Source organism: Notechis scutatus, chromosome Z, assembly GCF_049901735.1.
Source record: "Notechis scutatus isolate UNSWTSFEM ecotype Mainland chromosome Z, rNotScu1.2, whole genome shotgun sequence".
In the NCBI taxonomy this organism is placed as follows: domain Eukaryota; kingdom Metazoa; phylum Chordata; class Lepidosauria; order Squamata; family Elapidae; genus Notechis; species Notechis scutatus.
This window is the reverse complement of record NC_142025.1, coordinates 131390025-131462113: the sequence shown is the minus strand read 5'-3', so window position 1 is coordinate 131462113 and position 72089 is coordinate 131390025. Positions and strand designations below refer to the sequence as shown.

The 72089-nt window shown below is 42.2% G+C and overlaps 1 protein-coding gene and 1 pseudogene across 1 annotated transcript; both read left to right on the top strand.

Moving 5' to 3' along the window:
* The first annotated feature begins 13519 nt into the window (after positions 1-13519).
* Positions 13520-71367, top strand: LOC113427456 (NEDD8-conjugating enzyme Ubc12-like). The gene is made up of 6 exons (XM_087947831.1): positions 13520-14144; positions 15269-15363; positions 44355-44393; positions 48112-48215; positions 49732-49795; positions 70684-71367. The coding sequence occupies exons 1-6, from the start codon at positions 14036-14038 to the stop codon at positions 71062-71064; spliced, it is 792 nt and encodes a 263-aa protein (XP_087803957.1). The 5' UTR covers positions 13520-14035; the 3' UTR covers positions 71065-71367.
* Positions 65497-70677, top strand: LOC148129295 (uncharacterized; annotated as a pseudogene).
* Positions 71368-72089: the final 722 nt, after the last annotated feature.

Here is a 72089-nt window from a genome sequence, read left to right as displayed (position 1 = left end):
AGCAAACTGGGCAAGTGTAAGGGGACCCCAATAAGTTTTAACCTAGACCCCAACATAACCCCTGTCAGACTGAAGTCCTGGAGAGTCCCTTTTGCTCTGCGACCCAAGGTTGAAGAGAAGTTAAACAAGCATCCTTGAGCCGGTAGACCACACAAAGTGGGAGACCCCTATAGTGACCCCTGTAAAGCCCGATGGGTCAGTCAGAATCTGTGTAGACTACAAGAGTACCCTGAACCTCGCGCTACAACAGAGCGCATATCCGGTACCAGTAGTCCAACACCTACTACATTCGTTGGGCCAGGGAAAGATTTTTGCTAAGTCGGACCTAGCACAGGCATGTCAACAATTGCCTGTGGACACAGCCACTGCCGAAGTCCAAACGATTGTAACCCACAAGGGCGCATTCAAGTGCAACCGGCTGCATTTTGGGGTTAGCATAGCCCCTAGCCTTTTCCAAAGTATAATGGAAAGGCTGCTACAAGGTCTGCCAGGAGTAGTTCCTTACTTCGATGATGTAATAGTCTCAGCCAAAGACAAGCCCCAACTAATGGAAAGGGTCTGAACAGTATTAGAAAGATTCCAAGAAGTGGGGCTCAAGTTAAAAAGGGACAAATGCCACATTGCTGTGCCAAGTGTAGAATTCTTGGACTTCCAAATCGATGGGTCAGGTATCCGACCCATGAACAGCAAGCTGAAAGCACATAAGGAAGCCCCCACCCCACAGAATAAAAGTGAACTCCAAGCATTCTTGGGCTTATTAAACTTCTATAACATATTCTTACCACAGAAGGTGACCTTAGCAGAGCCACTCCATAGACTTTTGGATAAGAATAGATCCTGGATGTGGGGATTCCCCAAGGATTCCACGCTCTCCAAAATAAAAAACATTTTAACATCTGACACTGTATTAATGCAATATAGCGAGACCCTGCTGCTACGGTTAACCTGCGACGTGTCTCCATATGGCATCAGGGCAGTGCTCAGCCATAGACTACCAAATGGGAAGGAAGCCCCCATAGCATATTATTCTAAAATGTTGTTGAAAACTGAGAGAAACTACGGCCAAATAGACAAAGAAGCCCTAACCGCCGTAGCCGGAATAAAACGTTTTCACGAATACCTATATGGCAGACACTTCGAGTTGGTCACAGACCACAAATCGCTGCTCGGCATCCTCTCGGGAGACAAACCCACACCCAACATTTTATCGCTGAGAATGCAAAGATGGACAGTTGTCCTGGCAGCATATAACTATAGCCTCCTACACAGACCAGGAAAGGACATCCTACACGCCGATGCATTCAGCAGGTGCCCCCTGCCAGACCTAGTGGAAGACCTTGCCCCCACGACTGCCATATTCCTTGTAGAATGTTTTGAACCGGGCTTGTTGACGGAAGCGGACATCGTGAGAATCACCGCAAAGGACAAAACGTTGGCGCGGGTTTTGAACTGGGTATGGCAGGGTTGGCTGAACAAGACAGAAGGGAAGGAATTCAAACCTTTCAAAGACAGACAGCTAGAGCTGTCAGCATTAAGGGGGTGTTTGCTATGGGGTGACAGGGTGGTGGTACCGCAACCATTAAGGGAAAGAATTCTGGAATTACTGCATGAAGGGCACCCCGGGATAGTAAAAATGAAGGCACTAGCGAGGAGTTACATCTGGTGGCCAGGGATAGACAGAGACATTGAGACCTGGGTCGCCACATGCTCACCATGTCAGGAATCCCGACCAGCCCCTCCCTCAGCACCCCCCCTCAAGTGGGAAAAGCCTGCAGCACCATGCGGTCGCATACACATAGACTTTGCAGGACCCTGCCAGGGACAAATGTTCTTAATCATGGTTGACGCCTACTCTAAAGGGTTGGAAGTGGTGATCATGAAATCCACAACAACTGAGGCAACGATCAGAGTCCTGCGGAAAATATTCACCACCCACGGGCTACCCGATGTGCTGGTTTCGGACAATGGACCGCAATTCACAGCACAGCAATTTGAAAGTTTCCTCGCCCATCTGGGAATCTGACATGCCCTTTCGGCACTGGCTCATCCGGCGGCAAACGGGCAAGCAGAGAGAATGGTCCAAATGACCAAAGCACTTCTAAAAAAATTAGGCCCCGGCGATTGGCAAGAAAAAATCAACAAATGGTTGCTAACCCAACACATAACACCAAGCGCAGCAACAAACAGAAGCCCAGCAGAAATGCTCATGAACAGAAAATTGAGGTCCACCCTGGACAGAATCCATCCAAACTATGAAAACGACACCCCTCTTGACTCCACAGGAAAGTGCAGAACATTCACACTGGGAGACACAGTGTACGCACACAACTACACGGGAGGGGAAACTTGGGTCCCGGCAAAAATAATTGAAAGTACCGGACCCAGATCATACAGACTGGAGGTAGAAGGGGGAAGAACAAGGAACAGGCACATAGACCAACTGCGGGGCCACATAATTCAGCTCCCAGTCGAAGCCGAGCAACACAACACACCTCCTGCAACAACGACACCCCGGAAATTACAAACCCCACAAAGACACAGATTAGCAAGAAAAACCCCGAATGAAACAGCTTATCTGTTTCAGACTTAGCTGTGGGGGGAGGAGTCCAGCATAGTACTTCTGAGGCCTCGAGCTCAACAGAAACTGCCACACCCCTGGAAACTTTCGAAGCATTTCCAAGGGCAGAGTCTGGAGCAGCGGTGGACCTGTCCAGGCCGCCGCCTCAGGAACAACTGAACCGCGCAGGCCCAGTTGCACCCACAGAAGCCCTGCCTACCTGAAGGACTACGTCTGCTGCATATGCGGTGATTGATCGTCCTGAACTAAGAAGGGAGGGGTGTTAGATATGCATGACACCACATTTACATGAGCCCACGTTATATGCAAAGTGGAGTCTGATGTAAGACTCCACTTTTTGGTTCAGTCTCTGGTGGGAAGAATGAGTTCCTGTCAGTGGCTGAAGTGTTGGACAGTGGTCAGTGGCTGAAGCGTTTGCTTGCTTCTGAATCCGGTTTGGAAATAAAGAGTTTCTTGCATTCCTGAGTCCTGCTCCTTCCTCATCTGCACCCACTTAACAGAAAGCACACAGGTACCTGGAACTAAGCACAACTCTTGGAAGCAATGTGTAATTATGCGGCAGGCGCAGCCTCTCCCGTTGGGACCCTTCATTTCTCCACACACACAGCGGAGTGACAGTGGACTGAAGTCCCTGGCAAATCTTCGAGTTCTTTCCTTGGCTAGCAAAAGATGCAGCCCGTTTTTGGCCTCTCCTGTCCCTAGAAGCACTCTGCCAGCCAAAAACAGGGCATGCGGATGCTTCCCTGGGCTTCCACCCACCCCTTTTATGGCTCTCCCATCCCTAGAAGCACTCTGGTGGCCAAAAGCAGGGCATGCGGATGCCTCCCAGGGCCTCCACCCACCCCTTTTTTGGCCTCCCCCGTCCCCAGAAGCACTTTGCCAGTAAAAACGTTGGCCTTACCTTCCAGTTCTAGCCCATGGGACTCGCAAAGGGAAGTCCTGCACTTGGCTGAAGGGTGGGGGTTGGCAGGTGGGTGGGGCAATGTGGGGGGGGCAGCCTCATAGTCCCACGTGGGCCAGATTAATGGCTTCGGCTGGCTGGATATGACCCGTGGGCTGTAGTTTGAGAATGCCTGCTGTAGGTGTTCGTATAAGAGTGGGCTGGTGACCTGAGGGTCCAAACCAAGAGTGGTCAGGGACAGCAGGTCTCTTCCAGCAACCATCTTATCTGAGTCATGGCACTATCTGTTATAAAAGACCCCCAATGAAACAGGAGACAGTAAAATAATTCTTACTTTAGAATCAGAGGTTTATTTCATGAGCAATTTGGAACATGAATAGCCAACACATCAATACAGTCTCACAGCATTACTTACATTAATAACCCATTGCAATGTGGTCCAGAGATAGCAGCTAGGTCCAGCAAGGAATAACTACCATCAGTGGCCATGATTTGAGACCCATCTTCTTCTTTTATACCTTTCTTCTGACAGCCCCTCAGTAAGTGGAATTATACTGGAGTTACTTCCTTGTTCTCTCATACTGACTGTCAGTTAACACATACACGTACATGTGAAATCTATCATCTGCTGCTTTCAGTTCCCTATTTCCCAATGTCCAGGATATTCTTAGTCCAAAATAGCTCCGGAAACTAATTACTTTGCAGATACATGTTGCAAAATAGCACTAGCACAGCAGATTACAAATATTTCATTATGCTTAGGAAATCATTTTAGCCAGCAATTTAATATATCATTTTATTCTGGGACTATATCAATCTGAGGCCTACACAACTGCAGCAGTTTCAAGCCCAGTTTTCCTCTTCTCACAGTATAAATTCTTTATCCTTTAATATAGCTTGATTCAGCATCCATCTCAATGTTTTCCTTTGTCCTTTCCATTTTCTTTTGATTGGGTTATGGTCCGCCCATATAGTCATTTCAATTTCTATCTCTTGTACATTTGGTCTTAATTCCGGTGTCATCCATATCACATCTATTCTTGACCATGATTGATGTCTATCTGAGAATGTATATTGATTTTTCTCTAGATTCATTTTTGTCCATGTGTCTTGGAGTGATAATTCTTCTGTCATTTTAAAGAAAGTCCTTGGTAGCATTTTTCTTGCCTTTTTACCTTTTTTTCTACTTCTATAGTCCAGTGTTGTGTCCACAATTCCATTGAAATCTCCTAGCACACAAATATTTTCATAATCCATTTAAGTTATTTTCATGTGGAGTTTTTTGTAAAATTCTTGTTTGTGATTTGGTGCATGTATTGCTATCAACAGTATTTGTTTTTGGTTTATTATTACCTCTACCATCAAAATTATCCCTTCTTCATCTATGTAAATTTGCTTGGCATTTATTGTTTCCTTTATATATAACCCCCCCCCTTTCTTTTGTTATGCTAATGAGTAATATGCTTTCCCAATTTTAGGGTATTCTAAAAGTTTACTATGTTGTTTTTTTAATATGAACTTCTTGGAGAGAAATTAAATCTAATTTTAATTTTTGTAATTTTGTGAAAGTTTTTTTTCCTTTTCATCAGAGCGTTCAATCCATTTATGTTAATTGATAGCATCTTTAATTCTTCCATCTTTTCACTTATATATAGGTCGTATTGTCCTAGTGATCTCTCTGTTACTTTGTGTGGTAATATATTTTATTAATCATTTTATCATTTTCTGTAAGGCCTTTGTATAACTAGCAGTAAGTCTAGGGAGATGTGGGCATTCTTGGTGGGGGTAGGAGTATCTTTGCTCAGAGTGCCTCATTCTGTTTTGATTCTGCCAGTTTAGAAGGAACAGGAAAATGGGTGAAAGTTCAAGGTACACAGTTGTGCTTTCTCATGGGACTTTCCAAACTTTCCCATGAGACTTTCTGTGGCTGTATGATCTCATCCTAGCAAGGTAACATCTGGGACTTTCCAAGATTGTGTGTTCTCATGCTGGTGAAGTAATCTCCTGTTGAGGTCATTGTTTTCTGAATATGCATACTGTATATTTTGCTTGTGTTTTTTCTCAATAAATACTGCTACCTGAGTTCTCTAAGGGTTGGCATTTTTCTCAGAGACAGTTCCCTGTGTCTCATTTCAAATGTCAATCCACCATACTTTGCTCTAGCTCCTTCTCGTTCTGCTCGTTCTATTTTCTCAGCCTTTCTAGCCGCTGTTAAAACATTTACAATCAAATATTTCAGCTCTTTATTATATATTTCCAGTATAATTCCCAATAAAAATATATCTGGTTTAAAGTCTATATGTTGTTTTATCATTTTTTCCAACCATGTGTGGATTTTATTCCAATATTTTTTTGCATCCGAGCATGTCCACCACATATGGTAATATGAACCAGGTATCTGATGACATTTCCAACATTTATTTATTTATTTATTTATTTATTCTTAAACATTCTCGCAAGTCTCATCGGGGGTAGATGCCACCTGTAAAACATCTTATACAAATTTTCTTTATATGCAGTTGACATTGTCATTTTATAATTTTGAGACCACAATTTTTGCCATTTTTCTAAATCAATCCCATATCCAAAATTTTTCCTCCAAGCAATCATCGTTTCTTTAACTTGTTCCTCCTCCAATTTAAATTCTAATAAATGTCCATAAAGTTTTTAAATTACCTTTTCATCAGTACCCATCAAAATTTTGTCTAAATCAGTCAACTTATAAATACCTTCTGTTTTAAGATCTTTATCAAATTTAGATTGTATTTGCAAATATGAAAACCAATTCATTTTTATACCTTGTTCTCCCAACGCTTGCATAGATTTAAGTTCACCCTTTTCATTCAATATCTCACCATATCTAACTGTTTGTTCCTTTTTATATATTATTGGATAAAAAAAAGCTTCAATGGTAGACATCCATAATGGAATTTTTAAGTAGTATTGTCTTTTTATCTTCTCCCAATTTAAAAACAGTGCCTCTCGAATATAATGTCTTCTAAAATACCCCTATGTTTTAGTTCCCTTGTACCAGAGGAAAGCATGCCATCCCAACAGCAAGTCATGACCTTCTAAAGTCAATAGTCTACTGTTCCTTAATGTTATCCATTCCTTTACCCACATCAAACTTGTCGCCTGGTAATATAACTCCCAATTGGGCAAGGCAAACCCTCCTCTTATTCTTGCATCTTGTAACAGTTTTAGTTTTATTCTTGCTTTTTTACCCTGCCAAATATATTTCAGCACAATTCTATTTAAGTCTTCAAAAAACTCTTTCCCTAATCGGATTGGAATTGTCTGGAATAAATATAAAATTCTAGGCAACACATTCATCTTAATTGTACATATTCTCTCAATCAATGATAGTTGTAGTTTTTCCCATTTTATCAGATCTGTCACAATCTGCTCTTTGAGTTTAACATAGTTATCCTCCTTCAGTGTGCTACATCTTGGTGTAATATATATCCCTAAATACTTAACCTTATTTGTGACCTGTATTTTTAAAATTTCTTCCAACTCTTTCTTTCGTCTTGCTAACATATTCTTTGTTAATATCTTTGTTTTATCTTTATTTATTTTCAAACCTGCTACTTTTCCATATTCTTCTATTTTTTCTATTAATTTAGGTGCTGTTTCCAATGGATCTTCTAATATGAATACCAGGTCATCTGCAAAAGCTTGCAATTTATACTCTTCCTTTTTGATTTTCATTCCTTTTATTTCTTTTTCTTCTCTAATATTCCTATTCAATAATTCCAATGTTAACACAAACAGCAGAGGCGACAATGGACAACCTTGCCTTGTTCCTTTTCTTACATCTATAGATTCTGTTAATTCTCCATTTACCATAATATTTGCAGTTTGTTCATGGTATATTGTTTCAATGGCTTGAATAAATTTTTTACCAAAGCCCATTTGTATCAATTGAAGTGAAATGAATCACCAACTCACATTGTCAAAGGCTTTTTGTGCATCTAAAAACATCAAGGCCATTTGCTTTTCAGGATGCGCCTCATAATATTCCAAAGTGTCCAGAATAATTTTCACGTTGTCTTTGATTTGTCTCTTTGGCAGCAATCCATTTTGGTCAATATGAATAAAATTATTTAAGTATCTTTTCAGTCTTTCTGCCAAGATTGAAGCAAAGATTTTATAGTCTGAATTTAGTAGGGATATAGGTCTATAATTTTTAACTTGCTGTGTGTCTGTATCCTCCTTCGGTACAAGTGTAATATATACTTCTGACCATGTTTCGGGTATTCTTTTCTTGAGCATAACTTCATTCATAACTTCTAACAGGTGAAGATCCAATATTTCCTATTTCCAATTTTTTGTCTTGTAAAATTCCTCTGGCAAACCATCTGGACCTGGTGCTTTACCAACATTCTGTTTTTTTAAGGCTTCTGTTAATTCCATCATTGTTATGTTCCCTTCTAACATTGTTTCAATATCTTTAGGTATCTGAGGTAAATTCGCTTTCTGTAAATATTGCTTAACTTTTTCTTCTTGAATATTCTCTTGAAAATACAATTTTCTATAGTAATCTTGTATAATTGTTTTCTTCTCATTTCCATAACAAACATGTCCTTCTTCATTTATTAGTTGAGTAATCCTTCTTGATTCTCTTTCATTTCTCAGTTTATAGGCTAGCCATCTGCCTGGTTTGTTTGTGTCTTCAAAGTAATTCTGTTTAGCATTTTTAATTTTTTGTGCTAGTTCCTCTTTTTCCATTAGTCCCATTTTCTGTTTAATTATATCCATTTTATTTTTAATGTCTTTTTTTGCAGGGACTTCTGTAAACCTTTTTCCAATCTTTTATAATCATCCTCCAATGTTTTGAAAGTCTTTTTCTGTTTTATATTTCTTTTCCTTGTATAGTCTATTATCAAGCCTCTTGTGTAGGCCTTCATAATGTGCCCCAGAGATTTTGTAAAGAATCTTTTCTATTTTCTTTAAAAAAGAAAATGAGTTCTTTCTCTATTTTCTGTTTAAAGTCTTTTTCTTTTAATATCGTATTATTTAAAGTCCATCTAGATCTCCTCTTGCATCCTTTCCAAATAACTGTCACTGGATTATGGTCTGCCCAGGTGCTTGTTTCTATTTCAATCTCTTGTATGTTAGCCAGTAATTCTGCTGGCATCCATATCATGTCTATTCTAGACCATGATGCATGTCTGTTTGAGTAAAAAGTGTATTGTTTACTTTCTGCATTTCTCTCTCTCCGTGCATCTTTTAAGTTAAATTCTTCTGTTATTCGAAAGAAAGATTTTGGTAGTATCTTTCTAGCTTTCTTTGTTGATTTCTGTGTTTTATAGTCCAACCGATCATTAATTATTCCATTAAGATCTCCCATCATACAAATATTAACATAGTCCAATTCAATTATATTTCATATGTAATTTCCTGTAAAATTCTTCTTGGTTATCATAATTGCATAAATTGCAATTAAAAGTGTTTTAACATTATTTTCCATTATTTCCACCATCAAAATCCTTCCATCATCATCTGTGTAAATTAGTTCTGCCAAAATTGTATCTTTAATATATACCACACCCCTTTTTTTAGATTGTGCCAGTGACGTAAATAATTTCCCTAATTTTTTTTTGTTTCAATATATATTCATGTTGTTTTTCAATATGTACTTCTTGTAGGCAAATTATATCAAATTTTAATTTCTCTAATTTGTGAAATACTTTCCTTCTTTTAGTAGCCAAATTAAGTCCATTTATGTTAATCGTAATAAATTTTCTTTCATCCATGTTAAGCTTTATAAGGGGTTTTTCTTGCTCTAGTATGTCTTAATTCTTGTTGCAGATGAGATTCTGCTGAAACGTTGCTACAACTTTAAAAGAACAACTACAATGACGTGGGAAAATACCCGAACAAAGCCGAATGCCATATATATATATATATATATTCTGAGGTTCTCGCGGGTATTTGTATGTGGATCTTTGGTTATTCGGGTTTTCTCCTGCGTAGATTGGAAGTATCTAGGCAACGTTTCGATGAAGTCTCATTCATCATCTTCAGGCTTGTGTCTTCAGCTCTGTGCTTCTCAGAGTGATGTGAGCTTGCAGCTGCTTCTTCCTTTTAACTGCTAGTGGGGGTGTGACTTGATTGGGTGGGGGCTTGGCTGTGTTCTGATTGGGTGGGGGTATATATATACATACACATACATACATACATACATACATACATACATACATACATGATTGGGTGGGGGTGTATATATATACACATACATACATACATACATACATATATATGTTTTCTTAAGTTTTCGCAGGTACTTACATGTATGGTATTCAGCTTTGTTCGGGTATTTTCCCACGCCATAGTAGTTGTGCTTTTAAAGTTGTAGCAAGACGTTTCGGCAGAATCTCATCTGCCATCATCAGGCTTCTGTATTGTGTTCATCTGTGAGTCAGGCTTTTACAGTGGTTTCAGATTTGAATTTGGGGCAGCCTATTGCTGTGCCAGAATGGTTTTTTCTTCATCCTGATTGGTTGAGAGTCTTGGTCTGTGATTATTGGTCTTGGAGTTTGCTGTGTTCTGCTTGATTGGTGTTTCTAATATCTTCTGTCTGTTTTTTGGCTCTTTTTGTATCTTGATTGGCTGGCAACATTGTGTTACTTTATTGGAGGCCTTTAGTGCAGCTTGGCTCCGGGTAAATGGACGGCTATCATTAGTTAGGAAGCTAGGTTTCATCTGGGTGCCTGGTTGGGGTGTGTTTGAGCTGGAGGTATCAGGGGGGATCTGTTTGTGCCCAGGTGTTTGCCTGGCTTGTGGTGTGGAGATTTTTTTGTTTGTGAGTGCAGGCTTCCAAATGATTGACAGTCTGGTGGAATCATCTCTTCTGTTCATGCTTTCTGGTCTTTTTTCAATCTCTATGGCTTCTCTGATGATTCTGTGGCTGGGGTTTTCTATAGTGGCTAGGGTTTGGTGCCATTGAAGTTGATGCTATGACCTGTGGCTTCCATGTGTTGGACTAGTGAGGAAGTGTGTTCCAGCTTTTTGACTGCATTTTTGTGTTCATCCAGGCGGTACTTATTCTTCTATTGGTCTGTCCAATGTATGTGGCCGGGCATGATGCACAGGGGACTTCGTATATGCCTTGGTTTTCCAGGTCAATTTTATCTTTGGGGTTTCTGAGGATGGCTGCTATTTTTCTGTCTGTTTTGAAGGCAGTCTTGATGTGGTGTCTGTGTAGTATCTTACTAATTTTGTCTGTAGTGCCTCTTATGTAGGGCAGGACAGCTGTTCCATAGGTCTGTTCATCTTCTGGGTCTCTATTATGTCTCAGTGTGTTTTTGTGGATCAAGCCGGTGATTTTGCTTTTGTGGAAGCCGTTGGCTGTCAGTACTTTGGTCAGGGTGCATAGTTCAGTCTTAATGTGTGTCTTGTCTGCCAGGCGTTTGGTTCTAGTAATTAGTGTTTTAGCCACGGAGTTTATCTGTGCTGGGTGGTGGTGGGATTGGGCGTTGAGGGAGCGGTTGGTGTGTGTTTTCTTCTGGTATATGGTGTGTCCTAGTGTGCCATCTGTTTTTTTGTAGATTAGTACATCTAGGAATGGTAGTTGTTTGTTTGTTTCCGTTTCCATGGTGAACTTGATTTTGGGGTGTGTGCTGTTTAGGTGTGTTAGGAAGTTGTTTAGGTTATATGGCAAAACAAACGAAGAGGAGTTTCAGAAGATAACAGCTGCTATTATTCACAGTCTACAGCACATTAATCCTGGCTTAAATCCACAAACCTCCGAGCTTTGACCGTTGCTTCTCCACGTAAATTAAACGTTTTGTTCCTGACAAATTTTCAAACTCAGGCGGATCCTTTTATAGTTATTAGGGCAACAGTTAATTTCCTTAATTACTGACTTGACCTTCTCCTGCTCCAGCTGGCCTTGCCTCTTAAAGCGGCGTCTATTCCTAACATCTAACCAACAATTCTCCAAGTTCTCGCTCTCACTTGAAGACTCTCTTAAAACTTCTCTGTCAGCCATTCCCGCTGATGATCAGATACTGAACCAGAGGAGGTCAAGGTCCTGACCATTCTACTAAATCAGGTCTGTCCTCTCTTGTCACGTCCATCTCCTCTTCCTGATTATCATTCCAATCACTGAGCCATGCTGGCTCATATTTCTCTGCCATGTCCTCCTCACTTGAACTCATATCAGCCACAGGAGCTGAATCCAAGCCCGGAGCCACAACATATATATGTATGTATGTATGTATGTATGTATGTATGTATGTATGTTGTGACTGGGAGGTTTGAGCCTGCTGTGCGCTTTGAGTCTGATGTGTCAGAAGACACAGGTTCGAGTGATGAGGAGGGTTTGGCATTGGGATTTGAGCCTGCTTTAATGGGAGATGCAGACGTGAGCCAGGAGGATGAGGAAGTGTCGAATCACCATCCTCTCCAGAACCTTCCTCATCAATTATGCCTCAGGTGTCAGCAGATGATCGACAGAATGTGCCGGAGTCCTTGGGTGATGATCAAGCCGATGAATGTTGGGTTGATGTAAGGACTAGACGTAGGCTGAGACGTCAAGCACAAATTGAAAGGAAACGCCAAATCAGGGACTGAGTAGAGAGACTGACATGCCCCTTTAAGGAATATAAGGAGGCATGTTAGCTTGGAATCTCCGTTCCGGTCAAACTTTGTTATTTACGTTCGCAGTTTGGAAAAAGTTTTCTGTTTGCCATTTGGCTCTGATTTGCCATTTGGTGCTGCTTGTTATCTGGATTTGCAGACAGCTTTTGGGAAAGCTGCCAATGACGACTTCAGCCAGAGGAAAGTTAACTCTGTTGTTCCTGATATTGTCTGTTCGTGTTTTTTCCTTTGGACATTTGGACTCTCACCTTGTGGCCACAGGTGAGACAGAACATATATATATTTACGTAGAAGCCACACCCACCCAGTCACATGACCAAGTCACCCCCACAAATTAGGCCATGCCCACAGAACCGGTTGTTAAGAAATTTGAATCCCACCCCTGGAGGAGGGTTGGACTAGATGACCTATAAGGTCCCTTCCAACTCTGATTATCTGTTATCTGACTTCAGGCATCTCCTGGAGGCTGTTTTACAATGCAAGAAGACTTCTTGTCCCCAATTTGGGTCTGAGCCTGGTGCCAAAGCCAATGAAAGACACCAGACATGAGGTGCAGGTTTTCTGACTGCTTTTTATTGGAGTACTCCAAGGAAAAGGGCTCCTGGTCAAAATGCCAAGAGCCAAGAACAAAGGATTGAGTAAGTTTTTCACTAAAGGAGAAGGTGGGAAGGTGGGATCATAAGAAATATCATCTAATAAACATTTTAGTAATAATTCTACAATTTGTTCTATTGGTCTCTAGCTGTTCCTATTCCCAAGTCTTGGCTAATTAATGCCCTAGGAATGATCTAATACACATTTAATTTACTGCAGGCCTTTTAGCTGAGGTCTGCAAGTTGGTGAACTGGTGTTACTTTTATCAGCTTTCCAATTAGCCAGGATAGTTACAAGATTTACAAAGAATGCATATCTCCTGTGGATAAGCATTCTTTGTTCTTGCCAGACAGACTCCACAATTAATCTTCCTGATTTACTTTGAAGTGTGTGCCATGACCTGGCTTTATTTTAGCAGATGGCCCATCAGACTGGGGCTGCTTTCTGCTTTTAAGAACATGTTTTTTCCATTTCTCCTTTGAGGAAATATTCTATTGTGTGCCTCTCTTAATATTAAGAATAAAGAATATTTTAATCTGGGGGGGGGGGAGGGCTTCCTACAGGGTCAAACGCCCTGTGCAAAAGGGGCCTCAGAGAAGTATCTTTGCTCCTTTTCCAGAATTCATAGGGCATTTACTGAGACGAGATTTTAAACAATTACACTGAAATCAAACTTCGATATTTTTCCCCCACATCGCTTGCCCCGCATATTGCCATATTCAATTGGGAACCTGACATCTTAGAAAAGCGCTATGACCTCTGTGACTCTTGGGAATCCCAGAAGTCTAACTTGAGACCCGGAAATTCCTGCCACAGATTCGTCAGCCGGAACCCTGGGGAGACCGAAAACAAAGCCGAATGGGAAAACCCCTAGAGCTCCTTTGACTCGCCAAAGAAGGCCGAGCCCTGAACCTGAAGGGCCGAGAGTTTCGATAACCACCACTTGTCTCCACCGAAGGCAGCCAAGTCCTTTTGGAGAGTCGGCAATTAGGCGGAGCTTGAGTGTATGGCGGAAGTTGCCGATGTTCTTCCGGGAAGGGCCGAAGGTGGCTGTGCGTTGAAGTCAGAGTTACACACGGAGCAAGCAATAGGAAAAGCGGCGGCGGCGCTCTGAGGCGGACTCCCCGGTTGCTTGGTCCTTTCCCTGGCTCGGCCTCCCCGCCCTCATCGTCCCGTCTCTCTCGGCCGGCCAAGTTAGGCCGCCGAGTCGTCCTCCCCCTACTTTCACTCTCTCCCTTTTCTCAAGAACTGGGCAGTATTGTATTGGGCCTGGCTGCGGTAACCACTGGGAGAGGCCGAGGCCGGGGCCGGAAGGGCCAAACAACAGTTAGCCAAGGCACCAGAAACCAGCCAAGATGATCAAGCTATTCTCGTTGAAACAGCAAAAGAAGGAAGAGGAATCGGCTGGCGGCACCAAAGGCTCCACCAAGAAAGCGTCTGCCGCGCAGCTCCGCATCCAGAAAGGTTAGGGGGAAGGTCGAGAGACGGATGGGCAGCTGCGTTTATTTCTAGGTGAAAGAAACAAAGCCAGGCCGGTGAGGGCAGTGGTGCTGTTTCTTCCGTGCCGTAAGGATCAGTAGGTACCTCCTGTCAACGATAGGATTAAGACTTTGTCCACCGAGGGCTTGCTGTCTCAGTTGTCCCCGTTGATGAACATCACGGGCTGTTGGGTTTTGGTTTGTTTTTTTTCATTTTCGTATGGTGGTGCCTTAGTGCTTCGATTTTTCTCAATATATTTAGTGATCCTCATAGCAGCCAAGCTTTGGTAAGTGTGACTGGAAAAGCCCTTCCTGCTAGTGGCTGCTTGGTGAGTTCATGGCAAATCATTAAACTAGGTATGTCCTACCTAATTCCTTTTACTCACAGAACTCTTTTGGATCTTAGTCTGGCTTTTGAAACTCGTAAAGCAATGGTAGTCTGATTTTCTTCATATGATGAGTTATAAACACTATATAATAGGCTAAAGTAACTTGTTGATACATGAAAACCTTTTCAAACTGTAGATTGCTGATTTTTGTTTCTTGTCCATCCTCCACAAAGTTTTGGCTATTGAACAACTCCATTTTATGCTTTATTATAAACAATTGGAGTTAGACTAGGCTGTGGGTTGTTTTCTATTAATCTTGGACACATGCAGTCTTTTATAATTTCAAATATCCTGTTTAAAATAACTCCTCATTCAGAATAATCCATGCCTATAACTTACAATTACATTACAGTAACTTGATTGTCCCTTAATAGTTGTCAGTTCTTGTGTACATGCACATATTTTGTTTCATTTTTGTATGATATACAGTGAATCAAAATTTCCAACAAGCTATCCTGGAGCCATTTTAGGAAGATTAGAACATCATGAGATTGGATCAAATTTCCCAGTTTATTTTCCTGTCTTGTGGTCAAGAAACTGTTGACTTACTTTTTTCCCCCTTTTCTAAAACTTTTCAGAGAAATGTATCAGTGTTGACTAATGATTGACATAAAGAAGAATTATATATTTTGGTTTGGGAATAGAGGCTTTTCTATTGATTTGGTCACAAATCTCTAACCAGCTGCCTTCTCTAAATTGACAATTCTGCTTTTCCTGCCAGATATAAATGAACTTAATTTGCCAAAAACATGCGAAATAGACTTTTCAGACCAGGATGATCTTCTCAACTTCAAACTAGTTATCTGTCCTGATGAGGTGAGTGATGTGGGCATAGGAAGGAACTGTTTAACATGGTACTACATACTGTGCTGTTTGAGTCTCTGAACCCCATAATCAGTGCATTAGTAGGCTGTGCCCAGTGCTGGCTGAGTTTCTCCCACCTCCCCTTTTGTGTTTTTCTCTGGATAAGGGATGATCGATAGAACTTGGTTTGGGGAACAATACTTACTGAAAATAGCTTTAATCATTAGGGCTCTTGTAGTTGAAATTGTACAAAGTACATGTAGTCCTTGAGTTACGACCACAGTTGAGCCCAAAATTTATGTTGCTAAGTGAAACATTTGTTATGAGAATTTGCCCCATTTTACAACTTTTCTTGCCACAGTTGTTAAGTGAATCATTGCATTTGTTAGTAACTTGGTTGTTAAGTGAATCTGGATTCCCCACTGACTTTGCTTGTCAGAAGATCACAAGAGGGGATCATGTGACCCCAGGACACTGCAACCGTCATAAATATGAACCACTAGCCAAGCATCTGAATTTTGATCATGTGACCATGGGGGTGATATAAGTGTGAAAATTGGTCATAAGACAGTTTTTTCAGTGCCATTTTAACTTAGGTCACTAAATGAACTGTTGTAAGTCAAGGACTACCTGTAGTATGTACCTGTAGTTTGAGTGTCCTGGGATATTCCCTCTTGATGATGTTCATTGCATCCTGCCATATTTCTTATTTACTTCTTATATGTATCCTTCTTAGCTTGTCACTGCACCATAAATACCTGTTTGCTGAGGTTTTTTTATATTTTGCTTTTAGGATAATTATAGTAAAAGATTTTCCCAAATTGCCTATCTGCTGTGTTTGAGAGAGTGTCTTTTTTTATCTAAATAGTTATGGCCATACCCCATGAATGTGTCACCTGTTCAGAAGCATGGTCTTAAGTAGCAAATTATCCATAACTGGTTACTTTGGGTGGGGAGACTTCATGAGTGGGGTGATTTACCAGGCCAATGTCTCCTGTGATATTAACATTCATATCAGTATACAGTATGTCTGTGATATTTTTACTTTTGTGCTTTGAGTCCAACGTTATTGCTTAAAATTCTTCGCATTTTGAATGCAATGTGGTCCATTTTGTACATAAATTAGGTCTGAAGGTAGGCAAAAAATTGCAACATACCTTATTCTAAAGTGGAGAGTGTTGGCATGAGAAGAGGGTAAGGAGAACTTCAACGTATTCTGTTTTTAATCAATTCGTCTGTGAATTGGTATCTTCATTCTACCTTGTCATAGTTTAAAAGGTGTGATAAAAACCAACCAGGTTTTCATACAACAGGAGACTGGAGACTCTTGAACAATAAATAAGAGCTTTATTATGGAGCTTTTGCAAAAGGGAATTCTCTGCTCATGGGCAGAGCCACAGAAGACATTTCTCCTAGGAAGGCTGGGGTTTATATACAGTTTCAAATATATACAGTAACTGCCCGTTTCCAGGTTCACAATCTATCCAGCTACACATCACCCTACACAACACCCTACTATTGTAGCATACCATCTGTTTCCTTGTCGTGTTTACCCGTTTCCGTTTCCAGTAATCTCCATCATTAACATGACACTGGACAGCGTGACCTGCCAAATATATGACCTTCATACAAAACAGTACAGAGAATTCTTACATAATATTCTAGTAAATTGTCTTAGGTTAACACAGAGGCCAAAAATGGCATTACCATTGCTTTATATTTTCACAGGTATAATTTTACATATCACAAAAGGTGTCATGTTAGGGGGGAAATAAGAGTGTCAATTAGCATCGGTCTCTTTGGACCATTAGAGATGCACAACCTAATTTACCAGGTTATATGTACCTTCTGAAAGTCTTAACTGTAAACCTTGAGACCTCCAAAAATGGTTGTGTTGTAATTTTAAATGTGGCAGAAATGGACACCATTAAATACAACACTGGAGAGTGATTATTAACTAAATTTAATTCATATGTGATTTAAATTTAGTAGTTTTTCTGGCTGCATTCACGTTTGGGGGGGAGCAGCTTTCATCTTACCACTTGAGAGTTAAGTGAGCTTTGGATCCATTTGAATTATAAAGCACTGAGCAAACAGGTGTGTGAGTGGGCGCTCCACAGAGCACAGCCAATTTCCAGCCGTCTGGAGGGCTTTTTGAAGCCAAAGTTACCTCGGAGGGGCAACTGGAGAGGCAGGGCTGTTCGTCGACTCTACGTGGGCAGCGGTCTGTGTCGAGGGTCGGGAGAAATCCTTCCTGACAGTGGACAGGGAAGAAGACGGCCTGTAATGGCCGGATCGAAGAGCTGACAGCTGGTCAAAGCAAGCGTCAAAGTGGAAGGACAGTGGACCGGACCTGGCTGCAATGAGTTCCGACTTCAACCAAGTGAGTGGAACACACTTAGAGTGAAACACTTAAATTAATGCAAGAGAGCAAGGGGCTTCAGGAAGAAGAAGGGGTGGACTTTCCCCCCCCCATGATAAAAGCATTGAGAGGAATCATGGAGCAGTTTCAGGACCTACAATCAAAGGAAGAGTGGTGGCAGCGGTGGAAAATATTCTTAAAATAAAACTGCGAGTGAAAAAGAGGTGGGAGTGTTGGATAAAAAATAATTTTGTGGAAAAATTGTTTCAGATGACAAGCACTTCGAATCTAACAAATATAGGGACAGGGAGGGAACCAGCCTCCCAGGCATCGTCAACTACCTCTAGCCCATCTAACCAGAGGTCAGTAGAAGATATGATTCAAAGAGAAAGGTCAAACTCATTCAAAGACTTACAGGCTATGCTGCAATCGATGCAGGAAGCCATGACTAGGAACCATGATGAAATGAAGAAAGAGATGAGAGGGGTAAGAAATGATACGGGAGAACTCAAAGAAAAAACGCAAAAGATGGATGAAAAATTTGAAAGTTTTCAACAACAGATTACCAAAAATGAACAGAAGCTACAGGAAATAGAAGAGAGGATGCAGAAAGAAGAAAAAAGAGTAGACGAACGAAGTGATAAATTAATCCAGGCAAACAAGGAATTAAAAACTACAGTAATTTTTCTGGAGTCCGAGAAAGCTGCACATTGCATACGATTCCAGAACATGAGAGAAGAAAAGGGAGAAGATTTACCAGATACCATGGCAGAATCAATAGCAAAGGCACTAGGATCAGAGAAGGAACAGATATTGACAGAAATAGACGAGACCTGTAGGATTCACACAAACTACGCGAGGAGTCATAACCTTCCAAAGGAGGTGCACGTCAGATTAGTGAAGAAATTGATTTGAGACAAAGTGCTCAATAGGACAAGAGATGAGCTGATATTATAAAGGAAAACAACTGGTAGTTCTCAAACAGGTCCCAAGAAGAGTTAGAGAGCTGCATAGGCCGTACCAATTTTTAACATTGTTGATTAAACATAACAATTTCAGATGGTTGACTCCGGAAGGTATACTGGTCACGTGGCAAGAAAAGAGATACAGAGTGGACATAGTGGACTAAGCGGTGGAATTTTACAATCAATATTTTGGTAATGAAGAGGAATCAGAGGAGAGGGAAGTAATAGAAGAAAGAGACCTAAGAGTACTGGCTACAGAAGAAAAGGAACTACAGCTAAAGGAGAGAGAAAAAGAGAAAGGAGAAAGACTAGAGAGCAACGGGAAAAGATCCAAAGAACTGAGAGAGATTAGAACAACAAGGAGTATAAGACCTAGATATAGATAGAGAAATGCAAGGAGAGGTTAAGATCTTATCACTGAATATTAACGGACTGAAGTCCCCCTTGAAAACTAAGAAAACTCTTAATAAACTACAAAGATTGACGTTAGATATAATAGCACTACAAGAAGTCCATATAAAAGAACAACATAATTACTGGAATACCCCAAATTGGGGAAATTATTTGTAGCATTATCACAACAAAAGAAGAGTGGTGTGGTGCTATATATTAAGAAGACAATTCAGGCTAAGCAAATCTACTATGACGAGGAGGGAAGGATTCTGATTGTGGAAATAATACAAAATCAAAAATGTGTTTTATTAGTTGATATCTATGCCCCAAATGGGGGACAAGAACGATTTTACAAAAAACTACATAATGTTATCAGCGACACAGTGTGTGATAATCTTTGCATTTTAGGAGACTTTAACACAATAATAGATAATAAATTGGGTTATAAAAGTAACAAAATAAGGGAGTTAGAAGAATATTACCTAGGTCCTAGGACCTTCTTTAAAATGGTAGAAGAGTTAAATTTGCAGGATACATGGAACCAGGAGAGAAATCAATATACATATTATTCAAACAGACACCAATCATCGTCTAGAATTGACATGGTATGGATGTCGATGGAATTAAACGCTGAAGTAAATGAAGTAGAAATAGATGCAAATCTCTGGACAAATCATAACCCAATGAGGATTAGCTGGAAAGGACAGAAGAAAAACATAAGATGGACTCTAAATCAATCAATTTTGAATGACGAAGAATTTAGACAGACGATGGAAAAGCAAATGGGATTCTTCAATGAAAACAAGAAAGAAGACACATCCCTACAAAATCTATGGGATACAGCGAAAGCATATATGAGGGGAGTTGCTATATCATATATGGCTAAGAAAAATAAAAAGAAGCAGCAACAAAAATGGTTAGAAGAAGAATATAGAAGATTTCAGGTAGAGCTACAAGAGGAACCACAAAAAGGAATCCTAAAACAGCAAATGGACTTAACTAAACTTAAATTGAACATTATTGAAAAAGAGGATCTGGCACAACATATAAAGAGAATGAACCAAAACTTCTTTGAGAATGCAAACCAGGGAGGTGGTTAGCTTATAAATTGAAGAAATAGAAAGAAAAAAAATGGATAAATAAACTGCAAGATGAAAATGGAACCATACACCATCAAAGTGAAGAAACAAATATAATTAAGGACTTTTACAAGAAACTATATAATGACAATACTATATAGAAGAGAAAGCACAACAGAAGAAATAAAAACTATGCTAAATGAAGAAATAGAAATGCCAGAACTAATAGAGGCAATTAAAAAACAAAAGAATAAAACGCCGGGCCCTGATGGGCTACCGGCAGAAATATACAAAGAACTACAAGACATCCTAGGCCAAACATTATTAGAAGTATACAATGTAAGTCCTAATGGAAGCGAAGATACCACCATCATGGGTGGAAACTAACATCATGCTGATCCCAAAAGAAGACGCTGACCTATGATTAATAAAAAGTTACAGGCCCATCTCCCTACTAAATACTGACTACAAAATATTTTCATCAATAATAGCTGAAAGATTGAAAAGATTATTGAATGAGTTTATACATGTTGATCAAAATGGTTTTCTTCCCAAAAGACAAATAAGAAATAATATGAGAACAATTCTAGACATAATGGAATACTATGAAATACACAGTGAGAAACAAGTGGCATTATTGTTCCTTGATGCCCAAAAGGTGTTTGATAATGTGAAATGGAAATTTATGTTACGACAATTAAGACATATGGATTTTGGTGATAAATATATAAACATGTTCATGGCAATATATTCGAAACAGGAAGCTAAAGTAATAGCGAATAGCGAGGTGACACAAAATTGTACAATCCAGAAAGGTACAAGGCAAGGCTGTCCATTATCTCTGTTATTGTTTATCCTAACATTGGAAATACGAGGATTATTTGGAAAGTTGAGAGAATTAAAGGACTGGAAATTAAAGAAAAGTTTAAAACTACAAGCCTTCGCAGATGACCTAGTGTTTATTTTAAAGGAACCATTGCAATCAGTCTTGAGATTTATGGAGGAATTGGAGGAATATGGTGAAGTAGCTGGATTAAAAATAAACAAGGAAAAAATCAAAATGATAGTCAAGAACATGACAAACAAAAAGAAGGATGAATTGACAAAATGAATAAATATCCAGACAGTGAAAAAAGTGAAGTATCTAGAAATCTATTTAACTACAAGGTGTATAACAGTTAAAGAGGATAATTATAGTAAACTAACAAATCAAAGCTGGATCTAGAAAGATGGAAGAAACTGCAACTCTCTTTAATGGACAGAATAGCAATAAAAATGAATATTCTGCCAAATATATTTTTATTTCAAAACATTACCTATAAAACTAGAGAAGAAATATTTTGAGAAATTGAATAAAACGATGTGGAAATTTATATGGCAAGGAAAGAAACTGAGAATTAAATTGAAACTATTACAAGAATCAAAAGAGAACGAAGGGCTTGGCTTGTCTGACTGGAAACTGTATTACCAAGCTGCAGCACTTACATGGACAAAAGAGTGGATAACCTTAAGGAATAGGAGATTGCTAACATTGGAGGGCCAAGATATTCCATTAGAATGGCATGCATTCCTTTGGTATGGAAAAAACATGGCACGTCAATATTTTCAAAGGCATTACATAAGACATGCTCTACTGGCGGTATGGAACAAAAACAACAAAACTATATGAAAATACCAGTCTGGCTCTCCACTTTGGAAGCGTATTTACACCCAAATCTTATAAATATGGCAAAAATTGTCTCATACAAGGACATATTAAATGAAAAAGGGGAATTGAAAACTAGACAAAAATTAAAAGAACAAGGGGTGGAATTGGAGTGGTGGTCATACCTACAAATACAATTACGCTACATGCAGGATGTGAAAATGTGGGGTATTAATACAGTAATACACTACAATACTAGATAAATTATTAGTGGGGACTGATGTTAAATTGATAAAGATAATATATAAATATGTACTAGTTTACAAAATGGAGGAAGAACAAGTTAAAGAGACAATGGTGATATGGGCCAAAAACTTTGGATACAATATTGAATTGGAGAGGTGGCAAAAACTTTGGGAAAGAAATAGGAAATTAACATTGGCCACATACAAAGATAATTTATATAAAATGTTTTACAGGTGGCATCTTCCTCCAGCTAGATTGGCTAAAATGTTTAGTAATACATCCTCAAAATGCTGGAAATGCAAACAACTACCAGGTACATACTACCACATGTGGTAGACTTGCAAAAAAGGGAATTTTGGTGATAGATACAGAGGTTGTTAGAAAAAACGGTTGGACAATGTTTAGAATTCAAACCAGAATTAATTTTGCTAGGAATTATAACAGAGGGATATAGTAAGGGATCAATATATTTAATATTACACATTCTGACAGCAGCGAGAATGGTACACGCCCAGCAATGGAAAAGTGAAAATATACCATCAGAAAGGGAGATAATAAAAATACTGGTTTGTGCAGAATCGGATAGATTAATGTTAGAACTAAAAAATAAAAAGGAGACAGAATATTACAATATATGTAACAGATTCTACCAATGGTTGAAATCGAAAGGTGGGAGTTGGAACATGAAATAACTAGGCCAAATAGACCTGGAATATGATACTATATATGCACAAAAATGAATATATTGGTCAAGAATAACTGTACAAAACTAGCATTGTATAAATAGTATATACGCTATTTGTTCTTTACTTTAGTGTGTATGGCGAAGGAAATGCCAGGATGGTCACACTGATATTTTTATATGTAAATAATTAAAAAATATAACAAAAAAAAAAGAATTTTAAAGCACTGAATGTCATGGCTCCAACTAACGAACTCAAGCAAATCAGAACTCTGAGACTAGAATCTTCCTCAAAGAACTTCTTTATTGAGTACATCATATCGGCACGATCAATTGTAAAACCAATTCTAAATATTCCTTGTGGTTTCGGCATAATTAAAATAGTAAATGGTCCCCTCCCCAGGTATCACCAGTCACATTGTCCAATTAGGTTAATTGGTGGGCTCATTAGGTACTCCCCTCCTCCTTCATCTGACACCTGGTTCCCACGAGATAGAATCGGTGTGTCTGGCAATGCATCCCAGCCTCTCACACACACACACCCGCAATACAGTGTGGCAACTGAAAACCAAGAAAATGGCTTCTGCCAGGTTCGGTTTGAAGTTGACAGTCGGATTTCCCCTAGTGAGTGAGAAGTACCTGGAAAATATCAAGTACAGATAGATTAACTCCCTACTAGCCACCCCTCCCATCACCAGGTTGTTCCTTTGGCTTCTGGGGTTTTTTTCATGAAATTTCTGGACCAGCTTATCTGCTCTTAGGTCTTTACTCTTCACCCAGCTTCTGACGGGGTAACCCTTCCACTGCACTAGGTATTTCAGCCTTCCCTTATATAGTCTAGAGTCTAGGGTGCTTTTTACTTCATAGTGGGTTTCCCTTTCCACTACAATAGGATCTGGGGCTACCCAAGCTACTGGTCTCAGCTCTGATCCTATTACTGGCTTCAATAACCTACTGTGGAAAACTGGATGCACTTTCCCTTGCAGACATGGGAGTTTCAGCTCCACTGTGACTGGGTTGATGATCTTCATGATGGGGAAAGGTCCTAGAAATTTGGGGCCCAGTTTTTTACAAGGCAACTTTAGTTTCAGGTATTTGGTAGAGAGGTAGACTTTCTCTCCTATATGAAACGGCCTCTGGGGGGAATTGCTTTTTGTCTGCTTGTTCTTTTTGGGTTACTGTGGCTTTTGTTAATGCTCGGTTCACATTTCCCCAAGCACTCTGCAGTAAGTCTACCCATTCTGTCAGACTCACTGATGAAGGGGGCTCCTGAGGGTACTCAGGCATGGGGACCAACTCTACCCCTGTGGCTACCTTGAAAGGAGTAAGCCCTGTCCTGCTGTGCATGGCATTGTTGTACGCCACCTCGGCAAAAGGCAGTAGATCTGGCCAATTGGTTTACTGGTACTTGACATAGCACAGTGATGGCTAACCTTTTCCGCACTGAGTGCCCAAAGTGCACACGTGCACACCCCCAAAATGCAATGCGTGTGCATCCCCTGTGCATGTGCACTCCCTGCACATGTGCTCCGCCCCCCCACATGCGCGGCAGAGACCCGAAGACCAGCTGGCTGGTGGGAGGCATGTGTGCATGCACTGTGGAGCTGAGCTGGGGTGACGGCTCGCGTGCCACCTTTGGCACACATGCCATAGGTTCACCATCATGGACATAGCATCTCAAGTACTGTTCCACCATTACGTTCGCTCGTTACACCGCCCCATTGGTACTTGGATTAAAAGCTGAACTTAACCCCTGGGAAGACCCAATTAGCCTGAACTCCCTCCAGAATTTGGCTGTAAATTGAACCCCTCTATCTGATATTCTCTTTGGGACTCCATGCAATCAGTAAATATGTTTCAGAAACAGTTTTGCAAGCTTGTGGGCTGAAGGAAGACCTGGGCAGGCTATAAAATGAGCCTGCTTGGAGAAAAGATAAATCACTGTCCAAATTACAGTGTTTCCCCCCACTTTCTGAGAGTTCCACTATAAAGTCCATTGCTATCTCCTCCCACGGTTGGGATGGCTTGGCTACTTGTTGTAACAGTCCAGGAGGTTTCCCTGGCCATTTTTTCATTGCGGCACACACCTCACAGCATTTTACATAGCTTTCAATGTCCTCCTTCATTCCTGGTCACCAAAACTCTCCTCACCAGGTGCCAAACTTTTAAAAATCCAAAGTGGCCGGCTTGCTTGGCATTGTGACTTCTCTGCAGGATCTGGACCCAGAGGGTGCTGGGGATGTACAGTTTGGGCCCTTTCCATGCCAACCCGTCCCTGGAGGTCAGGAGCTGTTTGTTGTCTCTAAACCAGGGATCAGCCTGCAACTTGGCTCTGAACTTATGGGTCAGTTCGGCCCTGGGCTCAGTCAGCTGTTTCCAAGTTTGCTACTTCGTAGTCACCTGTGCTGCCTTTTGAGCGAGGGGAATGATGGCATTGACTACTTGTGATTGCTTTTGTATTGTGGCATCCGGGATAGGGCATCAGCCAGGAAGTTCTTCCCCCTGGGATGTACTTCAAAGTGAAATCAAACTGGTTAAAGTACTGCGCCCACCAAACTTGTCTGGGTGAGAGCTTCCACAGGGTCCTAAGTGCCTCCAGATTTTTCTGATCAGTCCATACTTCAAACGGCACTTTGCTCCCTTCTAGAAAGTGGTGCCAGATTAATAATGCCCAGCGGATGGCAAAAGCCTCCTTCTGCCACACCGCCCAACGCCTTTCAGGGTCAGTGAATTTTCTGGAGGTGTATGCGCATGGTTGCAGGTTTCCCTCCCAATTTTTCTGGATGAGAGCCACGCCCACGGCTACATCACTAGCATCAGCCTGGATAACAAATGGCTCCTCAGGGTTAGGGTGTCTTAGGACCAGTTCCTCTGCAAACAGCCGCTTGAGCTTCTCAAATACCTCCTGGCATTCCATGGTCCACTCTAGCAGTTGGCCAGCCCGAGGCTTGACTTCCCCTTTTCCTGTCTTTAGCAGTTCGGTGATTGGCAGGGCTTTCTTGGCAAAAGAGGGAATGAACTGCCGGTAGAAGTTTGTGAACCCCAGAAAGCTTTGCAGTTGCTTGCAGGTTCAAGCAGGCTACCACTCCAGGGTGGCTTTTACTGTTCCTGGATCCATCTCCACCCCTTTGCTTGACACCCAGTACCCCAGGTAGTAAATGTGGGTCTTGTGAAACTCGCATTTAGACAATTTAACGTACAGGTTTGCGGCCAGGAGGGTTTTTTTAAAATTAATTTTATTTATTTTCAAAATACATACAAAATTTACATTTTAACATTTCTGTGTCAAGCGTTACTTATATACTTAAATACAATATTATCAATTCTTTTCCATATCAAATCTTATTTCTCTTATCTAACCATGTATATAACATTTCCAAAACCTCATAGAACTCAGACTCCTCTTTACCTTTTAGTTTTCTCATCATTCTGTCCATCTCGGCACAATCAAGTATTTTATTTATTATATTTTCTGAAGGTACATCATCTATTTTCCAGCTTTGGGCGTAAGCAATTCTTGCCGCTGTCAATATATGTTGTACGATGTATTGGATATGTTTCTTTGGGTTTCCTTTAATCATCCCTAGCAAAAAAGCTTCTGGCTTAAATTCAATATGGTACTCTGTAATTTCTCTTATCCATTTTTTCAGTTTTTCCCCAGCATTTTTTAACTTTGGGGCATTGCCACCACATATGATAATATGTTCCATCTGTGAGCTTACATTTCCAGCATTGGGGTTTCATATTTGGATATATTTTGGTCAATCTCGTTGGTGTCAAATGCCATCTATAAAATATCTTTATTAAATTTTCTTTATATGCTGTTGATAACGTTAATTTGCAGTTCTTAGTCCAATTTCTCTCCCAATCTTCTAGCTGTATGCTATGACCTACGTTTTGTGCCCAGGCAATCATTGGGCCCTTAACTACTTCTTCCTCCATTTGTACTTGGAGTAATTATTTATAATTATATAAATTATATATAATTATATATATATATAAATTATATATAATTATATATAAGTTCTAGTGATAATTTTTTCTTCTTTACCAATTAAGATTTGGTCTAATTTTGGGGGTTCCCTTTCTATTCCAAATTCCTCCATATCTTTTTTATGTCTAGTTTTTATCTGCATATATGGCCAACAATCCACAATTATATCCTGTTCTTTTAATTTTTCCATTGTTTTTAAATTCCCCTGATTATCCAATAATTCCTTATATCTAATCTTCTTTTTGTTCTCTGTTGTATTGGGGTAAATTACCGCTTCTGTTGGTGACACCCAATCTGGTAATTTAATGTAATGCTTCTTCCTTAATTTTTCCCATATTGTTATTAATGAATCTCTAATTTGATGACGATAAAAATATGAATGGATCCTTTCCCGTTTGTCCCACAAAAAGGCATGCCATCCTCTATGGAGATCATGCCCCTCTAATATTAATATCCTCTTATTATTTGAATTTATCCAATCTTTAATCCAGAGCAGTGCCGCTGCCTGATGGTATAGTTCCCATTTTGGGAGTCCTAGGCCACCTCTACTTCTATTGTCTTGTAGCATTTTTATATTAATACGTGCTTTCTTTCCTAACCAAATAAATTTAAGCACCGTTCTATTCAAGTCTTCAAAGAATTTTTGGTCCAGTTTTATGGGAATTGTCTGAAAAAAGTATAAGAATTTTGGTAGTATGTTCATTTTTATTGTGGCAATTCTGCCCATCAGTGATATTTGCAACTTTTTCCAGCTCCCTAAATCTTTCTTGCATTGTGACATCAATTTCTTGTAATTATCTTCCTTTATAGTCAAACATCAACCTGTAAGCCATATCCCTAAATATTTAATCTTTTTCTCCACTTGTAGTCCTAATTCTCTTTCTAATCCCCTTTTTTGTTTTTCTGTTAAATTTTTTACTAACATTTTTGTTTTTTCTTTATTAACTTTTAGTCCTGCCACTAATCCATATTGTTCAATTTCCCTTAACAAATTTGTCTGTTTCCATTGGTTCCTCAATAAAAAACACTAAATCATCCGCGAATGCTTGGGTTTTGTATTCTTGATTTTTAATATTTAATCCTTTTATTTCCTTGTTTTGCCTTATTTTGGTTAGAAGCACTTCTATTGTTAATATAAAAAGTAGAGGTGACATAGGACATCCTTGTCGTACTCCTTTTTGGATTTCAAATGTTTCGGTACAATCTCCGTTTACCATCACTAGCTTTTTGCATATATTGTCCTAATCATATTTTCAAATTTAGTTCCAAATCTCATGTTTTTAATTTGTTGGATCAAGAACTGCCAATTAAGGTTATCAAATGCCTTCTGTGTGTCCAGAAAGATTAGTGCTACCTGTTTCCCAGGGTGTGCTTCATAATATTCTAAAATGTCCCAAACTATTCTTATATTGTTTCTAATTTGTCTTGTTGACAAAAAACAGTTCTGGTCTGGATGCATTATTTCATTTAGCACTAAGTTCAAACTTTCTGCCATTATAGAAGTAAAGATTTTATAGTTGGCATTTAACAGCGAGATTGGCCTGTAATTTTTGATATGTTTATGATCTGTACTCTCTTTTGGGATAAGAGAAATGTAAGCTTCGGCCAGGAGTTGTTGTTTTTTTTGAGTACCTGGCAGACCAGTTTGACATGTTCCTCCATTAATTCAGGAAAGATGATGTCGTCTAAGTAAACTAGAACCCCCTTATACAGGTGATCATGCAGCACCTCGTTAATCAACTGCAAGAATATGGTGGCCCCCTAGAGCCCGAAAGGCATAACCTTGAACTAGAAACTCTCCAGCGGGCAATTAAATGCAGTCTTCCATTCTTCCCTGCCTTTAATTTTCACTCTATAGTATGCCTCTCTCAGGTCCAACTTGGTGAAGATCTTTCCCTTTGCGAGGTGGGCCAGCATGTCCTTCATTAAGGGGAGAGGGTACATATTCTCCACGCACAGGCTGTTTATCCCCCTAAAATCAATGCATAATCTTGTCATCCCATCCTCCTTTTCTTTTCTTTGAATAGTACAGGGGCCGTCGTGGGGTTTCACCAGCTGAATGAAATCCCTGGCTAGCTTTTTGTTGATGTACTCCCTTGGCTCCTTCATCTCCCTTGGGGCCATGGAATACACCTTTGGCTTAGGAAGTTTCACTCCCGGCAAGATCTCGATTGCACAGTTGGGGGAGGGGCAACACGTCACATTCTTTCTCACTGAGCACCTCTGCTAGGTCCTGGTACTCTTTGGGGATGAACTGGGTCCTCGGCGGCTGCTCTGCCGCAGCTTTCAGACACTCGTTCTCTTCAATTCTCCCTCTGTACTGGACAGCTCCCCTCTCAGGGCCGCTTTGAGGGTGGAGAGGGCCTTTCCCTAGTTTCATTTTCCTCTTGCCACCTTCTCATCATATTGTCGGGCCCTGTTTTTCCAGCCAGGACCATCTCAGAATTACTGCTTCAGTCATTTTTGGGACTATCACGAAAGGAATAGTCTCCCAATGCTGGCCCATCTCTAATCACACTGGGTTAAGTGCATTGTGGGGGACCTTCCTATTAGCGATCTATAAACCTGCTCAAACCTCATGGCTATGGGGCAGCTTCTTCACATGGATCCCCAGTCTTAGCAGTGTTGGTAGGCAAATTTGGCACCGGGTGCAGCCTGAGTATCAACATTCCAACCAAACTCTCCATCTCAATTCAGCACTCGGAGACAAAGTCCATCCAAGTAAGAATTTATTAGAGAAGTCATGTTGCACACCTGGGAAAACCCGAATCTGAAATCCCGCGTTTTCCCCTGCTAAATTAAACTCACATCCAACCCCCTTACGGATGACCCTTAAGTCTCACACTCTAATCCACCTCCATTATGAACTCCCGCCAAGTCCAGTCACTCCCCTCCAAACTCCAGCAACTCGGTCTTGAGCTCTGGTGAAAGAATGTTATTATGGCTATCCTCCTTTCTCACTTTACTTTCATTCCCACGGTCACCCATCCTCCCTTGTGGCAGCCCCAAATCCGATTCAAGATGGATGGGTAGCTGACAGGCTGCTTCCCCTCAAGCAATAACCTCCTGAAATGAAACAAGTAACACGGGGTTAGAAATAATGCAATTAATCACCTCTTCCTTTCCCAGGGGGACCCTTTGGCTTATCAGGAAATTTTTCATGAAATTGCTTCACTCTGCTTTTACATCCCAACTTTTTACCCAAGTGGCTTCAGACAAAGGGTACCCCTTACACTGAATTAAATATTGTAATCACCCTCTATGCAATCTAGAATCAAGAATCTTCTTTATCTCATAATGTTCTTCCCCCTGGACCAGTATTGGTTTGGGTGCTGGTCGATCGCCGAGTCTTACTTGAGAAGTAACAGACGGCTTTAATAAGCTACTATGGAAAACGGGATGCACTTTTCCCAGTAAGCGAGGGAGACTCAGCTCCACAGTTACTGGGTTGATAACTCTCACTATAGGGAATGGACCTAAGAACTTAGGACCTAGCTTCTTTGTAGGCAATCTCAGCCTAAGATATTTTGTCGACAGGTAGACGCTGTCGTCCACTTTGAAAGGGACTTGTGGTGATCGGTGTTTGTCCGCTTAGTGTTTGTATTTCTCAGCTGCCTGGGCAAGAGTGTGTTTGGTATACTCCCACCCCTTCCATAAAGAGTCCATCCATTCAGCTAAGGACATCAAGGTGGGAGGCTCTTTAGGCAGTTCAGGCATTGGCACAAAGTCCATTCTGCTGGTAACCTGGAACAGGGTTAAGCCGGTGCTACTATGGACTGCGTTATTATAAACCACCTCAGCAAATTGCAGCAGCTTGGCCCAATTGTCTTGTTGGTAGTCCATATAACACCTCAGGTACTGTTCCACCATCACGTTGGTCCGTTCCGTGGCCCCATTTGTATTTGGATGGAAAGCCGAATTCAACCCTTGTGAGAACCCGACGGACCGTAGGAACTCCCTCCAGAACTTCGCAGTGAAATGTACTCCTTGATCCAAGATGATTCGCCGCGGCACTCCATGTAGCCTATAAATCTGCTTGATGAACATTTTCACCAATTTCTTGGCTGAAGGTAATCCAGAACAAGCAGTAAAATGTGCTTGTTTAGAGAAGAGGTCAATTACTATCAATTTAACTGTATTTCTTCCATTTTCTGGAAGTTCTACAATAAAGTCCATTGCTATTTCCTCCCAGGGGTGGCTGGGATCAGCTACAGGTTGGAGCAGACCTGGCGGTTTCCCAGGTCGCATTTTCATTGCTGCACAAGTAGAGCAGTTTTTGACACAATCTTCTACATCGGCTTTCATCTTTGGACAGAATCGACGCTGCGTCAGATGGAGGGTTTTTAAGAACCCAAAGTGTCCAGCTAGCCTCGTGGCAGCATCCTAGCACTTTCAGTCTTAGGCTGGCAGGGACGTACAATTTGGGACCTTTCCAGGCTAAACCATCTCTCATCGTCAGGAGATTCAGGTTGTCCTTCAACCATTGATCTGCAGGGATAGCTGCGTTCAACTCTGCTGAGATTGGATTGGTTGTGGATTCTCCCCAATTCCAAGCTTGGCTTCGGGTAGTGACTTGCGCTGCTGGTTGAGCTTGAGGCACCACCGCATGTACTGCTTTTTCTCATTTACTGTTAAACTGAGGCTTTCTTGATAATGCGTCAGCTAATTTGTTTTCACCTTGGATGTGCTTCAGTTCACAATTGAAGCGTTTGAAATATTGTGCCCAGCGGATTTGTTTTGGGGACAGTTTTCGAGGCGTTTTTAGCGCCTCTAAGTTCTTGTGGACAGTCCAGACTTCAAAAGGCTCCTTCCCCCCCTTCCAAAAAGTATCTCCATGAGAGGAGGGCCCAACAAACTATGAAAGCCTCCTTCTCCCAGATGGCCTAACGCCGTTCTGTGTCTGTCAATTTTTTGGACACATAGGTGCAAGGCTGTAATTGACCCATCAAATTCCTCTGTAGGAGTACAGCAGCAACGGCGACATCACTGGTGTCTGCCTGCACTACAAAGGGTTTGTTTGGATCGGGGTGCAATAGGATTGGTTTCTTAGAGAAAAGTCCCTTTAGTTCTTCAAACGCCCGCTGGCATTCGAGGGTCCAGTTCAGTGGATGGTTGGGTTTTGGTTTGGGGTCAGCCCCTTTTGTTTTCAATAGGTCAGTTAATGGCAACGCTATTTCAGCGAAAGAGGGAATAAACTGGCGGTAAAAGTTTGCAAACCCCAGGAAACTTTGTAGTTTTTGGGTGCAAGGGGGTTTGCCAATCAAGTACTGCTTTGACTTTGGATGGATCCATTTCAATCCCTTCATTGGACACTCGGTAGCCTAGATCAGGGGTTGCCAACCTTTTGGACCTCAGGGACCACCAAACTCATAGTTTTAAATCCCGAGGACCACTAATATGATTTTTTTTAAAAAATAACATATTTAATACAAATTTTTTATTTTTTATATTGAATATAAGTTTCATATTAAAAATTATGTGTGTGTGTGTGCTTATAACAAAATTAAAAATGCTTAATTATAACTGGGGCAGAGCAAAAGGAAAGGAGGGGCCTTTCTCATCCTTTGGGGGGAAAGAGGGAGGATTTAATACTGCTGGGATTCAAAAGAAGCCACATGGTGCCTGGAGGCTGGGACGGTCTGGATGGCTCCTCCTCAAACGGAAGAAGAGTAGAGCGCCCCCCCCCCATCTGTTCTCCTGTCATTTTATATCTCCCCCAGGTCAGAGGAAACCTCTCCTTCCTTTGCCAGGTGTGGCTGCCTGGAGTTGGGGGAGGGAAGGAGGGCCGGGCTAGAAGCCTCCCCCCACCTGCACCTTGCAAAGAGACAGAAGAGCAGGCATGTGTGTGTGTGTGTGTGCGCGTGTCTGAGCTGAGGGGTCTCGGGCAACTGCCACTGGGAGAAGCAGAGGCAGAAAGGGGGCTTTGCTCTCCTTGTGGGACAGCACCCCTCGGCCACCCCTCCAAGGGCTTCTCAGCAGGCAGCTGCCTGCAGAAGGACTGCCACCCTTGGTGATTAATTGGGGGTAGGGGAGGGGGAGAAAGTGGGGGCTCCTTTCAGATCCCGGGTGGAGGATTGAGAGAGCTCAGATCTGTAGCTGAGGAAAAGCTGCTGGGGCTCTTCCAGCCTCACCTGGAGGCAGGCAAGGAAAGGTGTCCCTGGGGGCACTTCGCTCGCTTTAGTGTTGCTGTCAAACCAAGCCACAGCCAGGGATATTTGGGGGCAGGGGGGAAGAGACAGCATCTCCCGCATTACCAAGGGAGGAAAGGAGGCGAAACAAAGCTCATTCTTTCACTGAGACCTACAAAACGCCAACTAACCAGCTCCCACACATGGTGACGGCAGCAACAGCAGTCCCCTCCCCCAGTGCCCACTGTCAGCTCTCCCCATTAATTCTCCAGCTTTGGATTGCTCCCGCCCCTCTCTCCTTCCTCCCCCTCACGCCCACCTGAAAGCAGGGAAGGAAAGGGACATGGAGGTGTGCACATCTCTCGGCTCCTCCAGCCCTCACTGCCTCTCCCAACATTGAAGCCTCGGAGACGCAGACAAAGCTGCCACAGCGGTAGCGCCTGAGTTGCCTTAGCGTGCTTGGTTAGTTCATAATCGCCCTACCCGGAGAAGGAGGTGCTGGAGGAGGAGGCAGCAGTAGTGGAGAAGCAAGCCAGGCCTTAAAAGACCTGGGAAGAAAGGCAGCAGCTGCTGCTTGTGCTTCTGCCGGATGGCTGCAGCAAGTACCCGTCGCTGCCAGTGCCGAGAGGCGAGCATGCTAAGGTAACTCGGGCGCTACCGCTTTGCCTGTATCTCCAAGGCTTCAATGTTGGGAGAGACAGCGAGGGCTGGAGGAGCTGAGAGATGCGCACAGCTCTGTGTCCCTCTCCTTGCCTGCCTCCAGGTGGGCACAGGGGGGGGAAGGAGAGAGAGAGAGGCGGGAACAATTCAAAGCTGGAGAATTAATGTGGAGAGCTGACAGCAGGTGCTGGGGGAGGGGACTCTTGTTGATGCCACCGCCATGCTGGTTGGCGCGTGCATCTCAGGGACCTAACTCCAGGGTCCCTCGAAGAGCCGGGAGGTGGGAGAACTGCGCAGCCCTGATTAATTGCTTTCGGGGGCCATTTCTTCTGCGGCCCACTGCACTGGCCTAGATAGTCCAGTGAGTTTTCATGGAACTCACATTTTGATAGTTTGACATACAGTTTGGCATCGAGGAGTTTTCTAAACACTTGCTGCACCAGTTTTACATGCTCCTCCATGGTAAAAAGTGAAGATGAGAATGTCATCTAAAACTAGGACCCCTTTATAGATATGCTCATGTAGTACCTCATTTATCAGTTGCACAAACACCACGGGGGCTCCCTGAAGTCCAAAAGACATCACTTTGAAATGAAAACTGCCAAGCGGGCAATTGGATGCAGTTTTCCATTCATCGCCCACTCTTATTCGGACTCAACAGTACGCCTCTGGCAGATCCAGTTTGGTAAAAAATTTGCCTTTTGCCAAATAGTTTATCAGGTCCTTCATTAGAGGGAGCGGGTAGGTGTTTTGTACACAGACTGCGTTTATCCCACAAAAATCAATGCAAAGTCTCATCCCCCCATCTTTCTTTTCTTTAAACAACACCAGGGCAGCGACTCGTGAATTTGCTGGTTGGATGAACCCTCTGGCTAAATTGGAGTCCATGTATTTTCTCAGTTCATCCATCTCCCTTGGGGACATTGAGTATGTTAAGCCTGGATTCCCCAATGGGTGTTAAGGAAAACAAACCAAACAGAACGTGCAGCGAAGTCAGATAGGAAGACAGGTAAATGTGTGAGATAAGTTTTCTAGTTAACACGCAGTAAAAATACAGATACGCTTGTGCTATCAAAATTATAGTTTATTCCATTTAAGAATTATAGCATAGTCAAAATAAACAGTCCATTAGTCATATACCAAATTCAGTCAAGTCTTGTCGAGGATACTCTAATTGCAAAGTCCGTGTCGAATAGCCAGTGTCAGTACACATATAATAAATCTGTCCAAAACTTATCTTCTCTCCGTTGAGAAATATCTTCAAAGTAATCCAACACTTCTTCTCCTCCCCGATCCAGCAAGAATGCAGTCTTCAATAAGCCAGCCAGTAAGAGCCAGAGAGTGCCTTGCTGCTTATATAGTACTTTTTACAGCTGCACCCTTAATTACATTCCTTTAGCTTAAAGTCACATACACTTTATCTGACAAACCATGATTCATCATTTTATTATCTTTACCCAAAACAGTTAGGGTAAACAATGTTATCCCTAACATTCTCCCTTTTGGGTAATAATAATAATATTACAATAATATAACCATTTACACCTTTAAATCATAATTGTCACAACTCTCTTTAAATTTTACAACACCTTGTGCTTTTGTAAACTGGTCTGCAATATTTTCTTCCGTCATGCAGTACTCAAGTTTAATTAGACCATTTTTTACAGATTCTCTAACATTTAAGTATCTTAAATCAGTATGCTTTGATCTAGTCTTTACAGCAATATTAGTAGCTAATTGTATAGCTGCCTGGTTGTCCTCGTATACAATAATAGAATCTTTAACAGTTATACCCATGTCTAATAATAACTGTTTGTACAGAATTAAGTCAGTGCATAGTAATGACAGACATGAAAATTCTGCTTCCATCGTTGACAAGCTAATATGCTGTTGCCTGATTGACCTCCACCCTATTAAAGTCTTACCAAATAATATAGCCATCCCAGATGTTGATTTTCTAGTGTTTATGTCAGTTGCAAAACTTGCATCTGCATAGGCACTAAGATTCAAATCACCTTTTGGCTCTAGATACAATGCATGGTGCATTGTTCCTTTAAGATATCTTAAAATTCTCTTTAATGCTTGCCAATGACATTGATGTGGATCATTATTATATCGTGCCAGCTGATTAATACTATAAGCTATATCTGGCCTTGACCAATTGCTTATATATGATAAGCTACCAATCAAAGATTGATATATGGTCTTATCAAATTTGGGACTTTGAGCATCCATTTTGCAAATTTCCTGACTCATTGGAGTCTTTGCAGGCTTACAAAGTTCCATTTTATACAATTTAATTAATTGGCAAATTTTATCCTCTTGTGATATCTTAAATCCTTTTGTGGTTTTATTAATTGTCAATCCTAGATACTTTTTAATTTCACCTAAATGCTTTAATTTTATCCTTTTGGCTAATATTGAAATAATCTCAGTAGCTTCATTATTGGTCTTAGTAATCAAAGCAATATCATCTGTAAATAATAACAATAATGACACCGTTCCATTATTTTCTCTTTTAAACATACATGGATCTGCTAAACCAGATTTAAACCCTATATTGTTTAATTCTTTCACAATATATTGGTTCCATTCATAGCCAGATTGTTTCAATCCATATAAACTCTTCTTGAGTTTCCAACAATCATTGTTATTTACTTTATTATCTTTTATACCAACTGGTTTTTTCAAATATATTGTATGCTGCAATGGTGCATGCAGATATGCAGTTTCTACGTCTAAATGGTTAACTATATAATTCTTCTTAGCTGCCCATACTAAAGCGGCTCTTAAAGTTGTAGCCTTAAGATTTGGTGCAAATACCTCATCATAATCATATGTATTTTGGTTAAATCCTTGTGCTACTAACCTAGCCTTATAAATTACTTTCCCATTATTTCCATTCTTTACTTTGAATATCCATTTGCACCCAATGGATTTTTCTCCTGGAGGTAATTTTGTTTCTTCATAAACCTTCATTTCCTTTAATGAATTTAACTCTTTTTCCATTGCCTTTTGCCAATTCTCCTGATCCTTAGCAGGATACATCTTAAGTTCATCTATGCTAGTAGGAACTTTATTTACTTGGCAAACAATACTTGCCTGATATCTTTCAGGTGGTTTAGTTATACATGTTGTGCGTCTAGGTATAACTGGACTTACAGATGGACTTTCCTTTATTTCCTGTTCTTGACTATTTATTTCTTCTTGATCAATTATTTCCTCTTGATCTGATTCTATTTGCTCTTCATGGATTTCTTCTTTAATTGGACTTTTCTTATAACTAGTGTTTTCTTTCTGCCTCTTGTAGTGTTCTATAATAACATCATTATCTGAATCCTGCTCTAATCTATTCCATCCTATATGTTCTAGGAATTGTGCACTAGCACTGCAGTATACTCTAGATGTACCTGGTTCCCAGAATCTATAAGATCTATGGTTTGCTTGATATCCAACAAAAATTAATTTTTAGCTCTACGTTGTCCTTTGTGCCTGAGTTGTGTAGGGATATGCACCCATGCTGGTGCACCAAATGTGTGAATATAACTCAAATCAGGTTTCCTACCATGCCACAGAGTGAATGGTAATTCACCTGTTGTTGAATTAACAACATTGTTTAATATGTGATTCCCACATTATAGCTTCTCCCCACAAATTGTCAGGTAATCCAGAATCAGATAACATTGTCCTTCCCATTGATTGCAGTGTTTGACCTCGTCTCTATAAATGCATTATGTTGAGGCCTATATGGTGCAGACTTTTTATGTTGAATACCTGCCATTCTAAGTCTATTCTGGAATTTATTATTTGTAAATTCCGCACCATTATCTGTTATAAGAGTTACTAATTTCTTTTTAGTTTTTCTCTCTGCAAATTTTAACCAATTAAAGAAATTTGTATACGTTTCAGTTTTCTCTTCATTAAAAACAGAAACCATACCTAGAATAGTGGTCCATTATGCTTAATATGTATCTAGCACCACCTACACTTGGCTTTTTAGGACCTATTATATCGGCAAATACTACCTCTAAAGGCTCTTTGGTAGTAAATCCATCAAATCTATTTGCCGGTATAACTTTGCTTTTGTTTTGATTACAAGCAGAACATTGCAAATACTTATTACAAGGTTTCAAACTTATTCCTTTAGATAGTTGAACAGTTCTCTTAATCATTTTAAAATTTAAATGACCTAACCTTGATTGTAACAAGTGAATACATTCATTATGAGGTTTTTATTTTTCATAAACTGTGTTAGCCACCTCTAAACCATTATCATTTAACACATATAAGTCACCTCTTAACGTTGCAGTAATTTTCTTACCTTCTTTTTCAATTAAACAAGTATCTCCCCCTAAAGGTAACTATGTATCCTAATCTAACCAACATTCTAATTGAAAGCAAATTAAATTTAAGTTGAGGTACATATAACATTTTTATGTTCTCATTTATACTAGAACAATGAGCTATACCTTGACCTTTTGCCTTCATTTTCCATCCGTTTGCCAATGAGATATGTTGTGAACTCATGGACATTTTTACAAATTTTTGTTATCATTTGTAATACAGTGGGGCACCACTGTCAACCACCCATAAATTATTTTTACAACTCCATTACTATGCATTGCTAACTCATAATTCTTATTTCTTCTTTGATGGCTTACAGCATTCTGGCTTGCATTCTGGCGCTTTGGTTTCTTACAAAATCTTGCAAAATGTCCTCTCCCTCCACAATTAAAACACTTTTTAATTGCGAATGCAGTAGGAGATTCATTATTTTCCTTGTGAGGTTGCTCCCTCCTTAACTGATCTCTTTCAAGCCTTCTGGCCTCTTCAATCAATCTGCCAGTGATATCAGTTAAAGTTAGGCTTTCTTTAGGCCAGTGATCCCCAACCTTTTTTACGCCGCTGCCCGGTACCGGCATCAGCTGGGCGCAGCGACCAGTGCACCGGCATCAGCTGGGCGCGCCATCTTTTGATGAAAAGCGTGCTTCCGGTGAGCTTTCTACCGGAAAAGCTCACCGGAGCGCTGGCGCCGCCATCTTTTTGATGAAAACGTGCTTCCGGTGAGCTTTCTACCGGAAAAGCTCACGAGCGCTGGCGCCGCCATCTTTTTTTTATGAAAACGTGCTTCCGGTGAGCTTTATACCGGAAAAGCTCACCGGAAGCACTTTCATCAAAAAGATGGCGGCGCCAACAACTCAGCGGCCCGGTAGGAGTTGTTCATGGACCGGTCCGGTCCGTGGACCAGTGGTTGGGGACCCTGCTTTGAGGCAATATTTCAAGGGAAGTTACGTAGTCATCAAAACTTTCGTCTAATGAAGATAGAATTATGTAGACCTGGTGTAGTTCAGAGAAAATTAACTCCTTCTCATGAAGTTCTTGGAAAATGCCTTTCATAGTATTCAAATGACTCAGCATATCACCATTCTTTTGGAGATACGTGCGGAAAAGCTTCCGTGTTAGATTTATGTGAGCACCAACGTTATCTCGGACATAAATCCTCCTCAGTTTTTTGCCAACACCCAACAGCAGTTTGTTCTCCGCGTATATGAACAAGCTGCTGATCAGTTAATGATAGTCCTATGATGCAAAGTGCTTGCTCATTTTTCTGTTTAAATTCTTCTATCTTTTTACTATCTTCCTCATCTTCAGGATCCCATTCTTCTACGTTTGGTGGATTTTCAATTATGTTCCACAGACCTTCTCTTCGTAGAAGTAGACTACATTTCATAGACCATGAAACATAGTTTGTTCCATCCAGCTTGGATATAAGGGACAAACTTTGTAGACTGACTTGTGCCATGTTTCACTATATGGATATAAAAATATAATTGATAAAACAGCTGTCTGTTTACTGTAACGTGTAACAACACAAAATCTCACTTTTTTACATAAACCTGTTTTTATCCAAGTTAAACTGACTTTGCAGTCTCTCTGGGCCCATAACCAGTGTTAAGCCTGGATTCCCCAATGGGTGTTAAGGAAAACAAACCAAACAGAACGTGCAGCGAAGTCAGATAGGAAGACAGGTAAATGTGTGAGATAAGTTTTCTAGTTAACACGCAGTAAAAATACAGATACGCTTGTGCTATCAAAATTATAGTTTATTCCATTTAAGAATTATAGCATAGTCAAAATAAACAGTCCATTAGTCATATACCAAATTCAGTCAAGTCTTGTCGAGGATACTCTAATTGCAAAGTCCGTGTCGAATAGCCAGTGTCAGTACACATATAATAAATCTGTCCAAAGTTTATCTTCTCTCCGTTGAGAAATATCTTCAAAGTAATCCAACACTTCTTCTCCTCCCCGATCCAGCAAGAATGCAGTCTTCAATAAGCCAGCCAGTAAGAGCCAGAGAGTGCCTTGCTGCTTATATAGTACTTTTACAGCTGCACCCTTAATTACATTCCTTTAGCTTAAAGTCACATACACTTTATCTGACAAACCATGATTCATCATTTTATTATCTTTACCCAAAACAGTTAGGGTAAACAATGTTATCCCTAACAGAGTACATCTTTGATTTGGGCAGTTTTGCCCCGGGGATGAATTCAGTGGCACAGTCCCTTACTGATGACCCTCAAGTCACACTCTCCAATCCAACTCCCGCCAAGTCCAGTCACTCCCCACCAAACTCCAGCGACTTGGTCTTGAGCTCTGGCGAAAGAATGTTGTTGTAGCTATCCTCTCTTCTCTCTTTACTTTCATTCCCACGGTCACCCATCCTCCCTTGTGGCAGCCCCAAATCTGATTCAAGATGGATGGGAGTCTGACACTGAGTCTATTAGGCCATCCACGTCTCCCCAGACTCCTGACTTTGGCACCACAATTCTCATGGGGATGGCGAAGGGACAGATGGCTTCACTTACCATCGGGTTGCTTTCACCCTCATCCTCGCTGTTGTAGGGGTTAGGTTGCTGGTCCCCTTTGGTTGGAGGTCCCTCTCCCTCGTTTGATGGAGGAGAGACTGCAAGGGCCTGGCGTGCCAAACTTCTGCTTTCCCTTCCACTGTAGCTTTTTTGGCTTTATCAAGGCGGGTGGCTTGCTCCTTGGCTGGGGGGCGGGTACTAGGCATTTGGCTGCTTGATGACCCTGCTGGCCTCATTGGAAGCATTTGGTGGGACCCCTAGTTGAGGTGGTGGGAGAGCTAGTGGACATAGTTGTGGCAGGCCGCAGTCCGGACTGGCACTGTCAGGATTTTGGCAGTTACCCCAATTAAATTATGAGTCTCAAGCCAAACTTCCAAAACTTCAAAAGGATTTATTGGGAGTTAACATGTCCAGCACTGCCTGGGTGTAGCTGACTCTGAGACACATAATTCATTGTCACCCTTGACCCTGGTTTTCCCCCACCCCCTGGGTGTATCATAATTCATATTCTCCAATGAGACACATCCATAGCCAAGAGTCATCACTAATGTTTCTCCCATGGCAGAAACGTCAGCCACCTAGTTACTATCTTTGAAAAACTATGGAATGCACTTTCGCTTTCCAAGCTGCTGCACTTTCAAACCCCTTTCCTCCCTCCCTTTCTGTTGGCAACTCTAAAAAGACCATAGAAATATGAGTTGACAGGCGCCTCTTCTTGCTCCACTTCAGTTTTGGCTTTGGAGTGTCGTTCTTCCTACACTGCTTTAGCACTAGCACTATGGCTGCCCAGTACCATTCATGGATTCATTCGGGGATTCCCTGGTAGATGCAGGCCTGGAGCAGTTCTCAGTCCAGGCTCTCCTTGAAGTGGTAGACCAGTAGCTGCTCCGGCCACTGCCTCAGCTTGCCAGTGACCCTGCAGAACTCCTGGATGTATTCTTTCGCTGGCCGGCCCTTCTGCTTCAAGTCTCAGATCTCTGCCTCAGTTTGCAGGACTCATCCTCGAATCTGCCCACTGACCAACGCTTGGCCAGCTGGCTGCACTCCATCAGCTGGGGCTGTTCTAGGTTTGGCAGCAGCCTCCCCTTTCTTCTCCATCTCGGAATCTTCCCTGAGTCTTCTCTGTCCTCCCGACCTGACCAGGTAGGCATCTGGGGCTCAAGACCCTGGAGGGTTGCCCTTTTTTCAGAGCAAAATTTTAAGATAGTTGGTTAAATGTCATGGCTCCAACTAACGAACCCAAGCAAATCAGAACTCTGAGACTAGAATCTTCCTCAAAGAACTTCTTTATTGGGTACATCATATCAGCACGATCAATTGTAAAACCAATTCTAAATATTCCTTGCGGTTTCAGCATAATTAAAATAGTAAATAGTGTCACCAGTCACATTGTCCAATTAGGTTAATTGGCGGGTTTCTTAGGTACTCCCCTTCTTCATTCCCTGCCCCCCCCCTCCCCCAGTGTGGCAACTGAGAACCAAGAAAACGGCTTTTGCCAGGTTTGGTTTGAAGTTGACACTGAATCTGACATTATTTCCTATATTATCTAGGAACTTATAGTAGTAGGTTAATCAAGCTCAGCAGACTATTCGCAGTTACCACTTGGTAACATGAATCATAAACCTGTTGGCATATGTTCATTATAAAGTGGCTTTTGCTATTTTGTTTATTCAAGGCAAGAGACAAAAAGGTCTGCAAATTGCAATTGTGATTCATGTTGTTTGAATATTGTAGGAGGAAAGTTGCCTTACAGTGGCTTGTGTACATTCAGATTGAGCTGATGAGTCACCAGTTCATTGTTTTGCTTTTAGTGATCATGCTGCATATGTAAAATTTAGAAACTTGAAATATTTATCTCATTTGTAAAGCTGCCTGAATCAGTGATGACTCTGGGAAGAGTACAATATTAAAAACAAATTAACAACAATAGAACAAAAATAGTAAATATCCTGAGAAAATAAAACCAACCCCTTCTCAACCATACCGCATATCCCTAAGGGACTTGACACTCAACATAATGCAAGGCCTTGGGGCAGAGCCTGGCTTTATTGGCTAGTGATAGCAATAGGAATAGACTTATATACCTGTCTATAGTGCTTTACAGTACGCTCTGAGCAGATTACAGTGTTAGCATCTTGCCCCCAACCATCTGGGTCCTCATTTTACCAACCTCGGAAAGATGGAAGACTGAGTCAACCTCAAGCCCTGTCAGGATCAAACTCCAGAATGTGGGCAGTATTAGCCTGCAATACTGCATTCTAACCACTGCACAGGTATAGGACAACTCAGCATGCCCAGCTCACTGCTGCCAAGCCGCTGCAGGACAACTCACGGTGGGTGGCTGGAGGGAAAGTGGGTCAGGCAAGAGAGTGAGTGGGCAGAGCAGTGGCAGCAACCTGGAGCTTTCCATTTTCACACCCACTACAGCCAAGCTCTGAGCCGAAGAGGCCAGGGACAGCAGTGGTGGTGGTGGGCGGGGAGGGAAGCAGGGAGGTGGCAGTGGCCAGGGCCATCCCATTTTCACACACACACCACCGGCCCCGCTGTCCCCGGCCTTTTCGGTCCAGAGCTCACTGCAGCAGTGAGGGTTGTGAAAATGGGGCTACCCTGCCCTGCCTACCTCTTCGGCTTGGGGCATGGCAGCAGTGGTGGCAGTGGTGTGAAAATGGAAAGCCCCCATCACCCACCCTGTCCATCGTTGCTGCCGCTTTCCCTGCCACCACCGCCATCCCCGTCCTCTTCATCCTGAAGCCACTCAGCAGCGAGGGGTGTGAAAATGGGAAGCCGCTGCCCTGCACTCTGCCCACCCACTTCCCCACCCAGCTCTCCCTCCAGCCATCTGCGGTGAGTTGTCCCTGCAGCGAGTTGGCAGCGCTGAGTTGGTAGAGGCAACTCAGCAATGGCGATCTGGCTGTGCCAAAGTGTCCCATTTCGCCACTGAGCCACCAGGGTTCTTCCATTGTGCAACCAGGGCTCTGGGCTCATTTGAATGAGACCAGGTGTCAACTTGTCGGACCCCTGACACCAGGGTAAGAGGAACATGAATTTCCAGGATGATGCTGTGCCAGAAGGTAGGTGCTACAACACAGAAGGTGCCCTTCCTGGTTCCCATCAGATGACATTGTTTAATCAATGGGACCTGAAGCATGCCAACTTTTTCAGCTCAAACAGAACTGCAGACACTATAGGGTTATTCTTTAGATAGGTAGGCCCTATACACCTGAATAACATCTGGAAGCCCACTGGTGTCCAGTGCAGCCCACAGAACTGAGGTGTTATATGGGCACCCTATGGCATGTCCAAAATTGAGTAGTCTTCAAGAGCAAACTCATGTTGAGCACATTTTGTACATCCACATGAAATATCCAAACATGAATAATTGTCTGGAGGACTTCTCAGTCCAAAATGTACACAAGATGGATCTGTGTGACAGCTTTCCTTGGGAGGAAACCCTCCCAAATTGCTCTCCAGTCCAGAATATTGAAGCGCAATCCCATTCAAGGCTCACAATGGAAACTTTCTAGCTTTGCCTGATCCAAATACCCAGGGTTTTTTCTTTGTTTACTTTTTTAGACAAGGTTTCTGGTTATCACAGATACTTGGAAGTCCAAACATTAGCAGATAAAGAGTCTGTGCTCTTTTGTGTATGATGTCCTGTCTGTCTGCTACCATTTTTGCTTCTTTGCTTGCACAGACGCACCCAGCAGCTAAGAATTTCCCATCTTCTGTATCTTTTAAGCTTATTCTAGGTTGGGTAGCTGACTGTATTTCCAGAATTTGGGAGTGTGATGTAGATGTATGCTTAAGTGACAAACGTGGGGAAGTTGAAGGATTGTGTTGATGGATTGGAAAGTGAATTACTTTGTTGTAACTTTAATGCTGCCCACCTCCCATTTTCCAACAACTTATCTTTCTGAGAGTAGTTTTCTTCTGTTTGGAGCTATACTTGCTTAAATTGTCCAATGCTTGCCTTACAGGGATTCTATAAAGGCGGGAAGTTTGTGTTCAGTTTTAAGGTAAGGAATCTGTCTCTTCTCTAAGACATCTAATGGGACAATACTATATATCTGACTTTTCTTGGTGCACACAGTAACTTGATATGAATACCATGTTTCCCCCAAAATAAGACCGGGGTTATTTTCTTTTGGGTCCCAAAATATGACCAGGCTGTCAGGATTCCAGCAGTGGCCCTGATTAAATCATGACCTTTGAGCCAAGCTTCAAAAATAGAAATGTTTTATGAGTTGACAAAGGTCTTATTTTCGGGGGAAGTCTTACCTGCTTACCTTCGGACCACCACAGCCAGGCCTCCCACGCCTCAACACCTGTCACACCGCTGCCTGACTACTACTGCCACCGCTTGCAACAGGACACCACGTGATTCGTTGCACCACTGCTGCCACTTGTGGCAGGAAGCCACGTGTTGCATTGTGACATTGCGCATGCGAGTGGCAGCACTGGTGCAACACGCCATATGGCTTCCTGGCACAAGCTGCAGCACTGGCACAACGCAGCACGTGGCGTTCTGCAAGCGGCAGCACTGCTGTGACAGCACTGCTGAGCCATGTGGCCTGCCACGAGCGGTGGCAGTGGTGCGATGTGCCATGTGGTATCCAGCCACGAGCAGCTACAGAAGTTGGGCAGCGGTGCAACAGGTGTCGAGGCATGGGAGGCCTGGCTGCAGCGGTCCTAAGGTAAGCAGGGTGCATGGGGTAGCTCCATCACCCCACCCCCACCCTAGCTTGATTTTTACGCATGCGCCTCACCCCACCTTGTACAACCAGATGGTGGGGCAGAGTAGGAGAGGTCTTAACTAGGGCTCATTTTTGGAGTAGGCCTTATATTAGGTGCACGTGTAAAAAATCAAGCTAGGGCTTATTTTCAGGATAGACCTTATTTTCAGGGAAACGTTGAAAAGAGTAATACTAAGGAATAGTACTGAACTATTCTGGAAGAAAGCAACTTGTAATGGTTACTGTCTGAGGCTCATTGGATCAGCTTCTATGTATGGATTTTCAGAAATTTGAAGTGAACTGTGTTTTAAAATTAATTGTAAGTTAACTACAAATGGACATTCCATGTTTGGAATATCTATTATACAACTACATGTAGCACTTAAGGCGCATTATTTGATAGTGGTTTGCTACAATTAAAATATCATTGCATTTCAAGTGACATGTCCCCGAAATGGCTTGAGGTGCAGATGCATCTCGTTGACAACCATCTTTCTACACAAATTATGAGATTAGAAATCAGATTGTAGTATTATAATTTTTTTCTTAAAAAATAACTGAAGAAATTACTTCCTTGACATGGCTAAAATATAGGCTGGCTTGCTTGCTAGCTATTCCATAGCCTAATGATTTGGTTGCATACAGGTTAGTCTGTCCTCAGTATATACAGTACTTCACAGATATGTATTGACATCCCAATAGCCTCATATTTTATTGAAAGAAAATCCAGTAGTAATAAATGTTAATACATGTCTGAATATGCAGGTTGCTTAAAGCACAGGACAGCCCAAAATTGCTTGGAACTTTTGCCAATCTTTCTAATAAAGATGCTTTGGGTAAAATATGAATACACTGTGTAGGGGAAAAAGTGATTCTCTGAAAACCTCAAGACAATTGGGTTAAAATAATGCTAATGCAGAAAAAATTGAGTGTTGAAATGAATTAGAATATAACAGACCAACAGACCAAAATGGAGTGTGTAGGTTTTTAGAAAATCTGTCTCTTTAATTGGAAATTAAGAAAGCAGAAAAACCTCACAGTGTGGCAATGTCTGCCATTTCTGCCTTTGGCAGTTCTTTGTTAAAAATCTGCTCAGTGAATCAGAACTATCAGTAGAAATTAGGATTATTATTTTTTTGGCTGTTTATCAGAAGAGAAAGGAAAAGGTCTAATGTTCAAGTTTCTGCTGAGAATTTCATGCAGAAGTGTTTCCTTTCCAAGAAGAGACAAAAATGAAGTATTAAAATAGTTTTAAATAAAGTGATTAGAGGGAAGGATTCTTATGGGAAGGACAGGGCTGGGATTGAAAAATCCCAGCAAACGGTTCGCTGCCCGGTTGCTGATGGGTGTGGCCGTGGTGGGTGTGGCCTACTGGAACTTCCAGGAGGGCCGTTTTTGCTTTCCCAAGGGTCCAGAGGCTTCCCCAGGCCTCTGTGAGGGCGAAAACGGCCTCCCCCGGGCTCTGGAGGCCCACCAGAAGCCAGAAACAGACCTGTTTCCGGACTTCTGGAAAGCCCGTTTTTCCCCCTCCCAGAGCCTCTGCATAGACCCTGCACTTACCTGCATTGCGTGGAGACTTCTGGAAGGGGAGGGGCGGGGTGGGCAGGGCCAGCCAGTCGGTTGAAATACCGGTTCAGCAGACCAGATGAAAACTTAACATCCAGTTCGCCTGAACCGGTCTGAACCAGTAGAATCCCACCCCTGGTCAGACATGATATTCTTCCAATTAAAATTGGAATTCCGATTTTTGGGAATCACCCCCTTTCCCCCACTTCTTCTCCTCCTTCCCCTCCCCTCGGAGGCTCGAGTCAGGAGTTGCTACCGCTGGCGCGGCTCTGCGTGGCTCCAGTCCGCGTTGCCTCAGGAAGGGAAAGGCAAAAGGAAGAGCCGTGGCGGCGCTTTGCAACGGCAGCAGCGGCTCCTGGTTTTGCCTTTCCCTTCCCGAGGCAACACGGGACTGGAGCCGCATGAGCTGCGCCGGCGGTAGCAACTCCTGACAGCCCCAGCCGGATACCTGAGCGGAGCCCGGGCGGTGCGAGCGGAGCCCGGGCGGTGCGAGCGGAGCCCGGGCGGTGCGAGCGGAGCCTGGGCGGTGCGAGCAGAGCCCGCTGAGCGGCAGGAAAAGGGAGCTGGGCAGCGATTTCTTGGCGCGCGGTGGGGGGGGTCTCTTTTGGCCGGCCCCGATTTTTTTTTCAGAGGGGAATATCATGCCTGCCTGGTGAAGGATCTTGGAAAGTTTTCAGAACTACCCAGTACTTTCAATTCATTGAAAGTATTTAAGATTCCTGCCTTTAGCACTAAGGCATGATGCAAAAAAGCTACTGTCTTTGAAACAATTGCATTTTTATTGCATCCTTCTGAATTTTCAGAGTAGTATGCATGGTTCATTATTTTACTCTATGGTTGTTATTTGGATCCTTGTCAGTGTTTGTACTCATAAGGATTTGGAGCTCATAATCTCGGCAACGCAGTTGTAGCAACTGTTTTCATATCTACAATCAAGTTCTTAAAGCAATGTAATTGAAACAGCCATGCAAACAAATACTTCACATTTTGAAATCTTCATAAAATTGAGTAGTGGACATTGATTATCTGGACACCTTACATTGTACACATTAATAGAGAAACCAGTACTCCTCTCCTGATTCCCCATTCTAGTTTGGGGCATTGTATACTTCAAAATATAATTTATCTTTTGTACCGTTGAGATGAACATGAATTTGGGCAAACTCCTGGAGGCAGTGGAGAACAGGGGGGGGCTGGTGTGATATAGTCCATGGGGTCAAGAAGAGTCGGACATGACTTGGAGACTGAACAACAATAACAACCATTGAGATATGTCAAATCCCAAAATCTACTGGTAGGAAATTAGTGAAGCCATCTAAGGAAAGCCTTAGATGGCTATGTGGATGGCCCCATATTTTGGGAAGGAATATTGAATGGACCATTATGAACATGGAAAAACTGACAGTGTGTCTCTGTTTTGTGGTTTTTTTTGCAGGTGGGGCAAGGTTACCCACATGACCCACCCAAAGTCAAATGTGAGACTATGGTATATCACCCAAACATAGATTTAGAAGGCAATGTTTGCCTAAATATCCTCAGGTACAAAGCATGTTATGTTGTTCTAATACAGGTAGTCCTTGAGTTACGACCACAATTGAGCCCAAAGTTTATGTTGCTAAGTGAAACATTTTTAATGTGAATTTGCCCCATTTTACAACTTTTCTTGCCACAGTTGTTAAGTGAATAATTGCATTTGTTAGTAACTTGGTTGTTAAGTGAATCTGGATTCCCCACTGACTTTGCTTGTCAGAAGATTGCAAGAGGGGATCATGTGACCCCAGGACACTGCAACCATCATAAATATGAACCACTTGCCAAGCATCTGAATTTTGATTATGTGATTAGGGGGATGCTGCAACAGTTGTGTGAAAACCAGTCATAAATCACTTTTTTCAATGCCATTGTAACTTTGAATGGTCACTAAATGAACTGTTGTAAGTTGAGGACTACCTGTACATTCTCTTTTCATTCCTATTATTTTCTTCCTTGCAGGTTTAGAGGAAGTTTTAAGAACAAATATTGTTCTTAAAGTATCAAACAACTTATAAAATATTTTGTTTTTGAAGTGAGTGAAATGCTTGTATAAACATGTACTCACTGACTGCTCAACTACATTTACTGAATAAAGCATGATCACAGATCATAGAAAATAAGGAGCAGGCAAACCTTTGCCTATGAATTCTTTCTCTGTGGCCCCCAGAGTCTCCTTTGACCATTGCTGAAAATTGGTGGCACAGTTTCTTACCATCTTAAGACAAAGACATAAAACTTTACTGCAAGTCCTACATTTTACCACAATTTAATTAACTAACAATCTTTCCAAACCAAAGAAAAAATTAGCACCACCCACTTTGCATCACTGCCCATCCATTGTGGCCCTTGGTTTGCACACAAAATGTTAAGTGTGACTGCCAGGTTTCAATAATTGTTGACTTCTGTGCCAAGCCATGAATATGTTGGTTGTATTCATGTAACACAGACAAAACCAAACAGTCCATTATAGTTTTGTGTTTATGAATCTAGCTACACTAAGGAGTGGAAGAGAGCCTGCAGCAATCATGCCAAACCTGGTGCCCTCAGGATCTATTGAACTGGAACTGCCCTCAGCCATAGACAGTATGGATTAGGGAAGGCAGTCTTCCATTCTAGTGGGTGTATTTCTCAACACTGTTGACTTTAAGTATTTGGAATGTTGAACATATTTCTGTTTTGTTTTGGGTTTTTAAAAAATCCTGTTATGCCTTCATAAATTAAAAGGGCAATAAGGAAAAAAAATCCTGAAAGAGGCTTGTCAATAATTTTAGTTTTGGGGTATTGCCAGTGGGACCATAAGAATGTAATTAAAATGTCTTATATTTCAAAGGTCTGATTCTAAGAACTGTTGACTTCATTTTTTTAAGGATTTGGGATATTAAACATATTTCAGTTTGGATCAATCTTCATAAAGCTTTTTTTAACAATGTGAATCTACAACAAGATTACTTTGTTATTTTTAGTTGGGTAAACTTTCCTGACCCTGTGCTCATTTTTTTTTCATTATTTTTCTGGCCCACAGAGAGGACTGGAAGCCTGTACTAACAATAAACTCTATAATTTATGGCCTGCAGTATCTCTTCCTGGTAAGTATATGTGGAAAGAAGGTGTCAAGCCATGGCATTAAGGCTGGAGCACTATCTTCTTTCTCAGTCTGAGCAGGAAGAATGAATGTAAGATTGGGGGAGAAATGATACAGAAGGCAAAGCACAGTGGGCTCCTGAGGAATCTAGTATACTGGGTTAGAGGGATAGTGAATGAAATAAAAGTAAGTTTGTGTCATTACATTTTGGGAAGATATGTCTGATGTGCTGTCTACCAGTTGGAATGGGAATTTGCCTGTACACAAGACTGTACTTGATAATATCTGCAAAAACTGTTAGAAAACTTTATAGGGTGTGGCTAATGTGAGAATGTTTGCATTTAAGTAAAGTGATTTATATAAGTTTTTAGCTTTCGAATACTATTGTTTCCTAAAGAAACTGACTACTCACAATTAATAGTAATAGCACGTTGACTTATATACTGCTCCATAATGTTTTACAGCACTCTGAGCAGTTGTCATGCCCTTGTTGGAGTCTGATTCTGAGGGGGAGATTGAGCAGCTGACAGGGAGTGGGAGTGTGGCTCTGGTGACTGTGGAAGAAACGGGGGAAGGGCACAGTCCGGCTGGGCATTCAGAGGAAGAGGAAGCATTCAAAGTCTGGGGAACAAACAGGGTGGATTCGAACTACGAATACATGAAGGTAGATATGACATAGCTGGAATAACAGAAACTTGGTGGGATGAAACCCATGATTGGAACATACTGGTAGAAGGATACAAACTCTTCAAAAAAACCAGACCCCATAAAAGAAGAGGTGGAGTTGCACTGTATGTAAAGGACCACTATATTGCTACAGAAATGCATGAAACCAAAGATCAAAACCTCCTAGAATGCATATGGGTCAATATAAAAGAAAAAAAGAATGACATGGCCATAGGTGTGTATTATAGGCCACCCAATCAAGCAGAAAAAAGAGATGTCCTTTTTGCCAACCAACTAACAAAACATATGCAGGAAACACACAACAATAGTAATGGGGGACTTCAATTATCCTGATATCAATTGGAAAACTAATTCTGCACCAAGTGAGAAATCAAATAAGTTCCTAACCAACCTAGCTGACAACTTTGTTGTCCAAAAGGTAGAGGGTGAAACTAGAGGGACAGTCATACTGGACTTAATTCTTACAAACAGAGAAGAAGTGATAGAGGGAGTTGAAACTGCAGGAACCTTGGGTGAGAGTGACCATGTCATACTAGAATTCAACATAACACAAACACAAGCAACAGAACATAATGACACCAGAGTCTTGGATTTTAAAAGAGCTGATTTTAATAAACTCAGAGAGAACTTGGGAAAGATTCCATGGATGAAAATCCTAAAGGGGAAAACAACTCAAGAATCTTGGGAAACTCTGAAAAGTACGGTCATAGAAGCCCAGACTAGCACAATTCCACTGAGAAAGAAAAACAAGAAATCCAAGAAGAAACCAGCATGGCTGCACAAAGATCTCTCTGGCAAATTGGAAAAAAAAAGGACAAGTACAAAAAATGGAAAGAAGGACACACAACTAAGGCAGAATATCAGCAGATAGCCAGAATCTGCAAAGACAAAGTCAGGAAAGCAAAGGCTCAGAACGAACAAAGACTTGCAACAAAAGTCAAAGATAATAAAAGAGTTTCTTCCAACATATAAATAACAAGAAAAAAATCAAGGAAACAGTCGGTCCACTAAAGAGGGAAGACGGCAAGGAAGTAACATGCAACAGAGAGAAAGCAGAACTGCTTAACTCATTCTTTGCATCGGTCTTCACGCAAAAAGAAACTATAGCTCAACCCACCAAAAACGTAACTGTAAAAGACAGACCAGAAATAAAAGTTAAAATAAGCAAAAAAAATAGTAAAAGAACACCTGTCTGATCTTGATGAACACAAATCACCGGGGCCTGATGGATTACATCCCAGAGTTCTAAAGGAACTGGCAGAGGTCATCTCAGAACCACTACACCATATCTTTCAAAAATCCTGGAGCACCGGGGAACTACCAGAAGACTGGAAAAGAGCTGATGTGGTTCTCATCTTCAAAAAAGGAAAAAAAAAACAGACCCAGGAAACTATAGACCAATCAGCCAAACATCAATACCCGGGAAGATACTGGAAAAGATAATTAAAAAACAGATCTGCCAACTACTAGAATAAAGTAAAGTAATAACTAGCAGTCAGCACGGGTTTGTTAAAAACAGATCATGCCAAACCAGTCTTATTTCATTCTTCAACATATTGACTAAATTAGTAGACTAGCAAAATATTGTGGACGTAATATATTTAGATTTAAGCAAGACATTTGACAAAGTAGACCACAACCTACTTCTTAGTAAGCAAGAAAAAAGTGGAATAGATAGCACCACCACGAGATGGACTCGCAACTGGCTAAACATACTGTACTCAACGAGTAGTCCTTAATGGGTTTAAGTCTACATGGAGGGAAGTAAGCAGTGGGGTGCCACAAGGTTCTGTCTTAGGCCCAGTACTCTTCAATATCTTCATTAAGGACTTAGATGAGGGAATAGAAGGGGAACTTACCAAATTTACAGACGATACTAAGCTGGCAGGAATAGCTAACACCAAGAAGATAGGCTCAAGATCCAGATGGATCTTGACAGACTAGAACACTGGGCCATATCTAACAAAATGAAATTCAATGTAGAGAAAAGTAAAGTCCTACACTTAGGCAAGAAAAACCAAAAGTACACATATAGACTGGGTGAAACCAGGCTCAATAGCAGTAACTATGAGAGGGTTCTTGGAGTCTTAGTGGACAACCAGCTAAATATGAGCCAGCAGTGTGCAGCAGCAGCCAAAAAAGCTAATGCAATCCTAAATTGCATTAACAGAGGGATACAATCAAGATCAAGGGAAGTACTAATACCACTCTATAAAGCCTTAGTAAGACCACACCTAGAGTACTGCATCCAGTTCTGTTCATCACATTACAAAAAAAGATGTTGAGACTCTAGAAAAGTACAGAGAAGAGCAACCAGGATGATTAGGGGACTGGAGGCTAAAACATACAACGAACGGTTGCAGGAACTGGGCTTGGCTAGTCTAGTAAAGAGAAGGACCAGGGGAGACATGATAGCAGTCTTCTAATATTTGAGGGGCTGCCACAGAAAGGAAGGGGTCAAGCTATTTTCTAAAGCACCTGTAGGCCAGACAAGGAATAATGGATGGCAACTGAACAAGGAGAGATTTAACCTGGAAATAAGGAGAAACTTTCTGACACTGAGAACAATCAACCAATGGAACAGCTTGCCCTCGGAAGTTGTGGGAGCACCATCCTTGAGACTTTCAAGAAGAGATTGAACTGCCATTTGTCAGAAATGGTGTAGGGTCTCCCACTTGGGTGGGGGGTTGGACTAGATGACCTATAAGTCCCTTCCAACTCTGATTATCTGTTAAAATCTGTTAAATCTCTTCTGCCGCTGTAGCTGAAGCTGGCAGTAACTTTGGGGCTGTATAGGCTGCTGTTTGGACTAAGCCAGTGAGCTAGCCTCTAATACCTTGTGGGCTTCTTTATATGAGCTTTAATAGAGTCCAGGAAGTGTTTTAGGCTTTCCACAAGGAATTTTTCTCCAAGACCCTTTAAACAGGCTTCAATCAGCCGTCCTGCTTTTCGGAAGGCACGAAGCCTCCAGCTGTCTTTAAAGCTTGCCGCAGCTTCAGGCTACTAGAAAAAAAATGGGGGCTCCCACTGCTCTTAATTTAATCCTGTGTCCCTGTAGGAGTTCACCCCCCAAAAAAACAGTAAATGAGCTGCCCTGATGCAGCTCCAACAACTCAGAAACAATAGCCTTTCGCATTTGAATGGCTACATGCGGAGCTGGTCTTACAGTTTTGAAGAATTCACGGAAGCCTTAACTCTTTGATCACCAGCACCTCTCCCATGTGTCTCCTTCGCTTGAAGGCTGAGTCAAAACTGGGCATGCTTAGGAGGAGGAGGCATGACCAGGAATCTGATTGACTCTGCCTACAAGCGGAAGAGGAGTCTACACCCACACAATTGGATTATCCTTCCAGCACACTGGAGAAAGTTAAAAAAGATGTTGAGACTCTAGAAAAAGTATAGAGAAAAGTATAGAGAAGAGCAACCAGGATGATTAGGGGACTGGAGACTAAAACATATGAAGAACGGTTACGGGAACTGGGCTTGGCTAGTCTAGTAAAGAGAAGGACCAGGGGAGACATGATAGCAGTCTTCTAATATTTGAGGGGCTGCCACAGAAAGGAAGGGGTCAAGCTATTTTCTAAAGCGTCTGTAGGCCAGACAAGGAATAATGGATGGAAACTGAACAAGGAGAGATTTAACGTGGAAAAAAGGAGAAACTTTCTGACACTGAGAACAATCAACCAATGGGACACCTTGCCCTCGGAAGTTGTGGGAGCGCCATCCCTTGAGACTTTCAAGAAGAGATTGGACTGCCATTTGTCAGAAATGGTGTAGGGTCTCCCACTTGGGCGGGGGGTTGGACTAGATGACCTATAAGGTCCCTTCCAACTCTGATTATCTGTTATTTACCCAGGGCCATCCCCTCTTCATCCTAGGGCACACAGGGAGGAACGGAGAAAGGAGCAACATGGCTTACAAGAGGTGAAGGCCCTGATCCCTTTCATTAATTGCACCTGAGAGAACAGGATATAAGTGGGGCGTTTGCACACGGCTCCTTGCTGGAAGCAAAGCGTGCATTATCTTGGTCGAGGCTTATCTGGGTTTTGGCATCCTCCCAACTGTGGGTGATGCATTATGCTTTGAAAGTCTGCAGTTTATCATCCTGGCCTGCCATGTTAATTACTTCAGTGTGGTTTGTGTTAGTTTTTTTATTTCTAATTATCTTTTCTTTGGGTTCGGACTGCATTTCTGCCCTTCGTAGACTGTTTTTTGAAGAATTTGATGTCCAGCTGAGGATAATTGGACATTGGGGCCAAGTTGGAGGCTTTAAAGGGAATTTATTCTACTTGGTGACTTTGTTATTTTTGTGTCACGCCCTGGGTCATCACAGCAGTTTACAAAGGTCAGCATATTGCCCCCAGCAATCTGGGTCCTTATTTTACCAACCTCGGAAAGATGGAAGGCTGAGTCAACCTTGAGCCACTCAGGATTGAACTCCTGGCTGTGGGCAGTTAGCCTGCAATACTGCATTCTAACCACTGCGCCACCACAGCTCCTTAAAGCAGGGGTCGCCAACCTTTTGGACATCAGGGACCACCAAACTCATAATTTTAAATCCCGTGGACCACTAATACGAATTTTGACTGATGGTGGCTTGCTGACGTTGGTGGGAAAGCTCAGTCCCATATTCCAGAGCTTCAGTAGTCACAAGACTGGTCCTTTGGTCATTCTGGAGCAGCTGTTCCTCCACCCGGTACACCGGCCTGCCATGGACCGGAGGAGCTGCTCCGGGATGACCAAAGGGCCAGTCTTGTGACTACTGCAGCTCTGGAATATGGGGCTGACTTTCCCACCAACGCCAGCAAGCCACCCTGGGGCTGATTTCCTCCCCGCCCATTGGTATTACCTTCCAGTTCCAGCTCGGTGGCTTTACTCAAGGTAAGGTTTGAATAATTGCAAACAAGACAGAGGGAAATATGAATAGGATGACTAAATTTAAAGAGAAGAAATGAGAGTGTTAAAAGATATTTAAGTAGAAATGGGATATATTAAAATCACACTGTATAAAATATTGTATTATCTGCCTTGTAAAAATTTACAAGGGAAAGAGGTTTAATGTCTACAAGGTGTCGCGTTGAGCGACCGGTCTGTTGTTTCGATCTTCTGGTTGATTGCTGAATTCCTCTCAGAACGGGACCTCGCAAGGGTGAGATACAGAGAAGCCCTCGCAAGGGCGAGTTTGGCAAAAGCAGGACCCTATCCAGGGTGAGTTTAAAAATGATTGCAAAAGCGAAAAGAAAAAAGAACACAAGGCGAAGATATCTTTAGGTGAGACAGCGCATCGCCTGGGGCAGATGGAATTGTCCCAGTTGAGCCTGAGACAGATGGATTGTTCAGGCTGCCAGCTTGCTCTACGCTGTCCTCTTTTATTGTGCTGAATCAAAGAAGGGGGGTGAGGGATTACAGAAAGACAAAGAAGTTACAAACTTTATCTTTGAGTCCAGGCTACGTGATACAAGTACGAACTTTTCTGACTGATAAACATGTTTTTCTTTTATCTGACACAGACCTCTGTGAAGTTAATCTTATCAACTTTAGCTTCTTCCTGTCAGTTCTTTTCCTGTCAGCTTAGTGAACTTTGCTCTGAGAGGTATACGTGCTGAGCAGGATTTGTCTTATGGAAAAATACTGAGACAGAATAGCCACAATTCCTCCTTTTCTTTATTTTTTTGTGCTCATGATTCTAGGTAGAGTCTTTTCTCCTCCCGAGTAGTCCCATAAGGTGGCAACAAACCCTTCAGTTTGTTGATGCCTTGCAGAACCAACTCATACGAGGAAAAGTCCTCATCCCCCAAATCATGACTTGGCATAGTTAACAAAACTTCTTTGGGAGAAAAGGAGTTATTAGTGTCTATTTCTTCCTCTGACTCTTGGTCAGAGTACCATTCAGCAAAGGTTTTTTGACAAGGTCTTTTGATTCAATTACAGATGTGAGAAAGCTAACTGTTTTTTGAGTATTGTTAACTTCATTGTCAAGTGTATTCAAACTATCAGTTTTAGATGAATCATTAAGTGTAGTTGCTAGCAATGTGTAAGAAGAATTAACCTGAATATTGGGTTTTTGTAGAAAGGTTGATTTAAAATTAGGATTGGGACCAACATCATAATGAGACATAGATATAGAAAGACGAATTGTAAAAATATTCCCTTCATCTCCTTGACCATCCCACTGACGTCCTCCCCAAGTGAACCCAACCATCCATTGTTTTTTTTGCAATTGTCTTTCCTTGTGCAGTAAAAGTGATTCTGAGTGGATTTATTCTCTGTCCACAACAAGGCCATTGAGAGCAGGGAAGATGTGCTTGAGCACGGGTAATATGAATATAGTCATTTTGGTAGGTGCTTCCCACCAGATATGACCTGTGGATACACAACTCCATTTTTACAATATCTGTCAACTACCCCACATGAGGCAGAGCGAGAAGTACCAGTACTATGAGCAGGACAAAAATATAATCTAAAGTTGTCAGCAGGTGCTGGAGAACAGGAGCCTTGCTTGTCCCATTTATCAGCTTGTAGTTTTTTGTCTGCAAATTTTTCTACTCCTGTCCCCATTTCAGCAAAATCCATGAAAAGCTGAGGAAACCATGGCCATCTAGTATAGTTAGTGGTGGTGTTTAAAATTTTTCCTTGAAAATCAAGGATAGTCCAGGTGTAAGTTTGAGGTTGATGTTCATTTGTAGAAGATGATTGTATACTTCGAGGAGTGCGATGATAGCCAAATCTTGGAACAGCATGAGATGCAGACTGCTTAGAGATGGAGTTGTCAGCGATGAAGGCAGGATACCCAAGATGGCGAGCTCGAATGAGAGCTGTAGTCTTGCGATGAGTGTCATCATGGATGAGGTGACAACTTCGCACGACAGGTGGTTTGTAGCGATCAGGAACCCAGGAAGATGAATGATGCCAAATGCAGTTGGTGACATCACAGGGTGGAAAGCAGCAATGAAGATGCCATCGTAGTTTATCTCCAGGAAAAGTTGTCTCAGAATTAGCTTGAGATGGCAACGTAAGTAAAACAGAAGATAGTGGAGTAGATGCCACTGAAGAAGTGGAAAGCAATAGAACAGTGTGATTGAAATAAGTGTGATTGTGAAAAAATCCTAAGCAAGAATAAGAACCTATAGTAAGTGGAGTAACATGTATAGTTAAAAATATTAAACAAGGAGAATAGTAATAGTAAATAGTTATGTCAGAAGTAGGAGAAAGAAAACTACTGTTGTGTTGGAAAACATAATTACATGCAGAAAGAAGATTATCTTTAAAAATAAAAGTAACAGTGTCAGTAAGGAAAGCAAAAATAGCATCAGGAGATGCCCTAAATTGAGAAAAGACAGGAAGTATTGATATCAGAAGAAAGATTAGGGTTAGAGTCAGGTTTGCCATGGTAAGGTCTGACACAGCGAGCAGGAACCCAAAGCACTCGATCAGGAAGTTGGACAGCAGCGTAACCTTTTCCCCAGGTGATGAGCTGTGCAGGACCTTTCCACGCAGGATCTGGAAGCTGTCTGAAATAAACAAGAGGACGGGAAGAGGGAACTACTGGCTTAGTGAAGTGGCGAGAAGCCGCTGTGGAGGGAGGAGAGCCAGTAAGATTGAGAAAGTTAAGAGTGTACAGACAAACATTTAAGATATTTTGCAACGTTGGGAGGTTCGGGGGGCCTGAGCCTTTTTTCCCCAAATGCCGATCAAGGGCTTGTTTCAAAGTTAAGTGTGTTCTCTCCACAATCGCTTGACCTTGGCTGTTGAAGGGTAAGCCAAACTTATGAGTGATGGCCCACTTATGACAAAACTCAGCAAAGGGAGAACTGACATAAGCAGGACCATTATCTGTTTTGAGAATTTTTGGACATCCCAACGTTACGAATGATCGAATACAGTGATTAATAACATTTTTTGTAGCCTCTCCTCTTTGCAATGTTGCTATAATAAACCCTGAATAAGTATCTACTGATACATGAATGTATTTCCAGGGGAGCAAAGGGAGGATAATGAGTTACATCCATTTGCCATGTATCACAGGCTTGAGTACCCCTAGGATTAACACCTTCAGGGATACCTTTGGCCTGCAAGCTACATGTTGGACATTGTTGAATTATTGCTGTGGCTTCTTGATATGTAATTCCAAATTGTCGCACTAGGGCTTTCCTGTTTTGATGAAAATAATCATGACTCTCCCCAGGTGAAAGCTGTTGGAGAAGGGGAGAGGAGGCCATAATTTTACAAGCCTCATCTGCCATATGATTGCCTTCTGCTAGGAATCCAGGCAATTGCTGATGACTTCTGATATGGGCTACAAATAAAAGTTTTTCTCGCTTTTTCAGCAGTGTCTGAAGCTGTAAAAAAAGTTTCATTAGAGAGGGAGGGGTAACAGGAGAAATATATGCATCAAAAATATGAGCAACCATCTGAGTAACATACATACTATCAGATATTACATTTAAAGATTGTTGTGAAAAAAGAGACAACGCCAATAAGAAAGCAGCTAATTCAGCTTGTTGTGCTGATGATTGTGAAGTAGTTAAGCGTTTATGCCATTGAGCATTTTCATACCATGTACATGCTCCAATATTTTTTGAACCATCAGTAAAGACAGTTAAGCCTTCCTTCAATGGCTGTTGGACAAAAGGTGATTGTAAAACAAAAGGAACTGTCCTCAACACCTGCAATCGTGAATCAGAAGGAAGGTGGCACGACACTTGGCCACACCAATCTTCCAACGCATCCTGCAGTGTTGTGGAAGTCTGAAAAAGAGGTTCCCATTGAGTGATCTTAAAAGGAATATACAATGTAAAAATATCCATTCCCATCAGGGCTTTGGTTCTCTTACGCCCTTTTTCTATAAGAGAAGCCATTTGTGCTGCTCTAGTAAAAATAGATGTTTTTGGAGTGTGTTGTAGATGTAACCATTCCAAGATATGAAGATTTTTTTGTATTTGATATTTGAACAATTATTGCAGTCAGTAGTTGATGAGTGGAAAGAATAGCAAGAGAAGGTGGTGTGTCTGTGAGTGCACGATTTACCCATTGAGTTGCTAGGGCTGTGTTTACTTGTTTTAAAGCTTCTAGATGCTGATCTGAAAGATAGACCTTATCTGCAGGATTTTTCAATCCTACTAGTGCTTGAAAAAGTGGTGATAGCATCTGTGTGGTTAGAGCAAGATATGGTCTAGCCCAGTTAATAACCCCCAACCACTGCTGTAATTGGACCAGCGTGGTTGGCTGTGGAAGTGTGAGTGAAGGAATTTGTGGAGATGCTGTAGAAGCTAAAACCTTGTGACCTAAATATTGCATTGGGTAGTGAGACTGGATTTTTCAGGTGCTATATGTAACCCTGCTTTTGCTAATGTGGTCAAGAGGATCGGGAAAGTTTTTGAACCGTCCCCTTTGGCCCATCAGCAGCAATTAAGATATCATCCATGTAATGATATACAAGAAAATTTGGAAATTGAGATCTATAAGGATGCAGAGCCTCATTGACAAAAAATTGACACATAGTTGGTGAATTAAGCATACCTTGTGGAAGAACTTTCCATTGATACCTAGATGTGGGTTTAGAATTGTTAAGCTCTGGCACTGTAAATGCAAAGATGATCCTATCTTTTTGTGCCAAAGGTATAGAAAAGAAACAGTCCTTTAAATCTATTATTATGAGATCAAATCCAGCTGGGATCAAATTAGGATTAGGCAGACCACACTGCAGTGGCCCCATGGGTTGAATAATTAAATTTATGGCTCTGAGATCATTAAGGAGACGCCATTTGCCAGATTTCTTTTTAATTACAAATACTGGGGTGTTATAAGGACTGGTGGATGGTTCAATATGTCCTTCTATTAACTGTTGATGGACAAGAAGATGTAAAGCCTCCAATTTTTCTTTTGTGAGAGGCCATTGATCCACCCAAACAGGAATAGAGGTTTTAAGAGTAAGAGATAAAGGAGAAATAGACATTTTAATAGAACAACTATGGTATCTGAATATAAGCCTGAAATTGAGAAAGTAAGTCACGTCCCCATAGATTACAATGTAGAGGAAGAATATAGGGTTTAAGATAAGCAGTTAAAGTAGAATGCTCAGTAGAAGCAGAAAGCCAATGAGAGCTGACCTTAGCAGCTTGAGCTCCACCTACACCCTGCACTGAAGAAGCTTCTGTGAGAGACCAAGAAGAGGGCCATTCAGAAGAGCGAATAACAGAAACATCTGCACGGTGTCAATCAGACCTTCAAAAATTCGACCATTGAGTGTAACAGAAAGAGTTGGTTTTGAAGCTTGAACAGGCTGCTGTAATGCAAACAAAGAAAGTGGTTCAAAAAGAGGCAAAATTATAAGTGTTGCCACTACTGTCCCCTTTTTAAAGTAAAGCAACGATCTCCTATTGCAGCCAATGCAAGATTATTAAGAGCAGAAGAATCATATAAGTAAGGAGCTGCAACCACACCCTCTATTGTAAGAGAAGAATTGGGAATAAGCAAGACAGGTGTGGAAGGAGGTAAAGGTTTGAAAGCGTTGTAGTTAAAGGAAGAGTAAAAACTGCACCAGGATCATCATACACAAGATCCTCTAACAATACCACAGGAAATGTTGTGACAGGTAATTCAGCCTTTGTAGCGGGGCTAGCTGAAGACCCCTCAATTAGTTTCCCAAAGGCTGAGAAGGAGAAGGATTAGAATGACAATTTGAAGCCCAATGATAGCCTTTCCTGCAGCGAGGACAGATAGTTTTTGGCTTAGATGAGGAAGATGGACCTCTGGTTTGGCCACGAAGAACAGCTCCACCTCCTGGCATACGACATTGATTTTTAAAATGTCCTGGCTTGCCACAGTTAAAACAATTGCCATTGCGTGTTACAGCAAAAGCATCAGGAGGAGAAGTGGAAACAGAATTAGAATTTGGTAATGAAGCAGTGATTGCAGTAGCAAGCATATCCATTTATAGTGGTTGTTCCTACAATTCTACAGAGTTGTAAAAACTCAGCCAAAGTCACTCCTGGCTTATTAGCAACTGGCTGTAGAATTTTTGACAATCCTGATTTGCATTAGAAAAAGCCAATTTTATAAGTAATTCTTGTTTAGCAACAGAATTATCTATCTGTCTATCTAAGGCTGTTTGAAGCCGACTGATGAATGAAGCATAAGGCTCATCAGGACCTTGCATAATTTTTAAAAATGCTTGAGTGGACTGTGAATCTGAATCATCCACTCGCTTTAAAGCATTCATAGCACACATATGAATAATAGCAAAACTACGACGGGGAGAATTTTGTTGTTGTACTAGAGTGGAGAATTGACCTTTCCCCATTAAATGATCTACAGTTACTCCAGCAGGCAAACCCCTCACAATTTCAGCCTCAATACCTTTTTCATATTCAGATTGCCACACAACATATTGCGCTGGAGTCATAAGCATAGAAAAAAGCATTTTCCAGTCATACAATAACATAACTGTATTAGCTGTAACCAAAGAATCAAGTATTCCCCTAGTAAAAGAGAATGCAGTCCATAAGTTGTAACTGCATCTTTAATATTTTCAAAACTTTAAATTCAATGTTAGTATGAACATTGCCTCCTGCTGCTCAGGGATGATAGTCATAGGATAAGCAGAAGGATTTTCTGTTTCTAAAGATAGAGGTGATGACAGAAGATTAGTTATAATTCCTCCCACAGGTTTCATAGGAGAAAAATCAGGAAGAGAAGAAGGAGAGGGAAGGAGGAGGGGAAGAAATGTCAGGATAAGGAGGTGGTAAGGAAGAATTTGTATCAAGATGAGCTGCAAGAGGCTTGGAAGTTTTTAAATTAGAAGAAGGGGAATCAGAGGAAACAGGAGAAAAAAGATGTTTCAGGAAGACTAGAAGAAGGATAAACAATTGTTATAGCAGCCATTATCGTTCTCCAAGAGATAAGTATATCCATGGGAGCTCTGGGAACTTCATGTAAATATTTTCCTAATTTTTCCCATTGAGAATGGCTAAGAGTTCCAGCAGATGGATAGGCTGGACAGTGTGCCTCAATATAAATTATAAATTTATTTAAAGATTTCTTGAAATGGGTACACAGTTGTACCATTAATTTTCTGAAAGGAATTAGCCTTCTTCACTAGACTATAAAGTTCGTCCCTGTGCCCTGACGAAACTTGAGAAAGTGAGGAGCCCATTACTTACGATTCGTGCGAAACCTATGCCAGGTGCGTAGCAATGGGAGTGAAGGCGATGCACCTCTAGCCAGAAGTCACACCTTGGAACCAGAAAGTCGAAGAGATCCCGGACAAATCAAGGGATCCCGGACGAAGCCCCCAGCTGTCGCGTTGAGCGACCGGTCTGTTGTTTCGATCTTCTGGTTGATTGCTGAATTCCTCTCAGAGCAGGACCCTCGCAAGGGTGAGATACAGAGAAGCCCTCGCAAGAGGCGAAGTTTGGCAAAAGCAGGACCCTATCCAGGGTAAGTTTAAAAATGATTGCAAAAGCGAAAAGAAAAAGAACACAAGGCGAAGATATCTTTAGGTGAGACAGCGCATCGCCTGGGGCAGATGGAATTGTCCCAGTTGAGCCTGAGACAGATGGATTGTTCAGGCTGCCAGCTTGCTCTACGCTGTCCTCTTTTATTGTGCTGAATCAAAGAAGGGGGGTGAGGGATTACAGAAAGACAAAGAAGTTACAAACTTTATCTTTGAGTCCAGGCTACATGATACAAGTAACGAATTTTCTGACTGATAAACATGTTTTTCTTTTATCTGACACAGACCTCTGTGAAGTTAATCTTATCAACTTTAGCTTCTTCCTGTCAGTTCTTTTCCTGTCAGCTTAGTGAACTTTGCTCTGAGAGGTATACGTGCTGAGCAGGATTTGTCTTATGGAAAAATACTGAGACAGAATAGCCACAAGGTTTATGTTTTGTTTGTCTTTAAAAATTAATAAAATTTGTTTCAAAAAAAAAAAAAAGAAGCCCACAAGGTATTAGAGGCTAGCTCACTGGCTTAGTCCAAACAGCAGCCTATACAGCCCCAAAGTTACTGCCAGCTTCGGCTACAGCGGCAGAAGAGATTTAACAGATTTTAACAGATAATCAGAGTTGGAAGGGACTTATAGGTCATCTAGTCCAACCCCCCGCCCAAGTGGGAGACCCTACACCATTTCTGACAAATGGCAGTTCAATCTCTTCTTGAAAGTCTCAAGGATGGTGCTCCCACAACTTCCGAGGGCAAGCTGTTCCATTGGTTGATTGTTCTCAGTGTCAGAAAGTTTCTCCTTATTTCCAGGTTAAATCTCTCCTTGTTCAGTTGCCATCCATTATTCCTTGTCTGGCCTACAGGTGCTTTAGAAAATAGCTTGACCCCTTCCTTTCTGTGGCAGCCCCTCAAATATTAGAAGACTGCTATCATGTCTCCCCTGGTCCTTCTCTTTACTAGACTAGCCAAGCCCAGTTCCTGCAACCGTTCGTTGTATGTTTTAGCCTCCAGTCCCCTAATCATCCTGGTTGCTCTTCTCTGTACTTTTTCTAGAGTCTCAACATCTTTTTTGTAATGTGATGAACAGAACTGGATGCAGTACTCTAGGTGTGGTCTTACTAAGGCTTTATAGAGTGGTATTAGTACTTCCCTTGATCTTGATTGTATCCCTCTGTTAATGCAATTTAGGATTGCATTAGCTTTTTTGGCTGCTGCTGTACACTGCTGGCTCATATTTAGCTGGTTGTCCACTAAGACTCCAAGAACCCTCTCACAGTTACTGCTATTGAGCCTGGTTTCACCCAGTCTATATGTGTACTTTTGGTTTTTCTTGCCTAAGTGTAGGACTTTACTTTTCTCTACATTGAATTTCATTTTGTTGGATACGGCCCAGTGTTCTAGTCTGTCAAGATCCATCTGGATCTTGAGCTTATCTTCTTGGGTGTTAGCTATTCCTGCCAGCGTAGTATCGTCTGTAAATTTGGTAAGTTCCCCTTCTATTCCCTCATCTAGAAAGAAAGAGAGGAAAGAAACCCGTGGCAGCAGGCGGCCTTTGTGTCTGAGTCTGTCTTAATCAGAGGGGCAAAAGATAACATGGCTGACCATGTGAATGGAACTAGGAGAAGGAAGAATGTTCAGGGGATCCATGACCTCTCCCCAGATCAGGATAAGGGCTCCAAGGGATGCATATCTCTTGCTAGAGAAGCTGCAGAAAAGATAAAAGACAAAAGCTATCTCCGCCAGGAGGATAACCAAGATAGAGGAGGAGGATGTCCTTAGGCGCCATAAGGCTATCAGCAAGATAATTGCCAGGGCGGAAAAGGAGGCTGAACAAAGAAAGGGGGAGGGCTCCCCTGGAGAAAGGGAGCTTGAAATTTCCTGTGTTTGGCCTGCTAAGCAGGTAAATCAGCCAATAGAAATGGAGCAGCAGATTCCTTGTTGTCAAGAGGGGCCACTGGGTGGCATCAGAGAGCAGTTTCTCCAGCCTTCTCTTTGTTTAGAACATGATGATAATATTGCTGTGGCACAGGAGATTTCTTTGCAATCAGGTAGCCATTGTGAACCGATGGCAAAGAGAATGAAAGTGTTGCCAGAGGCAATATTTATTCCCACAGTAGCAGGGTTACACACAAGAGAGAATCAAGATCTGGAACTTATGGATCAGATGAAGTTTCTGATCTCAACCTTATCACAGGCCATCAATACTGGCCAGCTGCAGTGGCACCAGATAGCCACACTGTCACAGGCAATACCTGTGTCAGGTTTCCAAGTGATGAAATCCATTTTAAAAAGAAAAGCACAAAGTCCATCTTCCAAGACAATTTCTTTTATTTAGGAAAGCATCAAATTGGCAAAGTCCATGGTAATTCCGGATCTGACACAACCTGGAGTTACCCCACATATTAGAAGTTAGAAACAGCCCCCCAAAAGTCACATTCTCTAATAGAAGTAATTCAACGTTGCTTGATGTCATAAACCTCCACCTCCAGTGCCTAGGCACGGGCAGCTCGGGTTCCCACGGGAAGAATGATCACCTAGCCTAAACAACTCTCTCTATCTCCACTCCCTTAGGAATGTGGCAAGCCCGAAACCATTCCCCCACGACTGCCAAAGAGAAAGTAAGAAAAAGAGTATATACTAAGCCTAACTAAAATGGCTACACATATGTCAATACCGGGCTTGACAATCTGGTAGTCAGGACCAGTTCAGGGCACCACAACAACAAGGGGAGCTGGAAGGCCCCCAAAGGCACAGTCAAATTTCTTCTCCACACAAAGTGAGGCTTCTGTCTTAGGAGATAAGGATCAAAGAGATTCAGATCTTTCACAAGATGAGAGGAGGAACCCTGAAGCCCCGGCTTTTGCTGGCCTTTTTCAACCAGCCCTTTTCAGTTCCTTGCTGTTTAATGCCAAAGCAGCAACAAATCTGGGAGCTGAACTGGCCACAATGGAATCAAATACAAAACTGTCGGACCCAGGGCAATTTCTATTCCCAAAGCCTACTAAGGAGACCAAGGAGATCCCCTCAAATGATTTATTTTGAAATGTAATTCGAGGTCAATGGCAAAAACCAGTGGTGTTCACTGGTTTGAGAAGAGATTTTTTAATATGGCTTGCTCCTTGCTGAGGAGCTCCAGTCTCCAATGATAGATGAGCCGGTGGCTGCTTTAACTTCCTCATCTATATTAGCTGATGATGGGGAGGATTCCTTGAAAGCAGAAGATAGGAAGGCAGAAATGACACTCCGTAAGACACATGAGGCTTCAGCCTGGGCAATAAAATATTCCATGGCTGCATCTTTCTTCAACAGGGACACACTTGTTTGGCTATGCCAAATGCGAGAGAAGGTTCCCCCAGGAGATGTCCGCACCCAGCAAGATTTCAACAAAGTGATTGCTGCTGTGGAATTCTCAGCAGATGCCACCACGTATGCCACAAGGTTCGCCTTTAAGGCTATGGCCACCCATGTAGGGGCCCGTTGAATACTGTGGCTTTGTCATTGGCAGGGGAACATGGAGTCCAAGTGGGAGCTAGCTTCTGCCCCTTACAACGGTGGCAAATTATTTGGAGAGGCCATAGAGTCTGTGTTAGTAGAGAATAGGGACAAGAAGAAGGTTATACCTTCGGGGTTCAGAAAATCAGACCACCACCAATCTCCATATTTTTGCAGGGCTTCCTTTTGGCTCACAGATGCCGGATTCGGCGTCCAGCAGTCCCACAGGGCATACACACACAGGAACAGACAACTGGACAGACCTGGCTTCAAGGATAGATATGGCCAACAGGACCAAAACAAGAGACCATTCAGAGTCACAAGCAGCTGCCCCTTCCGTCGCGCCAAATGGCGGAAAGATAAACCCTCCCATTGGCAGCTGTCTAAGTCTGTTTGCCGGTCAATGGGAAACAACAACAGACACCTGGGTCCTAAACAGGGTGAGACTAGGTCTCTCCCTCGAATTTCTCTCCACGCCCCCGAACTTCTTCATAAGTTGTCAGATTTCAAGGGACAAGGCAAAGAGAAGTCTCATGGAGGCAGCAGTGCAACACCTACTGGACATCAAAGCCATCCAACTGGTCCCGCAAGACAAGCAAAGACAGGGGTTCTACTCCATCCTGTTTGTAGTTCCAAAGACTTCGGGGGGATGGAGGGCAATTCTGGACCTAAAAAGACTGAACAACTATTTTATATACAAGAAATTCAAAATGCAATCCCTTCAGTCGATACTGGGGAGCATTTGGGAAGGTGACTTCCTGACCTCCATAGACCTTACGGAGGCTTACCTACACATTCCTATTCTAACGGCTCATCGAAAATTTCTGTGTTTTCAGTACGCTGGCCGGCATTTCTAATACAAGGCCCTGCCCTTTGGCCTATCAATAGCTCCCAGAACTTTCACCAAGGTGCTTGCAGCAGTGGCGGCACACCTCAGAGCGATTCTGGTGCGCGTCCAATGTTATCTGGACGACATCCTGATACAGTCCTTTTCACCAGACAGAGCAGCAGAGGACCTACAGATCACCATCAGGACCCTGCAGGAACACGGGTTCTCGGTGAATTTCAACAAGACTCATCTGTTCCCAACAAATTGACTACTACACCTGGGAGCAATCATAGATACCAGGTCATGCGAGGTCTACTTGTCACAAGAACGACAGGCCAGTATCAAAGTACTGGCGGCCCAAATTCAGTCAGCCCAGTCAGTGATGCTGGACCTACTATCACAACTCCTGGGGAAGATGATGTCCTGCATAACAATTGTACCGTGGGCACGGCTTCACGCAAGACCGCTACAGTGGTTTCTTTTGCCATACCAGAGGTCAGGCAGGAGCAACTCGAAACTCAAGGTGCAGGTTCCACCAAAGGTACTACAAACTCTCCACTGGTGGAGAACATGAGCCATAAGCAGGGGCTGTGCATTCAAGGAACCAAGGCACCTATCCATCACCACAGATGCCAGTCTGTTCCTGGGGCACCCACTTCCAGTCCCAGATAGCACAAGGACAGTGGTCAGAATCAGACCTCAGAAACAACATCAACTGGATAGAACTCAAGGCAGCCCATCTAGCCCTAAAGAGATTCCAGGACAGAATTTTGGGACACCACATACTCATCCTAATGGACAGTGTGACCACCAAGGCACACATCAACCGTCAGAGTACTCATGCAGGAGGCGAGACAATTAGGACTCTGGGCAGAGAGACACCTGCTCTCCATCAGAGCAGAACACATCTCGGGGAAGACGAATGTATAGGCGGACTGGCTAAGCAGGACCACGGTCAAGCACTCAGAGTGGTGACTACATCCAGACCTGTTCAGGGAGCTGTCAGGGAGGTTCGGAAGTCTGATCCTGGACCTCTTCACTTCTCCATCAAATGCCCAGTTACCAAGATTCTATTTTAGATTCCCAACAGCAGGGGCGGAGGGAGTCAATACTCTCCGCATTCCATGGCCCTGGGGGCTGCTATACGCCTTTCCCCCACTTCCACTAATCCTAACAGTTATAGAGAAACTGATAGAGGAGAGGGCGGAGATACTTTTCCTGGCACCACACCGGCCAAGACACCTGTGGTACATGGATCTGGTCAGCCTCTCAATAACCAGACCATGGAGGATCCCTCAAGACAGAATAGCTCTGAGTCAGGGAGCCTTGCTTCATCCAGATCCGCAATGGTTTCAGCTAACAGTTTGGCACTTGAACGATCAGCTCTAAGACAGCATAAGTGCTCCAGTAAAGTCATACAAACGCTACAAGCCTCTAGAAGGTCTTCAACTAGCAGAATCTACGATGCCACTTAGGCATCCTTCTGCAGCTGGTGCTCCAGAGAACATATTGATCCAACCGACATGTCAGTGACCCAAATCCTAGAGTTTCTACAGGGGGCTTGACAAGGGCCTGTCCCCCAACACCTTACGCATGAGCAAGTGGTGGCTCTGGCATCCATGTAAGGCTGTGGGAAGTTAGAATCCCTTGCCTTACATCTTCTGGTGCACAGCTTTATTAGAGGTTTAACTAACCTAAAGCCCCCAGTGATACACAGATATCCCACTTGGGATCTACCTAAAGTATTGAGGGCGCTCACGACAGAATAATTCAAACCGTTACGATCAACCAGCCTACGATTCCTTACCTGGAAGGTAGCATTCCTTGTAGCCAAAAGAAGAATATCGGAGTTAGCAGCCCTCTCCATGAGGGAGGACCTTTGAATAATTCACTCAGATAGGGTGATTCTAAGGCTGGACCCCACCTTCCTTCTGAAGGTAAATTCATCATTTCACAGGGCGCAGGAAATTATCCTACCAGATTTTTCCCAAAGCCAAATCACAACCTAGAGAAAAAATGGCATTCCCTAGATGTCAGGAGAGCTATCTGCATTTACCTGAAGAGGACAGCCTCTATCAGGAAAACGGAATCACTGTTCATGTCATTCCAACAGAACACGTTGGGTAACAAAATCACACCTTCAACCATAGGCTGGTGGATACGATCTTGTATAGCCAAGGCTTACGAGACTCCGGCTCTACCATTACCCAAACGGGTAACAGCTCATTCAACCAGAAGCATGGCCACGATGGCTGTGTGGAATACACAGGCCTCTATTGAGGACATTTGTAGGGCAGCAATGTGGTCTTCTCCATCCCCATTCGTAAGACACTATAAGTTGGACATATTCGCCTCGGCTGATGTGGCCTTCAGCAGAAGGGTTCTACAAAAAGTGCATTCAGAATTGGGGACTCAAGACCAGACCACTTCCCACCCTTAGGACAGCCAGCTTTGGTATGTCCCACACAATTGGATTATCCTTCCAGCACACTGGAGAAAGAGTGTTGGTCTTACCTGACACGCTTCTTCTCAGTGGGCTGAAGAATAATCCAATCCCACCCTGGCAACTGTCTAGTCTAGAGTCCAGGGGAAGTCATCACCAGCACCAATACTATTCAAGTTAATCAACACGTCTTCATCAAGACTGGGCATGCTCAGGAGGAGGAGGCATGACCAGGAATCTGATTGACTCAGCCTCCAAGTTGAAGAGGAGTCGACACCCACACAATTGGATTATCCTTCAGCCCACTGAGAAGAAGCATGTCAGGTAAGTCCAACACTCTTTTTAATCTATTGACAAAAAGAAAGATTATCTTCCAAAAAGCAATTCCATTTCATCACAAAGGTAACTTCCATATTTTGGGGTCTGGTTCATCTTAACAGTTTTGAGTTGATTGGTATAATAAATAATATGTGGATGAAGAGAAGCTGTCTAGAGAACAAGCAGAAAAGAGAAAGCATCAGCCACAGCTGCATACAGAGGGGGGAGCAAAAGGCTCTGGGTGGGCCCTCTCTAAATTATCAGACTGTAAAGGTGACAGTTGGAAAATATCCTTTGAGACTTGCAAGATTCTTTTAATGTACTTTTACAATAAAGTAGAATTAGCTTATCTGGTGACACCAGGTGAGACCGACATCAGTCTTGCAAGTCTCAATGTACAATTCTCTTGCCCTCACTTTTACAGCCTAATAACTTAGGAAGGGTCCCTCATTTTAGAGTAGTGCCTATGCTAGTTGGCAAATACAGGGTAAAATTATAGTCGGTGAAAACTGACTTTTTAGGGGATAAGTAAAGAATCTAAGATAGGAGTAAGGTGCTGTCACTTATTCTTACAGCCTGATTAAAATGGACTCCTTGTCCTCATCCAAGGATCCAAGGTCCTCATCCTTAAACTGCCACAAGACCCTGGCATTTAATGGTGTTCTTTTCCCTCTCTAGGAGCCAAACCCTGAAGACCCCTTGAACAAAGAGGCTGCTGAAGTCCTCCAGAACAACAGGCGCCTGTTTGAGCAGAACGTCCAGCGCTCAATGCGGGGTGGCTACATTGGTTCCACCTACTTTGGCGCTGCCTCAAATAGAACTGACCAGCTCCACGCACAAATTTACTCCTCTCCCCTCATCTCCCTTTTAGTACTTCTAAGGGACTCTGCCAACACCGCTGCCATCAGCCGTCAAGGGTGCACAGGAGTCAGGAATTGGCAGGGGTCCCCTTTCATCTTTTCTCCCCCCCACTGCTCCCTGCCAGCCTGGGTCTTCAGCAGCGACTGTCTCACCAGATCCTTATACCTCCCTCACTGTGCGCTCTCTGTGCTGCTGTGAGATGAGGGTGAGGTTACTATTGCTTCTTTGTCCCACCCACTGTGTTGGGTTAACCACCTGGTCCTGACTGTCTGAGACCCCATTCCTGGTGTCCATCAGTCTTTCTCAGAGCTGTGGTTTTGCAGTTAAGAACAGAAGGTTCCCTATCTGCTCTGGCATTTCCTGCTTGCAGTGCAGTGTTATTCAGCTGCGGGATCTGCAGGCCACTTTCCTCCCTCCCCAACTGGGCACCAAGGTTTCTGACTGCAACTATTAAATGGGGGAGGTGCTTGAGGGCTGGAGCAAGATGCTCAGCTGCCTCCACTTTGCGGCTTTGCTCCGCATTAGGAAGGCTTCTCACTGGGTGGTCGAATGCATCAAGAAAGACACCAACGCAGGTTCTATCTTGGGTGAGTTGCCCGATCACAAGTTCGGAAGCTCTTTTATTAAAAACACATAGTGATACGTCATAAGCGGTGAATTCTATCCAATCATTATGTTACATGAGCAGAAATATTAGTGGGCACATAGTTGCATCCAATTACAGTGCATAAGGTCAGTTTAGAGGGTACAAAGTAGCAAATCAGCGTTTGCAGTCCAGTTTTAGCCCATGATGACGTTTTGTTGATTGATGTTCTCTGTTTCTGGTGCGCTTTCAGCCTACGTGAGGCCTTGAGGCCTGGTATGTACCAAGCTGATTTATTACTGCATCTCCTCTGTTTTAGTTTTATATGGAGAAAATTCTTCTGGATCTTCGTCATTGCCCATGCAAAAATCTGTGCGAGCGTACGCATCAGGGTCTTCTGAGGGTATGACTTTGTACAGAGGTTCCTTTTCCCAGAGGGCATTAACCTGTGCAATGGCACGCTTTTCAGCTAATAAAGACAGACTATTGGAGATAGTGCTGTTGCAGCATATCCTGTTTCCAAATCAGGACACAAGACCACGAAAGGTTGGAGAATACAGGTTTTTATTTGTGCACAAAGGTTCAGAGCATTAGCATGGCAAATTCTGAACACCCATTTCTTCCTGAAACATTTCCTTTA

Excerpts from the sequence above, each read along its gene's own strand:
- LOC113427456 (XM_087947831.1), top strand. The coding sequence starts at position 14,036 with ATGATCAAGCTATTCTCGTTGAAACAGCAAAAGAAGGAAGAGGAATCG. Across the intron at positions 14,145-15,268 it reads GCAGCTCCGCATCCAGAAAG|ATATAAATGAACTTAATTTG; the intron begins GTTAGGGGGAAG and ends TTTTCCTGCCAG. Across the intron at positions 15,364-44,354 it reads TAGTTATCTGTCCTGATGAG|GGATTCTATAAAGGCGGGAA; the intron begins GTGAGTGATGTG and ends CTTGCCTTACAG.